This window comes from Neolamprologus multifasciatus, chromosome 6, assembly GCF_963576455.1.
Source record: "Neolamprologus multifasciatus chromosome 6, fNeoMul1.2, whole genome shotgun sequence".
NCBI lineage: Eukaryota > Metazoa > Chordata > Actinopteri > Cichliformes > Cichlidae > Neolamprologus > Neolamprologus multifasciatus.
Window position 1 is genome coordinate 23,444,538 of NC_140444.1, and position 72,089 is coordinate 23,516,626.

The window sequence follows — 72,089 nt, forward strand, 5'->3', positions numbered from 1 at the left end:
AGAGGTTGTAAAAGTAAAAATTTTAAGTGAACTAAAGTAAAAAATTGTAGATTTGGGTAAAAAGGAAAGTACAAGGGCAGTTATATTTTCTTGCTGATTTAACCTGTGCTTCTTTTATGCCTTTCTTTTTTTTTGTTGTTAATGTTTTGTGGAAATTTTTGAAACCAGGTTTATATGTGAAAGAAGTTCATGTATATCTATATCTTATATAGAAGTAGCAAGTGTGATCGAGGAGACACATGTGAAGCCAACGTTCAGTTCACATTCATTCATTCTCCTGCATGATAATCACTGAATACAAGACATATATGTGGCAGGTCGTCCAAGGGAGAAAGGGTATGTACAATCACACAGCGTCTTTTTCCTTAACTAAGAAAAGAGGGGATCCTGAGTCATTACATTCTTCCCTCTAGGAGACCCATCACCAGAGTGACCCCTGACAACCCTGACTAAAGAAATGTTTCTCCAAACTGCTTAAGGAAGTTTTGAGCGATCTTATTTTGTCTATATTTGGAAGAATTTTGCCGATGGAGCCTTTGCTGTATGACTGTCACACTTAAGCCTCTGAATATTCATATCTTCTTTTCTTCTTCATCCTTCCGCACTACATCACAGTTTAAGTATTATTTACATAATGGCAAGTAAAATGGGACCAATCAGAATGTCGTTCAGATCAGGGATAAACTAACAACCTACAAATTAAAATAATCAACAGCTTTTTCTTCTTCTTCTTCTTCTTCTTTTTTCTCAATAATGACAATAGATGGGCAGAACTGTGTTTTGAGTGGAAAATACTTGTGAGTGTGCTGAGGGAAAGACAAACCTCCATGGACATATTTTGGCTGCAGTTGAAAGAGCAGCTTTTGCATGCTCCTCAGTGTGTGGTTTCATGCTTCACTAAGGTTCACAACGAACAAAGTTATCCAAGCTTCTCTTTCAACTGGAGGAAATCTATTATCCATATGATGGGCCCCGCTGGACATTTTAAAGTACTGATTACGTATATGAAAACATGTCTGCATCTGACATGAGCGAAGGGATTTTTTGGTAGAGAGCCGGTGTTCCCAGACCATTTCGGTTGTCGTTTTTGCCCAAGCTCCTGCGCTCCTGTCTCTTCCCTTGTCACACAAGTGCTGCGACTCTACTGTCATGAGACTTAAACTCATCAGTCAACACTAAAATCAATGCAGAAATCACAAAAGTAGCACGCAGTAATTCAAAATGTGGATCCAAAGATAACAGCTGGAGGCTGTAGCATCAGCTTGGCTAACACTGTCTGACAAGTCCGACTAAAAGGAAGAAAGTGATACCAGTTATTCTGTGGACACATGCAGCTGATGAACACAACGCAGAAAATTCAAATGGTTAAAAAAATATATCGGTTATTAAAAAAACATGAATGCAAATGAGACATAAGAAACACTGCTGTGATTTAAGACTTCATTCTCTACCTTGGAAAAACCAGTTGACAAAATACAATCTCTACTGAATGGTCCATTTAGTAGCTGTTTTGGACCACTGAGTCATATCAGATGATCTTCAGCAAGCTAATCTGCTTGTTTTCATAAAGTGTAGATGTTGTGATAAAGATAGCATGTAACAAAATAGTCAAATCTCTGAGGTCCGCAGAGTTTTCAACTGGAGCTTGCAGTCTTCATCTCATGTGTGGAGCTGTTATTACCAAACGGAAGCCCCACGTTTAGAGTAGATCAAGCTTTTAGTCAAAAGCTGGTAAATTAATCTTCAGGATTGCTGCTAATGGTCAAATAATAAAGGCCCATTCCTAAATAAACATGGTGACTGGAGAAAGATGAATCAAATGCAAGTAAACTGAGTATTTTATTTCTCATTTGTCATTTTACTTGATTAAAAGTACAAAAAGCATGAGCGTCAAAATGCATCATTTGCCAAAGGAACTGGTGTACAGTTATAAACCATAATCTCACCCTAACTTGCAAAGTAAAAGAAACTGAAGTTATGAGATAAAAGAAAAGGAGAGTTTTTAATATATTGGATAAATATCCATCTGTCCGTCGATTCTCTTGTGCTTTAGGGTTTAGGGTTGTGGTTGGGCTGAGGCCTATCCCGCTGTCACAGGACAAGACTTGTAATTATAAGACTTATAAACAATAAATTGTAATACTTCTAATACTTGGTTGTGATATTTGGTTGTGATAAAAAGACGACAATAAAAGAGTGTATTCTGACGTCCAGACTTTGTTGCTGTCTGCGTCCATGTTAAATTGTTGCTCACATGTCTTCTCAGGATGTTTATTGTGGCTTCTTCTATCGCCTACATATAAGACTACATAATTACACCTCTGCAAAATGCACTGTTACACCTGTTCTTTACCTGCTGCTACAATCCAATGACTCCTACATACAAGGTACATACTTGTGCTTAGACATCCGAAAACAAAGAGAAGACTTAAGGACATTATGTCATCGGACATATTAGTCACAGTATACAACAGTAACAGCAAAAATCACTGAACAAGTAAATGCATTGTACTTCCGAGACACCTTGAGAGTTGCTTTGCTGACCACAGGAGGGCAGAGCCCCACCACAAAAAATTGTCACCCTCACCGCACAAAGAATAGGCTTTGTGCGCTTCACTGAACAAATAAATGTGCCTGATTGAGCTGACCTTTTAGTATGGTAAATTGCCTTTTTTTTTTTTTTTTGCTCTGTTGACATTTAAGCCGATTTGAAGCGGTATAAGGAAAGTCCTGCTCATGTGGAATCATTCATTCCTGCTGCAAAGTGTAAGAGGATGCAGCGGAGGAGGAAGTATTATATGACTGTATAATTACCTTTCTGAACAAAATGCTTTGTTTGTGCTTATCTGATCCATTTGTGATACTGATCCATACAGGGCTGGTACATCTAGCCATCCATTTCTTATCAGCGAGCTAAGTGATGAAAGAATATTAGGAACAGAAATTTGAGTTAAAAAAAAATCGAAGTAAATAAGGATGTGGTTAGCTTTGCTAATTACTGGACCTGATGCCAAAGAATGAAAAAGGAAAAGGCTGCTGAGACATGTGTTTTGAGTTGCAACCTTCATGGCTATTCCCTCACTTGTCTTAGGAGATGGCTGAGAAACAACCCAACTGAAAACATTTTGTTAGGGCTATATGTGTTAGCGCTGACCTGTAACATCACACACAGAAGAGCACTCGCGGCAGCAACATCAAAACCGAGCTCGAGGTTTTGATGCCGTCTCGATGACCTCATTCGTCTTTCAGCAGTCAGCTGGCCCGCAGAGACACTACGACATGCCAGAGGAGATAAGACAATTGACAGAAAGCGTCTCCAGTGAGCCTCCAGTGGAGCTTCACCTCCTTTTCAAACAGCTTGGGCTTGTCTTCATTTTCCTTTACACTTACTGAGTCAGTCTGAGTGTGTCTTTAGACCTCTTGGAGGAGCGAGAGGAGGGGAGTTCCCAGGGGGGAACTTTTGAGGTGAGGACCATAATTAGAATCAAACAAGGACACCACTGTCCCCCTGCATCCACAAGTGAAACCCAAGATAACAAGGAGGGGAAATGTGAATGGGAGCTTTTTTGGACAAATTAAGACTTGAAGTTGAGACCCTTACCTGTTTTGGTTTATGGCTTCTTGCCTGTTAAAGGCTGATTTGTATGCCAGTGTTCCTGAGCTTGACGGCAGATGACAGTCAGAAGTGTAGGGTAAGCGTAATTTGATACCTGGCAAATCAGTGAACACAGTTGTTTGATTTACAGAGTGAGAGTTGGACAAGGGGCTCTTGTTTCGCTGTGGTTGTTGTGTTATAAAGTATTATTATTCATAGGATGAGATCGGTTTACCTTTCTAAGCGCTGTCAAGTCCAACTCACATGAAAGCAGATGGCACGTAGCTGCAGTCAATTACCATATGCGGACAAGTGATATTGCGATATTAATGAAAGGCACCGTGTAATCCCACGTTGTCTTGAATAACATGCGGTACGCTGAGCAGAGCAGCTGTTTTAGGTATAAACAATGAAGACAGGCATTGGCGGTGCCCACGGTCCTTACTGCATTCGCCACATTGGATATAATGTTCTTGTTTCAATGCTTGTTGAGTTCGCTTATTTACCCATAGCATTTTGGGGAAAACCCCTCATTTACTGACGAGAGAGGAAGTGCTGATGCGGGCTTTTGACATCCTGGTGCTGAATCACTAAATAGCCACATATGCGCACAATCAAACTGCAAACTAAACTAAGAACAGGCTAAGCAGTTCCGCTGTAAATTTTTGACACTGGGAATATGACATTGATTCATAGTGCCAGGCAAAATTATCAGTTGAATAACCCATCTGGTTATTCAGCATCAACGTTATTGATGCTATCATGCAGTTGATCTATTCAGATGTGGAGCAGGTGACTGCATTTTGCACATCATTGCCTCTAACTCTGTATAGTGTAGGAGCCAAATATAAATAAACTTGGAATGCCAGAGAATTTGTGTCACTCCAGTGACACAACATCAGATGGTGGAAGAAGTAAGAGGTATGACTTCAGCGTCTCCTATTAGTCAAACCAGAGTCTGAACTCCAGAGCCCTCCAAACACACCTGAAGCATAGAGTTGACTCATCCCTTTATGTGTGCGTGTCTGTCTGAGCAGCCTCAGCAGCCAAGAGGTGCATGGTGGGCTTTGATGACATCCCTGAGTGGAAAATCAGCTATGACTGTGCCTGAATTGTGCTCAATTGAGAAGCAACACTCATTTTAAAAGAATTGCTGACTGTTAAACAGTCATTTAATCCCTAATATGGATTTTAATGCACTGTAGCAGGATTACAGATGTTTTTCTTAATGCTACTCCAATGGATGGTCCAGACATATCTTAACAAGCATTTAGTTAAAATTATGTGCCCGTATTTGGGATAAAGAATACAAACTTTGGTTTTTCCTGTAATATCACTACAAGTCTTACTTTTTTGGGGGTATTTAGTGCGATGTTTTGACTGGTGTTCTTGCCAGGGTATCTCCTGCCTTGAACCGTGTCAACTGTAATAGGCTTCAAACCTCTTATTTAAGAATAAATGCTTAAGAAAACTGATAAATATATGAAATGTTTTGTGTAAATACTCATGGTTTCTTGATATAGTGCCACAATCATGGCAGCAGTCGCCTCAAGGCACTAAAGTAAAGTAGAGACACTACATTAATACAGAAAAATCCTCAGCAATCACATGACTGCCTTTATGACTGGTTGGGCATGAGGGGAGAAAGACAGGACAAAAGACACACATACCGTATATCTTACATATGGACAAATTTTGCACTGCACTGCATAATCTCTAAATTCAGATGTTTTTACTCCCATTCCCACAAGTAAATAAAATGGGTAATTCTCAAGGTCTGACTTAATTTGAGCGTGGTGCTGTAATAGGACACCACTGCAACAGGTCAGTTCATGAAATTTCTTCCCTCTTAGATATTCCACAATTAGCTCTAAGTGGTATTATTGCAAAGTGGTACAGCAAACTACAGGAATTCAGACAAAAAGTAAAAGCCCACATAAATTATAGAGGAGGTCTCAGAGTGTTGAGGTGCACAGAATAAAAGTTGCCAACGGTCTGCTGATTCAGTAACTGCAGTTCCAAACCTTCTCTGCCATTAACATCAGCACAAAAAGGAGCCAGGAGCTTCAAGTCATAGTTTTCCACAGCCAAGGAACGTGTAGGTGTAACATGTAGCTGGCTAGTTATTTCTGTCCATTTAGGGTCTTCATAAATTATCATATGTTCTGGGCATTAAGCTCAGAGCACCATTGAGCCCAAGTTCATCTTTACAAAGGTGATAGCACTTTTTCTCCTCGCAGAGAGGCCTGCCAAAGTGGCATACATAACTAGCACAGCACCTCAGCCACCTTCACAGCCCAAGTGCAATGATGTAATGTGAGTGTGTGATGTAATGATGAATCTTGAGGCCAGAATACAACACAGTGACCTTCAGTTTAAGACCTGTCGATCAATGATGCCTTATCACGCAGTAGTTGATTGAGAGATATGCTCGGTGTCACGTAGGAGTATAAAGCCTGTCTTTCCACTGATCTTATCAAACGGAAGGCCTCAGATTATGTTACAGGAGTAAACAACAAAAAAGTCACAGAGATAAATGGAGCTCTATGCTGGCTGATTCCTCCATATGGTGATAAAGACATGAAAATCATTCCCCCCAGTAAACATGCTAGCAAGACCTTCTTCTTTCAGATGTAGATTAGTCATGATTACAGAATAATTTCAGCATCAAATACACCACAAAGTTGTGGCTAATATGTCTGGAAGCTTTTTCTTTTGAACTTTTGAAAAAAATTAATAAATAAGAATATCTACAGGAAGACTTTGAGTTCACCTTAAGGGAAATTACTCACATATAATCTGACTTTTTCTTGTGTGAACAAATGTTTGGGATTATGTCACTTAAAAACTGAGCTGTCCAACGTGCTGAATTTCATGACAGAAGTATTACCAAACACAAAACCTAAAAAAAAAATATCACTCTTTTTGGGTTTTCAGAATTTTCATCTTTTTAAAATTTTTATATTTAGTATATTCAAACATTAGTACTAGCTCTATATTATTCACCTGTGAGGGGATGTGTTTGTGTGCATAGACCAGCTGTTGGTTGTCTAAGAAGAAAAGATTGCATGGGAATTCAACCTTTTTTTTTTCATAGTGGAACGCTGAAGGAAGAGTCACATCAAGCCCGTCCCATGGAGACGCTTAGATAAACACACAGCTAAAAGAGAGGGGGAGTCAGGTTTCACCATGAGGTACTCGTAAGAGAAAGGAGAAGCAAAAACCATTGTGAAAGTATTGTAGTTGCTCTATTTTCTATCCCCCGTAATCCCCCCCACCCCATTGCAGACCGGACATCTACAATTTTCAGAAACAAACACGAGGCAGCTCAAGCCTCGAAACAATGGCCTGGAGATCCGATATAATAATGTGAGTTGGTTGTAGGACTCACTTCTGACTTGAAGAGACAGTTAACTGAAGAGACTTATGGAAGGGACATATGGCCAAGTGTATCATTAGATGGTCAGTGAGCCACCTCCAACCACTGTCATTACTTACCATCACCCATTTTACCTCAGACTTAGACAAATGGCTGAATCAGTGTTTGAATCACCAAGGAGCCTTGCTTTGCAACACTTTAACAACTGGGCTCTGATTTATTATCATTATTATTTTTTTATGATGACAGCCAAGTAACTGCCTCAAAAATAAAACAAAAAAACTTGTATTTTTTCGAGAATCATCTCTAGTGTTGATAATTCACAAGTGGGAATCAAAAAGTTTAATGGTTTTGATTTGGCTCCATCTCACAGTTAATATGAAAGGCTTGTGAAAACACCAGGATCCAAAATAAAATTCCCCCCTCTGAATCACCAACTAATATTTGGAAACTACTAATAGCTGCAGTCAAATAATTTTGGTGGTCCTGACATGTACGCTTTATCCTTTTTAACCTCAAAACCATCCAGGTTCTCATTAAAGATTTATTTCTTTCATATCATACACCAGAGATGTTTGGATAGCGACTGTAATATTTCTGGAAAGCAAATAAGAGCCCAAAAAGAATCTAAGCACTTACTTCAAATGCAAATTTAAAGGGTGTAGTACCACAGTTTTAATGCAGATTTGGTTTAGTTTTGAGTGCAACTGGTGAGGGTCAGTACTTTAACATGCTAGTCTGATCATCACTGATTTGACGAGCCTGATTTGCGACTATAGATGGGAATTGTTTCAGTTAAGATGTGTTAATTTGATCTTAAATGGAGATTTGGACATGGAAAGTGGAAAAATAAAGAATAAAAAGAGCAGCCAATGAAAAGAAAACAAACAAAAAGCTTTGATGACTGATGACTGCCAACGGTGACAAATGAGTGTGATTTATCAGAGCAAGATTTTAAGACTACAACAGCCAAGACAGTTGTTGTACACTGGAGTATTTTAACTTAAAACGAACAGAAATTCATTAAAAATGAAGGCTAATTATTAAACCTCATATGGCTTTTTTTCAAGGTGCTCTGAAAAGGATATCTGAACACATCTACAGTATAATCTTTCAATGCTCGAGTCAAGACTAATCGAGTCTGTCATTTATTCTGTTCCAAAGGAAAAGAAAGCAATCATCTGGCGTGGTTATGTGCAGGTACAGTTACTAGAGAAAAAAGAAAAGACTGAAGCTCATTAATAATATGCAGGGAACCGTGTATATGAAAAGCACTGAAAAACATCTTTCTCTCTTTCTTTTTCCCCCCTTTTTTTGCCCAAAGAAAATACAGAAGTACTCCATCATAAAAAGGTTCAGGTCTCATTACTCATTGTCAGTGGGTACTAATGTTAAATCTGTCGATCTCTTTAATGTAACATGTAAGGCAGATTCCTTTTTTTTTCTTTCTTTCTTTTTGCCTGTCCCGTTTGGCTCTTTTGCCATCAGAATTATTGTCTAAAGGTGAAGAAAGATGCCCAATGGATTTACTTTACCAAATTGACCATCCCAGCCTTGCTGTAATGGTCTATTTGATTCACCTTTTATTGTTTATTTTATTTTTTATTTTCACTTGCTAGATACGGGACAGACTTGAATGAGGAAAAGAAAAGGGAGAAAGGAAGAGGGGGAAAAAACAGCGGAGAAGAGGGACGGGGATAAAGGGCAAAAAACAAAAACCAACAAAATAAGCAGAAAAAAAAATACATCTATCAATCACCTGGATCACCTGTTGAGAAAGAAAAAAGAAAACAAGCAGAAGAAAACGAGAGCAATACAATAAACAACATCACGATGATATATGGGAATATAACAGTAAATACTAAATATTAAACATTATTGTGCAGCACGTAAGATCGACAGCGCACAGTGTGCTTTGAGGTAGGAGCCAAAAAGGGTGTCGTTTGTGTGTGTGAGCACCCGTGTGTACACCTGTGAGCATGAGCGCGCTTGTTTTTAAAAGGTTCCTTCATGTAATGATCTGCTAGAGGGTGTGGGGGGCCACAGCCCCGTCCACCAGGGCATGAAGCAGGTATGGAGGAGATCAAAACTCCAGACATCCAGAGGCCCTCAGAACACAAGAGACCAAGGAAGACCAACAGAGGGGCAGCCGTGCCACTATCCCAGAAATAGCCGAGGAGAGACCCAGATGAGGGGTCACTTAGCAGCCGCGGAGCAGAAGCCAGGGGGGGTTTCAGTGACGTGACCGTGAGCTCCGCCGGCAGCCAGCTGTGCCAGAGTGACCGAGCCCCAGGCCAAGAGGCTGAGGGCACCCCACCCCCGAAGTGGCCCGAGCGAGCCCCAGGCTCCAGGCCCCGATAAGCAGCCACCAGGAGTGAGCTGGTGTGTACCTGGATGCCCACCCCCGGACACAAAGAACCACCAACACACCGATGTCTGAGGGCGTCTGCCACCGGCAGGGGGAGTGGTGGAGAGGAGATTGGCCTCCATACCTTGGTGGACCTGAGATGTCCTCAGAGAGGTGGCGTCTGATACCCAACCTGACATATGGACACAGACATACAGGCAGACACAGATACAAACATCCATTCCCACCCTCATGCTCTCATATGCAATTACTCAACACTCACCCAACATGGAGACAGACATAGAGAGACACTGTACACACAATCACACTCCCCAAGCATACTCTAAGAACCGGGTCTAGGCAGATGTAAGGCAGATTCCAAATGACTTGCAACTTTCTCTGGTCACCATGAATATTAAAAAGAAAATGAAGGAATTTTATTTTATTTTCAGGGTGGGAGGGTGGATTATTAAAAGATGGTCCAATATTGAGTGAGAATGCTATAACTGACTGGAAAACAGATGCAATGTAATCCCGATTCCCCACAAACTTGGGACACTGTGCAAAATATAAATATAAAACACAATGCAATGATCTGCAAATCTCATAAACCCATATTTTATTCACAAAAGAAAATGGAAAGCATATCAGATGTTTGAACTGATACATTTTATTAATTTCCAGACTTTGTCATCTCATCTCATCATCTACAGTACATATTAAAATCAAAAGACTCAGAGAATCTGGAGAAATCTCTGTATCCAACAGACAAAGCCAAAAACGAATGCTGGAAATCTTTGGGACCTCAGGGCATTATAAACAGGGATGATTCTGTCATGTCAACACAGTTTAGCCAACACCAGTGTCTTCTTTGGGCCAACACTCAACTAAACTGGAAAACTGTTCTGTGTTCATCGCAACTTGAAATTATTTTGGGAAAACACGGATGCCGCATTCTCAGGAGTAAAGAGGAGGGAGGCCATCCAGCATGTTATCAGGTCTCAGTTTAAAAGCCTGAATCTCTGATGGTACTGGGGCACATCAACCATCAGGTTGGTGGTTTTTACAAAGACTCTATCAATGCTAATAATAATCTATTATGACAGCATGGCTTTGTAGTAGAGGATAGACTACAGAGGGCCCAACTCTAATCTGGCCCACTGGATGGCTTTGGAAAGTATGAAGAAAGGCATAAATGTTCGACTTTTAAATGCATTCTCATAAACGTTACACCTTCTCCTACTGATAAAGAGGTCCCCCACATCTATTCACACTATGCTAATAACCTAAATGATAACCAGTTTAGCATCTACAATACAAAAGTGTCAGTTTTGTTTTACAATGTGTTCACTGTAATATAAATAATAAAAATAGAACATTTTCTTAGAATTAAAAACTATCTCTAATATAATAAAACAGGACAGTCTGGGCTATGAGGTACCAGAATATTTGTTTCTTATTCTTTGGGCTTAGTCCTTAATCCCAAAGAGACGTGTTGACAGATCCTACTATAGAATAACTTCGATGTACAGCTGAAATTGCACTTTGCATCTTCACACTGACAGAAACTATATTTTTACTTGTCCGGCCCACTTAAGACCAAAGTGAGTTGTATGTGTTCCCCAGTGTAAATGGAGTTTGACATCGCTGTTGTCTGTGTGCTCAACTGGCCTGCTTGTAGTCCACACCATTTACCAAACGAAATAATTTAGTGCATCATTAAACAAAAAATACGACAAAGAAAATCCAGGACTGTTGAGCAGCTAGAATCCTATATTGGACAAAAATGGGACAACATTGATCTCCAGAAAGTCCAGTAGCTGGTCTCTTCAGTTCCCAGATGTTTACATTTACATTTTATAAAACATCTCAGAGTTTTTGGCCATCCCAAGGTTAACCCTATATCTTTGTCACACTCAATTTCCATCTTCAATCTGACACTGCAGACCCTCCATCTTCATCAACTGATTTCCATGAATCAAACATCGTTGCATGTTTTAACAGAAAGAAGATACCAATTTGAGTCAAAGCTACTTAGAGCTAAATTAACATAATTTTAAGTTAACACTGATGCATAGCCATACCAGCATACTGATTTTGTCGGGTTTTTAGGTGGATAGTCAAAAACACATCTGTTTTCCATTTGTCAGTCAATAGTTATGCTGATGTATATCATCTGATGTGATGAAAACAAGCGAACACTGGCTATTAGATATATCTCTGTTGAGCTTGAGAATGCATACAGTATTATTATTCCTACCCACATTGCTGATTGGCTAATTGGTCCTTCCACATGATTCACTAGGCAGATGTTTAACATGTTTAGCAATGTTAGCCCAATCAGACAACTTGGTGGAGTCGAAAGTTACAGAGGCCTGCACCCAGACAGAGGGTTATCCCTACTTTGACATGGAGTTATCGTTCCATGGGGTTACACTGCAGCTGTTGTGTGTTGCCTAAAACCTTTTATTTTGGTTACTGTTAATACTTTGATCCGAAAATAGGAAAAATAGAGCCAAGTATAAATACCCCAGTATAAATACTGGGATTTTCATCAATCATAGTGTACCACTGACTTTATTAGATATGTTACTTCATCCTGTAAAATATCTCGAGGGAAAGAAAGTTGTTAATTTGTTATGACAAGGTAGGATATAGTTTCTGATAAAAGATTAGTAAGCCTGCCAAAGAGTACATTTCTGCAGCAGGAGAAATCCTTCTTAGTCGACTGTAAACAGAACAGTGTTATTTCTGGTTCTGTACCACATGGTACCACATAATATTCCTGAACAGGCCAGTTGTTATAGTGAAATACAAAAAGATGGGTTTCAGAAAAAGTGCATGAAAGCAGAACATCACATCATAAATGAAACCTAACCACTCTCAACATCTTTTGTCTGTGCAACTGCTCAACTATATCAGGCAACCAAGTGTGCTGAGGCCAAACAATGGATTTCTTCAGGGAGACGCACTTCAGAAAAATATAAGTCACTGCAGACTGACGCATGCCATTACCTTAGTGTTTGATATATGATGACATTTGGTTTCAACCCATACTAGTAGAAAGCCAAAGAAGAAATACACAGCACATAAAGCACACCAAGAAGAGTAAAGTATAGAGTATTGGAGCAGATAACAAATATTTCTGTTATGCCATTAATCTTGGTGCTACATCACCTTTGATGGTTAATTGTTTTTTTCAAATTTACTGAAAAAAAGACATTGTGGAGCTGATAAATAAAAACCTAATGTTATGTAATGTTACCTAAAAATAGAACATTTTAGGTAAAGTTTTCCACAAGTGAGCTCGCCCACACAGGACCTCATTCCATATTAGTTATGGTAAATGAATCTGGGTGGTGGCAGTTAATCAAGGAGTGAGAGGGACTTCACCTCCAGTGTCTGTGAGAAAACCTCCCAGCGAGCTGTTGATAAATGACGGGTTGGCAGCCAGTTTTGCGGTTCGGTGTGCGCGTGTGTTTTTGTGCACGTGTTTGTGTGAATGAGAGAGAAGGGGAACAGGGCAGGCTGCTTCACGGTGCGCACATGGGCACTGCTGTAAAAGGAAATTAGAGGCCAATGTAAAGCTGTGGGCTCAGCCAGGGGTCCTGTGTCTCCATGTGTGTGTGTGTGTGTGTGTTGTCTATTCAAGTGGAGGAATGGGTGGGAAGCGGGAGCTGTCTTTTTAAATGGCTGGAGAGAGGAAGGATGTCTCCAGCCTGGACTCTGGCGTCCCTTTGTTGTTCGTGAAAACAAAACAAAAAGAGAGGAGGACAAGGGGAGAAAGGGAAGGAAGAAAAAAGAGCATGAGGGAACGGAAGAGAGAGGGAGGGATAGAGGGAGGGAGAGGGAAAGCAGAAAGTTAGAGCCAGTCACTGACAACAATGAAGTCTGCTCTGTGACAGAGACATGATGTCACGTTAGTGGAGTCCCTGGTGTGGGGGTGGGTGATGAACGGGCTGGGTGGGGCCATACCTCTATCCTCCCTCTCCCCTGGTGTGTCTGTCCTTTTTTTTTTTTTTAGTGAATGAACCTTGGGAAGCATAATGGGCCAGGCTTACAGCTCCACTTCCGACACTCGTCATTTGAAACAGTGAGATTTCCAGGTCGTTCATTCATGCCCTGGTCCCTACTGAGCACTGCTTAGAGAGAGTGATGGAAGCCCGGTAAGGGATCGCCCTCATGGGAATGCCTGTGTGTGTGTTTGTGTGTTTGTGTGTGTGTATGTTGGGGGTAGCAGAAAAATTGCAGGTGGAAAGAAGTAGAGGAGCCATATGTTTTTTTAAAACACACTCTGATATAAATGGCTGTGCATCACATTCACTTCACCCACGTCGGGTTCATGGCCTTGTCTGGCATTTGCACTTTTTCATGTGAACATGCAGCTTGCATTTGGATCACACATGTGGTCCTTGTGACTGCATTCCCTGACACCGTGGTGGGTATGAACCTCAAATGATTGCCATATGCAACACTGGAATATTTTCTATGTTTAGCGAGTTTTCATTTATGATCACAGGCTTTAATTGCTTCTCTCATTAGTTATTTCACACAGCAGAAGAAATTATTTGTAAACTTACAAAACTCTGTGTTTTAGTCAGTATATGGACAAGTAATCCCTATGAGCCAAAAGCAAGACTGCTGCAGTTTTCTTTTTCCTGGCTTAAGCATAGAAACTCCATCAACCTGCTGTTCAAACCTTCTGTTTGAGAGGAACAGCCAGTCAGAAGAAAGTTGATTTAAAGTGAGTTTGACACTTTGTGTCAGAGTGGATGAACAGAGGAGCTGCATCAAGATCCAGGAAGGATAAATAAAGGTTATTTCACACTGTGAACTAAGCAGAGCATTTGAATAACATATGGTGCAGTGAAAAAAACATCTGACCCCTTAGCTTTGTCTAATATTAATCAGAGTAAATACAAAATATAGTTTTTAACTTCTAGTTTAATTTATTTAGAGAAAAAGCTGAACCTACCTGGCCCTCTGTAAAGGTAATTGCTTCTCATGTTAAATCATGAATTCACTGTCATTAGCCACATTGTTGAATTCAGTTTCTTTAGCCACACCAAAATCTGAGTACTGTCTGACCTGCACAATCAACAAATGACCAATAAAGTGAAATAAGTTAAACTGTCTCAAAAAGCACATCATGACAGGATGCAAAGAAACAGCTGAGAGTCAGTGACATCTACCAGTCTGGAAAGGATTAAAAGACCATTTCTAAGGCTTTGGGACTCCAGTGAACCATGTTATCAATTATCCACAAAACTTGGAACATTGGTGAACCTTCCCAGGAATGGCCAGCTTACCAAAATTACTCCAATAGTGCATCAATGACTCATCTAGGAGGTCACAAAAGAACCCAGAACTACATCTACAGGCCTCATTTGTCTCAGTTAAGGTCAGAGTTCATGATTCAACAATAAGAAAGAGGCTGGGTAAAACTGGCATCCATGGTGGAGCTGAATAACTCAAAAAAACAAAATCATGGTTTTGGGGGGCGCATTCAAAGTCCGGACTTAAATCTGATTGAGATGCTTTGGAATGACCTTAAACAGGTCTTTCCTGCTCAAAAACGGGTCAAATACTTTTTCACATCATTGTAAGTCCACTTTAAATATGATACAGCTTCAAGTCACTCAAAAATCACATGAGTTCATGTTTTAAAAACCAGTTAAATAACCCTACTCATCCCCACTGGTCCACATTAGGTGATTTTTTTTTCCTGCAACATTTACTTTCACATTAAATTTGAAACGTATAATTCACACATTAAGTATTTATTATTTCATTAAAGTTCCCCGTATTCATGTGAATGTTCTTACCCTTTTGGCCTTCCATTTCTTTCTCTCCAAACAACCACAGCTTGATGCTATTTTACAACAAACTTCTCAGCTCAGCCTGATTAGTGACACTGAAGAAAATTTAAATTAAATCCAAACACATCCACTGCTTGTGTAGAAACACCTGGGTGGCCCAACATGTAAAGGAAAAAAAAAAAAATAGCTGCCAAGAGTATTGTTCTATTAATACATGATCAGGAACAAGTGAGGATTTGAATCTCCCTGTAGTACATGAAGAATTTGGGAAAGCCAGGAAGAAAGTGTGCAAAAGAACCCACTGGGAGCCAAACCACCCATTAAGCAACCTTCAGTAAATGCAGCGCAGTCTTGGCTGCTGTGGACAACCTTTCGTGAGGTAATCAGCATTCACATCTGCCCCATCCAATATGTGAAACAGAAATGACCCCAGGGAAGCTTATATTTCTGCTTTACAGCATAACTAAAAAAGTAATGTCAACAGTGTGCTCAATTAGATGTACACGACGTGAAGATGTTTACCAAAGGCCAGGACATCTCATGGAGTAAACAAATAGCTTGTAAGTAGGGAGTCTTGCATGTATCTCATTGTCTTGATTGGTTGCAGAGTCCGCTGGCTCCTGCCTGCTGCAGAGCTGTAGAATATAATCAGAACTGGTAGGGGTGGTAGTATTCCACTATGTTCAAAACTGAGTGTGGAGGTGTGGGGATCAAAGATTGATAGTTATAGGCTTAGAATAACAGAAAGACAGATGGACAGAGAACCAGGAGTTTAAGGACAGAAGGACAGTTAAATAAAGAAAGGACCTGTGAATCCACCATGGGAAGGTCGCAGTAATTGTTGGAGTTTATTATCTAGCTAAAGGAAATTGTACCCTTTGCCACCCAGGAGCACTCAATAGTAACTATCAAGTTAAACTGCCAAAGTGAAACACTGTGACAAAGCATCTTTTTAGAGATGAGGGATGACAGTGAGATGGGGATGGGGTGGGGGTTAAAGCTTGTCCCCTGGGAGTAGGAGGGGCAGTATCACCATTTGGAGCTGTTGAAAGGAGCACAATGATGCCTAGTATCAGATTTGCCTGTTTGACAAATGGATCTCCTGCTGTGATCGTGGCAAGTCCAAGAGCTCTTATCTGTTGACAACATCATAGGATGGAGATAAATATTAATCATCTTATTAAATGCATTGCAAACATGTAAGCAAATATATTTCTAAACAACATAATAAATGACACAAAAATAATTTGTATCACGTTTTATAATAGTGCTGCCCAAGTCACTGGGCTGAAAACACTAAAAAAAAAAAACCTGACTAATGAATCACTGAAACATAACAAAAGACACCTAACTCAAAGGATGAACCAGTGTTGTGTTTACATATAACAGAAAACTCAGCAAAGAACCAATTTTATATTCTATCTTTATCTTACAAGATGGTATATTTGTAATTTTTTAAATCATTAATAATAATGGATGAACCATATAGTGCTTATCAAGGCACCCAAAGCGCGTTACAATTCCATTATTCAGTCGCTCTCACATTCACACTCTGGTGGAGGCAAGCTACAGTTGTAGCCACAGCTGCCTTGGGGCAAACTGACAGAAGCGAGGCTGCCATATCGCGCCATCGGCCCCTCTGACCAACACCAGTAGGTGATAGGGTAAAGTGTCTTGCCCAAGGACACAACAACCAGTACAGAGAGCCCAGGGATCAAACCGGGGACCTTCCACTTACAGATGCTCTTCCCAACCCCAAGCGCCACGCAACCAACAATCATATGGTAATAATAAATGGAGGATATCAGGAGAGGTAAAACAGCGAGTGCCAACAGCCATCTGTAAAACATGGTGGAGGCTCTGTCATGATTTGGGGCTGAGTTGGAGATCTAGTCAAAACTGACAGAAAGTACTGTCAGATTTTGATTCACCATGCAACACATCTGGAAAACAACTGATTGGCAATAACTTCATTTTCCAGCATGACAATGATTCCAAACTCAGTGCCAGTGCAGTAAAAAAAATCATACCTGGACAGAAAAACACACAATGAAACACTGGCAGTCATGGACTGATACCCCAGCGCCGGGACCTCAACATCACTGAATCACTCTGGGATCATCTTGAAAGAAAATGGAAAAAAAGGCAGCCAACATCCAAAGAACCCCTTTGAATATCCTTCAAGAAGCCTGGACAACTATTCCTGAAGACTGCTTCAGTAATTGGCTGCAGTTATCTCCCATTTTTCAACCAAAATATAAAGAATCAAGGGATGACTTAGGATTTTGCACAGCGCCATATACTAAACCCAGAGAGTTCCACCTTAGTGGTTTGTGAAGTACTATTTTGGGTCGAGATCAAGATGTGTCTGCATCCACCTGTGTATCAAATCTGCCACATCCCAAATAATATAAAATTTTATTCCTTAATAAAAAACTAGGTCTTTATTTTCACAGGCTGTGCACAGCTGAAAGCAGACATCTGAGATTGAAGCTTTTTGTTTTTTTAAAACCATGGTTTGAGAAACTGCTGTTCTTTGGCACTTCTGTGTTGATTTTATCTTTTTACGCTCTAAAGGTTACAGCTTTGCTGTATAGCGGAGCTACCATATATACCGTCCACTCGTCTGTGGCAATGTTGATTGAGCAACAAAGTAATGGCAGCCACATCTTAATGAATCCCCACTGCTGTTGATTCCAAAAGGACCTTGGTAAAATAAACTCCAGTAGTGTTTGTTTGCAGTCAGACACACTCAGTGTCCAAAAGAGTGGAAACACAAAAACAGAGCGCTGTCACCACCTGCAAATTAATGACTCACAGTATTGACTGAAGCTGTCTTTTTGTGCATTTGGCAGATTTAGAAACGCTGCAAACATAAAGCTGCTTATTTGTGGGCTAAAAAGATGTATATAGTTTGTTTTTTTAAACAGCCTTGAAAATATAAGCGCATGAAGGGTTTTGTGAAAATTATAATTATGTAAAATAAAAGCAGCACAATGAAGTACACATTGTGTTTTTTTATGTTTAAGTTTAAAGAAGTGAAAAGAAACACACCCAGACACCAAGTGAGTGATTTAAGGAGGTGAGCATTGACAAATGACAAGTGTTTCTGCACGTGACTACAAGATAACCCCTCACCACACACAAGCACGTATTTTCTTACCTAATAATTAACCAGTTTTGACACATCTGCCCATGAAGTCCATATGGACCTCACCTTTTTACAAAAATACAGCCTTTGAACTGAGAAACTGCTATCCTCGACTTACTCTCACCAATAAAACCACACACAAATCTTCAATCCAGGCCTTGTAAATCAGAGTGAGCGCTGATCAAAGCAGGCCTGTGAATCTTACATGACATATCCTGCATTCCTTGCTAAACACATTCACATGCTGCCCTCAAAAGCATAGCACTTGTTTGTTGAGCCTTTATTCATTTTGAGCGTTGTTTTTTGTTTTGTTTTTTTGGAGCTGGATTCATCTGACTACTCTCATGAGTTGCATCGCAAAACAGCACGAAGCTCGTTTGAGACATAAACAGGAAGACTGGTGACTCATCTGTGAGTTTAAGACCCAGTGTGTATGTGTGTGTGTTTTTATTTTTAACTACTGCTTACTGAGGCATCAAGTGTAACAGACAAAGTTAACAGACAAGTAAACAAAGCTTTTTTCAATTCGTTTCAAGCGGTTGAGACATTTCCTCATTGATAGCGTACAATAAATCACGGACCTGAGTTCCAGAGGAATTACCTGATGGAGGTGTATGTGAGATTGCAAATGTTGGCTGAAGTAGGATGGGTAGGACTACTAACACTCTAATATATAATAAGTGTGAAAATGAATCCACCTACATAACCCTGGCACAAGTTGTAGTCAAGTGCATTCAAAGTGACCGAGTATCTCTTGGTTAAGATGCAGACTATCTGCGATTTTACACTACATGCTCAAAGGAGCAACAAAGTGCAGACATGATTCTCCTCAAACTACCTGGAGTTGACACGGGAAAGCAGCTTAATTCTGTTTAAAAATCCGAGATACACTACATGGGAAAAAGTACTGAGCACCTCTTAATCATTCAGTTCAGGTGTTCTCAGGCTTGCAGAACACCTGTGCTTGGTTTTATACAGGTGTATAAAATCAAGCACTTATCCACGTGACATTTGTGACTGAATGCGTGTGTGTGAATGCGAGAGTGAATGAATAATGGCATTGTAAAGCGCTTTGGGTGCCTTGAAAAGCGCTATATAAATCCAATCCATTATTATTATTATTATTATTATTATTATTATTATTATTATTATTATTATTATTATTATTATTATTATTATTATTATTATTATTATTATTAGTTTGAGCATGGTACTGTAAAAGGATGAATGAAATGAAACTTCTTCAGTCTTGGATATTTCACGAGCAGCTGTAAGTGGTATTATTGCAATGTGGGAGTATTTAGTAATTACAGCAACTTACACACAATGTGACAGACCATGCTAAACTACATAGCAAGGTCACTGAGTGCCGAGGCACACAGTATGTAAAATTGGCCAACACTATGCTAATTAAATAAGTGCAGTGCGGACCTTTTTGTTATTTAGGAAGGATTCCTCATTATTTAGTACTCTAGTTTCATTCTGCAAGTGTTTATAGACGTTTGTCATAGATATTAGATTTATTTTATTCTAGCTCCCCTAGTATCTTTGTGCATCTTACTGTTAAGTGACTCAATTGCTAGTTAGTTCCTGTTTTATTTTGGTAGTCATTCGTCTCCTGTGTCTTGTTTCCAAATTTACTTCCTTTGTTATTGTCTTAATTCATTTCAGCTGTGCCTTGTTGTCCCTGATTTCCTCCTGTGTCTATTTTAAGCCTCATTTTGGCTTAATTGCTCATGGAGTCATACTGTGTCCCTATCTGCCCTTCCATGTGCTTTCCCTGTGTTTCAGTTTGGATTTATGGGCTTAGTTATTTGTTGCTTTGGTTTCTTGCTGCTTTTTATTAATGAATGTCAATTCTTTGTTCATTGAGTCTAACTCAGTAGTCTGCGTCTCGATCCCTTTACAACCCAACATTAAGGTCAGCTAGAAATCTGTGTGCCAGAGCACTTGACATGGATTTCCATTGCAGCAGGTGTATTGTTTAAGCGATCCAGTACTTTTGTTCACACTTGTTTCCACTTCCTCTTATGGCTTTATTTATCTTGCATACAATTAGCAACCCTCCAGTCTGTCTGAACAGCATACACTATGCTGTCCACACTAAATAAAGTGTATATCCTGAGGGGCTGCCTTCAGGAAATACAATGATATGCACTGATATTTTTTTTGAAACCCGATTAAACTTTCACTGTTACAATTTCAAACATTTATCTAATTTAAATGTGAAAACTTGTAGACCACTAACATGTTTCAAGTGGTTTTCCATGTTCGTTATTTCCTGTTCCCAGAGTCTACACTGCAATTTATTCAGTGCTCTTGTACAGGGTGGGCCTTTTATATTGGGACATTAGTATATGTGAGGGGGCAAACTCCTCAAGATGGGTGGTGACCATGGTGGCCATTTAGAAGTCGGCCATCTTGGATACAACTTTTGTGTTTTCAATAGGAAGAGGGCCATGTGACACATCAAACTTATTGGTAATGTCACAAGAAAAACAATGGTGTGCTTGGTTTCAACGTAACTTTATTCTTTCATGAGTTATTTACAAGTTTCTGACCACTTATAAAATGTGTTCAATGTGCTGCCCATTGTGTTAGATTGTCAATGCAACCCTCTTCTCCCACTCTTCACACACTGATAGTAACACAGCAGGAGAAATGCCAGCACAGGCATCCAGTATCTGTAGTTTCAGGTGCTGCACATCTCGTATCTTCACACCATAGACAATTGCCTTCAGATGACCCCAAAGATAAAAGTCTAAGGGGGTCAGATCGGGAGACCTTGGGGGCCATTCAACTGGCCCACGATGACCAATCCACTTTCCAGCAAACTGTTCATCTAGGGATGCTCGGACCTGGCACCCATAACGTGGTTGTGCACCATCTTGCTGGAAAAACTCAGGGAACGTGCCAGCTTCAGTGCATGAAGAGGGAAACACATCATCATGTAGCAATTTCAACTATCCAGTGGCCTTGAGGCTACCATTGATGAAGAATGGACCCACTATCATTGTACCCCATATACCACACCAAACCATCGCTTTTGTTGTTCCAACAGTCTGTGAGGGATCCATCTAATGTGAGTTAGTGTCAGACCAATAGCGGTGGTTTTGTTTGTTAAAATTCACCATTTACATAAAAGTTTGCCTCATCACTGAACAAAATCTTCTGCGTGAACTGAGGGTCCTGTTCCAATTTTTGTTTTGCCCATTCTGCAAATTCTGTGTGTCGATCTGGGTCATCTTCGTTGAGATGCTGCAGTAGCTGGAGTTTGTAAGGGTGCCATTTGTGAGTAGCTAATATCCACCGAATGGATGTTTGATTAATGCCACTCTCCAGTGACATGCGACGAGTGCTACGCTGTGGGCTCTTGCTGAATGAAGCTAGGACAGCCACTGATGTTTCTTCTTTAGTGACAGTTTTCTTGCGTCCACATTTTGGCAAATCCAACACTGAACCAGTTTCATGAAACTTAGCAAGCAGTTTGCTAACTGTAGCATGGGAGATGGGTGGTCTCGTAGGGTGTCTTGCATTGAAATCTGCTGCAATGACCCGGTTACTGCGTTCACCAGATATCAACACAATTTCGATCCGCTCCTCACGTGTTAACCTCTTTGACATGGTAAATGGTAAATGGCCTGTATTTATATAGTGCTTTACTCGTCCCTACGGACCCCAAAGCGCTTTACATATCCAGTCATCCACCCATTCACACACACATTCACACACTGGTGATGGCAAGCTACATTGTAGCCACAGCCACCCTGGGGCGCACTGACAGAGGCGAGGCTGCCGGACACTGGCGCCACCGGGCCCTCTGACCACCACCAGTAGGCAACGGGTGAAGTGTCTTGTCCAAGGACACAATGACCGAGACTGTCCAAGCCGGGGCTCGAACCGGCAACCTTCTGATTACAAGGCGAACTCCCAACTCTTGAGCCACGATCGCCTGGATCGCCACGATCACAGCCATTGACATTGTTCACATGTCAATGGCTGTGAACAAAGAGAAACTTGTAAATAACTCATGAAAGAATAAAGTTACATTGAAACCAAGCACATCATTGTTTTTCTTGTGACATTACCAATAAGTTTGATGTGTCACATGGCCCTCTTCCTATTGAAAACACAAAAGTTATATCCAAGATGGCCGACTTCTAAATGGCCACCATGGTCACCACCCATCTTGAGGAGTTTGCCCCCTCACATATACTAATGTACCACAAACAGGACTTTAATGTCACCAACCATTCCCATGTTATTACGGTGTATCCATATACATGGCCCACCCTGTAGAGTTAAAATGCATGTGTCTTTACTACCATTTCACTGTTTGAAGAGTTCTGCAGTGATGGACAGGCAGAGAGAGAAACCTGTAATATTGCATAAAGCATACCAATATTTCTATTAAGATAACTACTTAGCTTTTAAAATGAAACTAGTATGTCACTGGTTATAGACACTGGTTGACAATAGACTTAAGCAACTTAGAGTTTCTACTGATAATGCTTCTTCACTCATGCATACACACACACACAGGTCTCACACTGGCCTACATCACACATGACTTTCTGCAAGTGTCAAGTCTCAGCTGGTTGCAATACTTAGGCCAACATATGAGGTAGAGGCAGTGTAATAGCATGGGCATGTTACACTGAGGAATGCAAAAGAGTTGGATTGTGCTGTGCAGTACAGATGGAGGGTGACCTGAAACACAGTGCAACAGCAACTGTACTGAGAATGCCTTTCACTTACGGAAAGAACAAGACAAACAAGTAACAGCTGAAAACAGCTGCAGTGAAGGCCTGCAAAGATCAAACGGGATGAAACCCATTCTTTAATGCCCATGAGTTGGACACATCAAGCACTCATTGCATGCAAAGAATGCTTGTACATTTTTTAACACTATATTATGAGATTATATGTTTCAAACACTTAAAACCTCATTGTGTTTTACTTACAGTGGGAGCTTTTTGATGTTCTATGTTTCATGCAAAATTTAGTCACGTAACTATTTATACATATAACTATTTGTGAAAGCATTTCAATCAGCATATTAGAAAAATGAGCACCTTATCATTTTTTCACAGCCCCACAGCCATGACGGGGAAAAAAAAAATTATATGCACACACACAAACACACACACACACACACACACATAATATGGGCTGGGGACGTTGCTAGATTTGTCTTAGCATGCAGTCTGCAAGATGCTTGCAAAGGACCAATGTTGTATTAGCAGTTGTCCCTGTCCTTCACGCACTTTGCCATCACGCTCTTTTCATTTTGCACAATATAAGTATCACCACTCCTCAAAAATTATAGAAAAATCCACCATTTTCCTCCTCCCATCACACAAATGGAAATCAGCTCGTTGTATCTTTCAAATGATTATTTGATCCATTAGTTATTTTTACTATAGTTTGGTATCAGAGTATCAAAGGGTTTTTTTTGACACTAGAAAAAAAAATCATGTTTTAAGCGTTTTATTATTGAAAGGTACTGTAAGGATCTGTTCTGGTTCTGGTGACATCACTAGATAAGAGGCTGATAAAAGAAATTATATATAAATATCATAGGTGTTTTAGACTTATGATATTTATATATGTCAGCACTTGTTCTGAATGGTTCAGGATTACTTAAAACAGTAGATAGTATGTTAAATCATCTGTTGTTGTCTTTTGGAAAGAAATGCCAATTTAACACCATGTCTGACATGCAGTAAATCACCTCTCTACCTCTCTAGTGAACATGACCTTGGTGTGATATGAACGATGGCAGGTTTTTTGCTTGTTAGGTTAAAAAAAAATCTTTGTTGTGACATGAAATTGCAACCCAAAGGAGTCATGCACATGTTTGGCTTGAAAACTTGTGATTACTAACAACAGCTGGCGAGCTAGTGCAGGTGGTCTAACGTTGTATCTAAATCAAGCTTTTTTTGTATTTGCTGAATCTATCCGTATATTTTTCAAGGTTCCAAATGAAAGAACTAATGAATACTTATTTAATTTGACTATATTATACATGCTGTTTCCTAAAAGTAAAATCAATACCAGCAACTAATTTCCTTGAGGATTCTCATAAATTTTAACACCATGAAGTCTGGCTGAGGCAAAGCTTGAGGAAGCCAAAACAGATGTTTTTAGATTAAAAAAGTTAGAAAAGTGAGAAAAGAGCCATGACCCCAAAGTGTGTTGGAAATCAGCTTCAAACAGGTGTAAATGGGTTTATTATGATGATGAAAATGCTGTTAAGAGATGCATGGTATGTATTAGAGACAAATTCCTTTCATCTGTGCTAAGGTGCTGCCGAATATACAGCGCAGAGCATCTACAGTTACACAACTAATGACCTGTAATGCAACTATTAGTGGATAAACAACATGAAAATACAGGTGAATACACATGAACGACAAGATACACATTTACTGTACCATGGTAAATGCACATAAGGTTAAACACATTTTTAATGCATATAGATATCACCCACTGCTCATAATATCTGTAGGCTGTTATGCAGATGTGAAGCCTTGGAAAGCAGAAATAGTTCAAGCACATGGTGTCTGATTCATAACTCGAGCATGAAGTAATTGGATCTAATATTTGAATGCTGTGCTTAATGTCCTGATGACGAGTCCATCAGAAGACATTATTTTCCCTTGATTTGAACTGTGATTTTGCTCCACTGTATAAAATCTGAACCAGAAAGTATAAAAACAAGAATCAGTAAATACAAATGCTGAAGGTTTGGGACGCTAGCCAGCAATCCAACCTGTCAATGACTGGAGATGCCTCTTTTTTATCTTCTATAGCTGACTGTAATTTATTTTTATAGCATGAACTCATCTTTAGTACTTTAATCCGACAATATTATACTTGGGATTCTCTTCGCTTAAGTGTTTGGTGATCATAGAAAGGAAAAAAACAGAAACGTTTTATCGTAAGAAACCTCCAGAGGTAGGCTGGCAGTGAGCGGTCATCTGCAAAACAAAAGCAGAGAGAAGTAAAATGAGCAGCGATAAATCACAAACAGACAACAAGTAGACAACAAGTATTCCCGGATACACACAGGTGGCACATAAAAATGTAAAGACATATGAAAAGCTTTCAGCTTTGAAGTTGGGTAATAAAAATGTCAATGATGACAACAAAATTAAGTCAAATCAGGTTGAGATTTAGTCATAAAAGAGGTCTGGCAATTAGCGCTTTAATGTGAAAGTTTACAAAACAACATAAGACAAATAACACAGCTCCAAAGATGTTAAATTGCCTGTGACCAAATTCCAAAATTATTTGGTAAGCGTGGAGATTTATGAGAAGATATGTCAAACACATGGACTCACATACACAAACTATCAAAAGGGCCGTGGTGGCCAGCGGCCAAGAGTATATACGCACACATTGGTCTCGGATTAACTGACATTTAACCTGAAATGTCACATTTGTAAGGAATTATTGGCAATGCTTATGTATTGTAGAACTGAGAGTGTTTCTTCCATTGTTTTCCTTATTATTATAACTGTCTATCTGTCACAATTTTTGTAATGTCAGAATTATTTTGGAAACCTGATGCATAACTGACGCATGAGATGTGGGAATATTCACACACTGAGAACGGAGGAGATTATAGTTCAGGAGGAAACATCTTGTATCATTTTGTTTTATTTATGTGTTTATTTTTTGCATTTTTTTTAATTCTCTGTTTTTTGTCAAACTGTTTTTTAAGAGAACATTTTTTCTCTTTAAAACATTTGAATGAAACATGTAAATCTAACAACCTTTTTTAAATATGAAAGGAAAAAGCAGTGAGACGAAAGTGGTGGCTGTATGTCAAATCTGCCAGTAAATAACTTAAAAGGATATATTCTTTTAATTCATAAAAGACAGAAAAGCTCCGAGAGAGAGGAGGGAAAGGTGTGCAGTAAAACACTTATAGGTATTTCAGTTCCTTTTAACATTGTTGGAAAGTTCTTGCCAGCGATTTGCTGAGAATCTGAAGCACATACACAGGTTAATGTAAATATACTGTTGTGGATGAAAAGCAGCCATAATTTGACTTGTCTAGACACAGATTCTATTTACAACACATTGTATAGTGCCTCCCTGGCTCATTGGGCTGCTGTTACATGCACTGTGGTCTTTCCATTAAGGACCAATGCAACTGTTTAATAACAGCACAGATATAGAGAGCTGACAAAAAGCAGCGGTTGAACAGGCAGGGGGCCCGGAGTTGGCAGGGACGTTTCATCTGTTTGAATAACCTATGATGTAAAAATTATTCTTTTCTTGGACCATACACTGTTGCACAAGAAAGTCATGGAAAATAATAAATGTGAACCTTGCTATTATGTCAAAATAGAAATTTTGCCAGTTCAAACGATCGCTTCAGTGGCCACAGACTGCAGATTTAAGAAGATAAGAACACAATAATCAGCCTCCAGGCTTAGATATTACAATACGTCTGATTTAGTGCTGGCTGTGTGCACACATGGCTGCATGTGTGCATTTGTAGCAGTCCTTAGTATCCACTCTCTTAAAAAAAATAGCAGGTCATGACCCAAAACACAGTGTGAGCTTTAAGGGAATCCAGTTATCCATGCTAGAAAAAACTACAAAGTAACTATCCTAATTTGCTCAAGTACTGTGAGTGTTATATCACCAAAAAGTAAATGCATTTCATCGTAACTCAACATTTCATGACCTGTCATATTTATCTTGTGGCCTTTCTGGAACAGTAGCAAATGTTAAGTTGGCAACCAGTGGACTAAACTAACCAACTGCATAAAGTAGTGAAAACTTACCCCACCACCTCCTCCACCTACAACAGTAAATCATCTTCACACCACTACTGACATAAATAAAGTGAATGTGAGTGATACATCCCAGAAGGACAACATTATTTCAGAGTAACAAGTAACACCTTTCCTACTTTAAGTGCACTAATGTAACACTTTCTGCTCAGATTATTGTGCTTTTACTCAACTCAGGATCACAGATTTTCTTCCACCACTGGAATACAGATGTGGCTATCTCATTAATGCAACCTGTACCACCACCGCTTTTGCATTCAGATGGAGTGTGTCTAAAATGTATTTCACTGCATATGCTGCCTACTATTCCCTGCATACTATTAATCAACTTCTAATTGCAGGATTTAAGTTAATTCCTTAACTTCTGGTCTCATGCAGACTGGAATAAAAGAAAAACTCACAATAAGACCCATTGACACAAAGGGTTTTTTAGTGGTTCAACCTGGTTTTCTGGGAATTTTTCACCATGATTTTCTGGCTTTCCCTTAGCTGACAACATATTTGTTTTCATGGTGAGGATATGCAAATGATAAAAGACCAAGACAGAGACAAAAGAGACAAATAAAAATCACTGGAGCATTGTCATTTTTTTTTCAGCTCCATGTAAGTGTGATGCAGAAGACTGTGTGATCAAGTCATGAGGTCTGCTTGCTTGAGAAGACTTTATTTCTCTGCCTCAGAGAATGATATGAGCCATACCAACCCAAATTACATTTGTGATTTACATGGTGCAAACACGGGCACAAAATCAAAGCCTTCCACTGAATCATTTAGCATATTTTTTCTAGCTGCCAACCTTATGGGTAGTCAAACCTGTCTGCGTAAACGCCTTCATTTGTAATTTTTGCTGACACACACTGGAAAGTGCAGACCCAGTGACAGTCACTCTCTCATTAGCAGGTTTTTGGAGACTCCAGAGCATGTGGGTGGCCTGGAACTGGAGAAAAGAGCTTTCGTTTTGCATCTACCTCTTCTTTCCATGGAGATTTGAAGTCTCAAGTCACCCTGAATCTACCCTTTCCAGGGTCTGTAGAGATTTTCTTTGCTGTTTATGTTTTCAAAAAATGTATCCAGTATTTCAGCAAACAGAAACCTTATCCAAACAAAGACAAAGGTAGAGCTGAGTTATTACATTCCATCAAAAGCACATGTGGAAAAAAGGGACTGGACACTTGCTATATTGAAAGCACAACCTTTGGAAAGGGCGATGCACAGGGTTGGTGCTGAATGCGCTGCTACTTTTTACTTTCAAGGAATGTGAGAAAATGATTTGCGGTGTCTGTTACCACCTTAAATTGAAAAATGTAGTCAAATATCCATAAAAATGGGCACATATTATGGAAAAGTTTTTCATTTTTTTTAAGCTAAAGTTTTCATAATTTTTATTGTTATTATAAGAATAATACTAAAAGTTATAACAGCAGAAGAAGACAGCAAGTATACCTTTGAGATTCTACACTTTTTTTTTACTTCAAAGAAATATGCATAGTGAACATCTGGTTAACACATTTACATAACTGGTCACTCCCAAATGTTTCCACAGCTAATGACTGAGGGAAAAACTGTACATGGCTGAATATTATTTATTAATTTTCAAAGAAGACTAATCAAGTTCAGCAGCTAATTTACAATTACGCACACAGACCAGATGTTTATGAATTTTTACTGAATAAATATGAGAAGAAGCGTTTATCTTGGATTGAGGACTGCATTTTAGTGTAAATGGATACTGACAGTAGTACTGGGAAATTTACTGCACAACACTTGTAAATCACAAATAATATTGTAGTTGATATATTGCAGCACTACATTCATAGGGCCACGTGAACCTAACATCTGGTTCAAACTGTCTGTAACAACTTGAACAAAACCCTCCAACTAGTTTGCATGGGATTATTGTTAAGACAGTTTTCAACACCTCTGACATCAAGCTTTTTAACATTTTTGTAAGTCATTTTGAAAAATGAAAAAAGTCCCTTGGCTAGTAAGTAGAAGTGCATTTTAGACTAAATGAGGCATACGGAAAAGAACAATAGCTCCAAAATGATGCTGCTGCATTTGAAGTTTTGCAAAGTCTACATCTCCTGTTAGAGATGATGGAAAAAACATGTTGCTTGGGAACGCTCAAAAAGGATTGTACAATTATGTTCTTGAAATTGTGAGTATTGTTTCAAAGTAGCCTCTTAAAGAGCTTTCATCACATGTTGGCACTTTGAAGTGGTAAAAACAGTGATCACATCTAGAAATGTCAGTATTATTTTCTATATCTCTTTTTTAACCCTTGTGTACACAGAACATGCTATAAAGATGTTGGCTTGATGTAATCAAACATATGCTGCACATTTTTACTGTATTTCTTTGAGCATATCAAAGACTTTTGTCTAAAGTTAACATCTGCAAAGCATCAGCCTATAATGGCTTTTATGAAGTCTTATTTGTACTTCTGAAAAAACGCACCGTGGTGCTTGTACAGGACAGGTTTTACTCATAAAAGACAACTGTAGTCACTTTCATAGCACGTTCACAGAAAGTTTTCCTAACGCGCTATCCCATCATGTCAGAAAGTAAGTACACCCTGTCATACAATAGTTTTTAGAACCACCTTTATGTTCAATAAGTTTATCAGTCGTTCACTTTGTTATGGAGGAATTTTGACCAATTCTTCATTTTATAACATTGCTTCACTTCACTGAGGTTTGTGGGCATTTATTTATTCATTCATTTCACTCAGACTGTGGTTTTGACTTTGACCAGGTCATTGCAACACCTTGATTCTTTGTTTTTCAGCCATTCTGTTATAGATTTGCTGCTGTGATTTGGATCGCTGTCCTGTTGCACAGCCTTAATTCAACCAAGCTTTAGATATCAAATGGCCTCACATTTGACTCTAGAAACCTTTTGAATACAGAAGAGCTCATGATCAAGACAATGACTGCAAGGTGCCCAGATCTTGTGGCTACAAAACAAGCCCAAATTATGACCTCTCCACCACAATGGTTGACAGTTGGTATAAGGTGTTTGTGCTGATATGCTTTGTTTTGCTTTTACCAAACATGGCGCTGTGCATTATGGTCAAACATCTCAACTTTGGTTTTGTTCGCCCACAGCATATTGTTCCAGAAGTCTTGTGGTTTGGTCAGAAGCAACTATTGCAAACAGAAATGTTGTTCTGCTACATTACTTTTGGGGAGAAGAGAATTCTTGCCGCCAACCCATTCTAGATCTTTTTATTGTTTTTAACGGATGGATGTATAGATGGTATTGAATAGGTCTGACCTTTCAATTCAATTTATTTACATACAATTCAAGTTTATTTATATAGCACCAAATCACAAAGGCAATCATCTCAAATCCCTTTGTAAGGTTAAAAAAAAAAAAAAAAAAAAAAAAAAAAACCTAATATAATACAGAGAAAACCCCAACAATCAAAAGACCCGCTTTGAGCAAACACTGGGTGACAGTGGGAAGGAAAAACTTCCTTTTAACAGGATGAAACCTCTGGCAGAACCAAGGCTCAAGGAGACGCAGCCATCTGCTGTGACCTGTTCGGGGTGAGGGGAAGAAGACAGGACAAAGACATGCTGAGGAAGACAGCCAGAAATTAATAATAACTATTGATTAAATCAAGTGGTGTATAAAACATACAGAGTGAAAACAGGTAAAGGAAGAAGGAATACTCTGTGCATCATGGCAAACCCCCAGCAGCCTAGACCTAATGCAGTATAATTAGGGGAATGTTTAGTTAGGGGCCAATCCAGCTCCGAACTATATGCTTTATCAAAAAGGAAAGTGTTAAGACTAATCTTGAAAATAGAGAGGGTGTCTGTCTCACAAATCCAAATGGTCAGTATCAGCATTTAGGACAAAGTGATAACAGTATTCCAATAGTCCAGCTTATAAGTAATAAATGTGTGAACCAGTTTTTCAGAGTTACTTTGAGACAGGATATTTCTAATTTTAGAGATGTTGGGCAAATGCAAGAAAGCAGTCCTACGTATTATTTTTAACTTGTACATTGAAGGGCATATCCTGGTCAAGAAAGACTCCAAGATTCCCTACAGTGTTACTGTGGGAGTCTGTTAGATATCATTTAAACTACTGGAGCGCAGCCTTTAATTCCTGGAGTATGCTCTAAGAATTAAAGCTACTTCTCATCAGCTGGGATTTCCTCTCCTAAGAAAGCCATGACATTGTATTTGCTGTTCTGAATGCTACAAGCTAGCAAACTGCCAAAACATATGCATTCATAGAGGTGCCCAAACTTGCTGATGATCAATTAATAAAGATCAATTAATGAAGTACATTTGATTATCAGCTATCGTTATTTTATGTTCTCGTTTTGCACCAATAAATAATTTTCCTTTTTTAATTTCCTAGATTAGTTTTTATTTTCGGTATATGTTGGTAGTCACTATTAAATTGATAAGACTTAAAACTTATTTTTTTTGTTTACATTTGTAATAGTTTGGTTTCAAATTATATAAGAGGTAACGACATGCCAAAACTCACCCCCTCCAAAGATTGCTATCAGTGTAACAAAGCAAACATTTCAAAGGTTTATGCATGAAGATATTTGAAAGACCATTTATTTAACACAGATTATTTTAACAACAGCGAATGTAAAATAACTTTTAATAATAAATATAACTTTGCTTTTATTTATAAAAATAAAATAATGTCCACACCTTTAATATCTAAAGTAAGATTTTCAGGGGCAAAGCCTGAAAAAATTGGAGAGTCATGTCAGGAAGTGCATTCAGCATCTTTGCCAGATCAAATATCCGTTGGCTGTCCCAACCCCTCGGGGAAAGGGTTTTTTTTAGCTATCAAAATGCATTATACGGTGTTTAATTTCCTGTTGTCATTGTAAGAATTCAGCATAAGAAGCAACGCGATAAGCAAAAACAAGGCCCGTGTACTAGGAATACAAAATACATTATTTTATTAATTCATCTTTGTAAATACATGAAACAGATCAATGCAGTGAATTCACAGAAACATCATTTCGTTGGATGCAAATCTTGAAACCATTTACACACAATTTACACAACACATTTTGGAATTTGATGCTCCCTATTTTAGGAACCATCCTTTTGATGCATTCAGTTTGTGATATCAGTCCATTCTATCTAAGCCTTTGCCCCTTATCTACACCCACAACTTTTATCGATTTCAGTCTATCCAACTGTGCTTGTTTCTTCTGACATTACTCTTCTCACCTAGATCATTTTGCTATAACTTTTAGGATTCCTTTGTTATTATATGTACATGATATACATTGGTTCTTAAATACATTTGCTTTGCTTCCAGTCTATTTACAATATTAGAGCTTATTGGTATTTTAATGGTTACAAAATATATGTACTTGATGCTCTAAAAAATGTCTTAAAGCGAAAGGAGGCAAATGTTATATTGATTTGTAGGTAATGAGTGGTTATCTAAAGCACTGACACCAGGGGAGAAAAAGCATTGCTTCACATCCATTACACCATAAAACTCAATATTTCATCAAAAGAAAGTATGCAGTCATATTTTAAAAGCAGAAAACTAAAGAGGGCTGTGTGCCATCAACAAGCCATTCGTTTTAACTGCAGTTCTCTTTAAAAACATCAGATTTGTGGAGCATTTTTGTAAATCTAATCAATCCTCTCACATCTCCATTTCTACTGGCTTCCTAAAGGGAAAAATTGCGACTCCAACATATCCCTGAATCCCGTTTGTATGATTTGAAAAGCAGAACCATTCCGGTATTGAAACCACCAAGTCTGCAGCAAAGGACTACCTCAGTGCAAACAGTTTTAACCCGCACAGTTGTATCACAATAGATTACAGCTGTATCCTACATCAAACAAGATTCCCACAATGAATACAATACTTTATCTCTCTTCTTGTGGCTAAAAATAGGGCAACAAGCGAATGCCCCAGACGAAACTCATCATTCCAAAGCAAATGTTCTTTGTGTCTTTGGTGTAAGAGGCACACACACACATCAGCGAATGTATATTTGTTCTTTGGACATTGTTGCTGGTTGTAAATGCTTTGCGTAGCAAAAGCTGGGTTCGATCTTAAAATAAGTACTAAAGTTGGCAAACAGACAGTATAACATGCCAAAATTCTGATCCTATGAGTGTCACATGCAACATTATTTAAAGCTAACTGACTTCAGAGTTTGGTAGAGCATGTACTCTTCAGTAAAAATATGGCTTTTGTGTTAATAGTCCTTCGGCTTCGAATATCATAAGCTGGAGGTTTAAGGAAAGACTGCTATGACTGTTGCTTCTATCTACAAAAAGTCCACACCTATCACAGCATCAGCTGACAAACTCTGTGGTTCCCTGATATTCATAAGAATGTGTAAAAGGTTGGTTTTTCTTTTGGGAGGGGATAGCATCCTATAAGCTCACTAATCTCTCAAAACCGTGAGTGTGTTTGTGTGTGTTTGTGTGTGTGCGTTTGTGTGAGGGTGCGTGATTGTTGTGTGGGGTGCAGGGATGGACCACTCACAGAGAACACATTAAAGCATTCCCATTTGCCCTCCGTTTGCAGAATAGCGAGCCTGAAGCCGCATCTGTTCTGTCTCTTGTCAGTCTCTGTCTTTTCCTTCTTTTCAGTACCGCCACAACCCATCCTTAAAAAAAAAAATCCCCTCACACATGGAGACGGAGGCCTTTAAGCCGACAACAGCTGCCTCCTGCTTCAGATCTTCTGGCACATGTGGAGTCTGGACTTGGACGAAGAGGTGGCGTCTTTCCACACCTTGCAGGAGAGGCCCTTGGCACAGTCACAGCGCTGGAAGAGTTCCAAGCCGTGAGTGCCTTTCTTCCTCTGCTTGGTGCATACTTCTCCCTGCCTCAGCACCGGTTTGCAGATTTTTGTCCAGAAATGGCGGGCGCAGCAGTAGCCGTCCGAGCAATCGGAAGAACGCAAGCACGGGTCACCCTCGTGACCTAGAGAAAGAAAGCAATAAAAATATATGAGCAGTGATAAACCGACAAACAATAAAATACAAACTTTGCATTAAACTGGCATATTTGCACTTGGAAAAACATAAACCAAAAAAAAGCATGTTCACATATCAATGTTTAATACTGTTTTTAAATTGCAGGTCAACAGCAAAAAACAGCCATGTTTTGCTAATTAAACAAAAAATATCAACAGCTGACTGATTCTATATAATAATAATTTCCATATGTCTAAATATGTTTCTTTAAACCCTCTTTCATAGGCTGTCCTAATTTTTTTCACATAACTCTGTATATATCTAACACACTTGCCTGACTGAATCTTTATAGATCAACAATCACTAGAATTGCGTGAAACACTTTTACTTGCAGGCCTGTGACACAGCTCACCAGAAGCCGCATTATCATCCAATCCAGTCATCCTGTTTCCCTGACAAACCCCACTTTGCTGACTAGTTATTCCATTATTCCATCAGTGTGATGGACTGCTAAGTCAGACTGTTTTCCACTGGTTTAACATCACTGAGTTTCTGGGTTGAGTTTATTCAAGTGGCAACCTGCACCAGCCTATTATAATGTAATAATGTGTAAGGAGAGCGGGTGAGTCAAGTACAAGTAAAACCAAATGGCCTCATTTATGGCAGATTTAAGTAGTGCTCTTATTTCCACGATCATTTTAGCATTGAAGCCTTGAGGGCGTATTTATAGTATAGTAATATAAGTGTGTTATTAAACAGATTACTATATTGATAATCCATTACTTGTCTTAAATCACGTGACATGAATGCTAAGAACAGGTCACTGTGAGTTATTTGCCTTAATTATGCCAAAGTTGCATTTTGTGGATAAAACTGGTGTATCATGGAAGGTGTCCTATCAATGAGACTGTTTGTATGGACTTAAGTAAGTGCAGAAACAGCAAAGGCATTGTGTTTTTTCTTTCCTTCTGGGATCTCCACGCTTAGCTTGAGACACAGACACATGGGCAGAGGGGAAATGAGGGGCATATTTTGGTGCACTGCAATACCCATGAGTACTTTAGGGGTTTCTTAAAGTTGACAAGAAAACAATTCAGCAAGACCAGGATAGGAGAGGGACAGAGCAAATCTAATATTAGAGGAAAAACAATGATGATAAAGGATAATATCTTGATATCACTCGGTTCATACTGGACATGCTTTGCTCAGATCTCACCTTTTAGAGAATGCTTGGCCTGTCCCTTTCCATTCTTCCCACCCTTCCAGCCGTGGTCTTTGGAGGAGAGCTTGATATGTTCATCTAACGGTGAGATGTGAGGCGAGATCACGCTCTCAGAGATGGGGACACAAATGACTGTAAAAACAGGAGAAACATATATAGTTAACGAAAACGCCAATGCTGCTTAGTTTTTCAGGAAAACATGGCACAGACTGTTAAAGCTGAGCACATTAGCCTCTGTGAAAGGTCTCTTAAATGGATGCTTTCAGTGCATAATGCAAAGAACTCCTATATGTGTTAGTGAGCTATGTTGATTTTAAACAAAGAGCAGTTTCAGCGCAGCCTCTGCACACATTCACGCTATTCACACTACAACATGTGACCACTGATTCCTAACCTCTGGGCCTCAATTGAATACAGTTCAGCTATAGTTCAGGGTTCTGTCTGAAAGCATGTGTTCAACATTATTTCAATATATTGGCTCTATAACTAAGACCCACTTTTTCAAGAACACTTGAATAAAACCAGAAATCGAATTTTCACGATAGTGCCCCGCAGTCATAACGTAATTGAAACTGAAATGTGCTACAATCATGCACGTGTGTGTGTGTGTGTGTGTGTGTGTGTGTGTGTGTGTGTGTGTGTGTGTGTGTGTGTGTGTGTGTGTGTATTCGTACAGTTACTGCAGCGGTTGCCGGGGCAGCACATAGCATCTCGATGACAGCGCTTCTTCCTCCTGCGACAGGTGAGGCAACGAGAAGGAGCCTGTTGAGGGCTGTGGCAGTAGCTGCCCACGCTGCACTCCTTGTCATTGCTGCAAGGGTACACCTGGATAGAGAGAGAAGATGTTATGTCCAAATATCTGTCTACCCAGTTTATGAAAGAACCTGTTATGTTGCATGACTTCCTGGCAGCAGAATTTCGAATGATTGCTGTGGACAGCCCGATCTAAAAACCATGCCTCACATAACTTCCATTGGTGAGGCGATGTGTTAAATTGAAATGCTCCCTGATGCAGTTTGAGCTATGCTGATGCCAGTTCAGTTGCAGGTTAATCACCCACTTACTTCAGTTATGTTAAAAGCACATTAAACGTGCGCGCAAGTCCTTAAAACACATTTTATGAAAAAATAAACAGAAAATGCTGCCTTTTGATATTTGACTTTGATGTATTTGCCTAAGTGACATCAAGCAATATAAAGCACATGCACATATGGCTGCAGTGTAAACACAATTCCCTTAATTGCATCTGCAGGGTTGTTATTTTCTTCTTTAGAAAGGCACACATCAGGCCAGAGTCAGAGAGTACCCATTGGACATGCGGTTCCCTTGGCAACACTGATCCTGTCAGCATCCGAACTCATGAAAAAGCCTCTTTTTACTGGGCCAGTGGAACATCTTGAGATGGTAAACTAATCTGTTATCTCCACCCTGTATTTTTAATTTAACATGGCATATGTTTTCTTGTAAAGATTTTGTGTCTCCCACATGTCATCACCCTCTGAATGTCTACACAGTGCTGTGGTGCACATGGCACCTGTTTAAAAGCGTAAAAGCTGATAGTTTTTTGCTCAAAGTATTGCGATACCTTTCCTATACCTTTCCAAAAGTCACGGCTGTGGCAAGCTAAAACAGTCAAGCCAAATTAATTTCACGTTACATCCAGGGGTCTTTGCAGAAACCCCTGATAACAAGAACACCTGATCCACCCCTGCAAAGGTGGTAGGTCTGTTCTTTCTAATCTGCAGCTGGGTCTTCAATTACTTTGCAAAATTATTGATTTAAGCTGTTCAACAAAGTTTCGTTTGGACCAAATACAGGACCTAGGAAAGAGCGAACTGAAGCCCAGGAGTTGTGTTTATTCGCTGTGTTACAGCTGGTTGCTAATGTACATGCCAGTGTCTGGTTGGTAGGTAAGCTTCTTGCATATTTTCCACCCTCTCATGAGCTAATCAGCAGCATTTCCCATTGCTAGTCACCTCAGAGTTGAGATTAGTTTAACATGTCACCTACCCACTTTGTGTCGCTTATTTCTCTGGTTCCCCCAGTTGTTAATTCTACTTTCTGATTTCTAGCTGGATTTTGATTGAAATACAGCAAATTCATATTTCTGAAAAGTAAGTTTAAAAACATGTGTTATTGTTTTGCAAGCCAAAGCTAAATTCCGCTCACTTTCTTTGTAATTACTGGGTAGCCCAAAAGACCCAAAAGCTTAGCAAATTAACCCAAGAGTATCCAAGTAAATGGCTAGATACCAGTGGGGGTATGTGGTGAAACATATTGTTCAGTTTGTTGTTTGTAGATTGTTTGTTTTGGGTGCAATTACTACAGGCTGCGGTCCTTCTATACCAAGTTTAAGGGGAAAATATGCTGTAGGGATTAACTCGTCTATTACTGGATGTTTCTTTTTTTTTTTTCCGTGGCAAAACAATACAGCTATTAAAATGACCAAACCAAGGCGAACCACTTCAGTTTCTCCTTAACTGCTCACAGGCTTAATGGGGCTACGTTTCAGTAGCCAATCACGCTCCTTTACAGTTCATTTGCCTTTGTTTTTGCTTTAGCATTTCTTGTTTTTACACCAAAAGCCTGAGAAATATTATGTAGCCAAGTACACAAGAGCTTTTACGTCTTTTCCCTAATGAAGGGACCACACAAAGAAGGCATAAAACTAACTATCCGTAGCAGTAAGAAGTGCAATTAAACCCAAGCTCGTGTACACCGACATGAGACTCTCTTTATTGGAACAACTGTCTTGATATAATTCCATACACATGCAAGTCCCATTGTCATTAGACTTGGAGCAGGAGCAAAGGAGTTTGGTGCAAATTGAAACACAAATCAAAGAACTTTGCTGACAAATGGAATAATGTCACAAATTTGAGCCGAACTCATCAACGCAGGGGGACATTTTAAACAGCTGCAGGAAAGGCTCACATCCACATCTGAGGGGGGGCACACACACACACACACGAAAAAGAAAGTTCAGGTCACTGTGTTTCTGCACATCATTCTTTTATTTCCAACCATTCACTTTAATTTGGAGGATAAGCTAAGATATGAAGTGGACCACATCTTTGCACAACAGAACACCTATTCACGCATAACACCAAAGCTAAGATCAAGTGGAATCTACTATTAATCACGTTTGCAGGAGACAGAAATAAGCACACGATGTTTTGGTGGCGCTCCGCTGCCAACACAACATCCACATTTCCCTGGCACTGCATTGACAGATTTGATTTATTTGGTGTACCACTGACAAACATGGAAGAGTCGACATGTGAGTGAACATAAAAGAGGTTTAAATCAGAGTAAAATCATTACAGCCGCAGTAAATATAACGAACTCCTTTTGGGGGTATGAAGGTCAGTACAGAGAGGTCTACCATCCCCAAAAGAGCGGGCGCCGTTCCAGACGTCGATGTACACCACATGTTTAAATCAGCTATCGACAATATCAATATTTCAGCACATTAAAAGTTGTTACTCATGTGCTTTAGCTTCAGAAAGTGAACAAGATTAGACTTGCTGGAGGTTTGCCATGCTGACTTTCTCAGAATGGAAACACATGGATGCAATGATAGCCGTAGAAAAATGAGCTGAAATATTCAGCTGAACGCTCATCTATCATTATGACAGATTCCCATAATGCAAATGATTAACATTGCTGATGAAAGCAACAAATCCTTGGTGCTTTATGGATTCCCAAAATTTCTTAATTACTACAAGGTTAAGAACTGCTGTCAGGATGTGGAGAGGTCATATTTGTTCGTAAGCAGGAGGAAACGCTGAAAATTTCACCTCATCGATTGCTAAGATACAAACCCGCCCTGCCAGCACTTCTGAAGCTCATTAATAAACACAGTATGGACTTTTCCCAGCTCCCAGTCTTTGTACTAAGCCAAACTAATAACCTCCTGGCTTCACCTCTCTATTTAACGCACATTAAGTCGGCATTGATTCCTCAAAACAAACAAGCCCAAACTGTTCCTCTCAGGTTTTTACAAACTACTGCTGTTATAATGACAAATAAACTTTCCCGCTCAACTGTGGAGTTCAGTTTCTCTGCAAGCTCCACTTTTAAAGAAATACGGACATTGCCGTGGACTCTCAAGAAAAGAATTTGCTGGAAATGTGGACTGAACAGAAGTTCACGTTTTCTTTTTCTCTCCTGACAAGAAAAAAATTCTGGTTATCTAAAGAAGACAAATGGATCCAGACGTGCAGCAGTACTTCATACTACCTGCATTCAAACCTATCTGTCTTTCTGAGCTAGCAGGTTTGCATCGATCACAGTACACAGGGCACTGTGGGAATGGGGCTCACCTCTTCCATCATGTCTCAAACTGCAAGACAATCCTTTGAAACCCAATGATACGAGGCCGGCCCCCTAAATCACAGCTGATAAACTTGCCTTATCTTGTCATGTTTTAAAACGCCTCTTTTGCAACATCTGAGGGACAGGGTTTCATTTGGGATACATCTTATTAATCTCATATCTCTTTTTTTCCCCTGTTGCTCCCTTATTTTTCCTTAGACAGCATAGCAACATAAAAGAAGAGCCTTGGATCCTGCATAGGAAGTGGGTTGAGCGCTCTGTACTGTGCAGCCTCTCATGGCATGCTGGTGAGACGATAAAGGAAGAGACAGACGGAGGGCAATAAGGGAAGCCCCCGGCCCTGTCTCGTGTTGCTCTCGTGCTGGTAAAGCTCCACGGCTTTGAAGAGGAACCTTAAATGTGCGGGAGCAACAATCTCCAAGGGATTTACTGCAGGATATACAGGGCTTTGAACCCTCTCTGCCAGTCTTTGGATCCCCTATTTACCTCTCTACAGTCATTCCAAAGTGCTGATATAATTCAACGGAAGAGCCCGGTAATGCATAAAAAAAAAATAACACCAAGAATGTTTCCTCTCCTCTATGTCTAAAACCCAGGCAGAACCAAGAACCAGTATGAACGCTGGAAAGCAGCAGTGGAACAACATAACAGAAGGGTAATTTAAGCCCTTAGACTCCAGCTCTTTATGATCAACTGACAAAAAAGCAAAAAAAAAAAAAACCCTCAAAGGTAATGTGAGAGAATAACAGACAAGAGGTTGGGTTGGTGGATGGGCCAACAAAATAAAGGGCCAACATCAGCTGACAGGTTTGTTGGTTTGTTTTTTGTTTGTTTTTGTTTTGTTTTTTTTAATAAAATGGCTACAATTGTTTCCCCAGACTTGTGTTTTTATTCTTATGATCTGGACGATGAAGCTCAAACTTGCCAAAAACCGTATATAAAAAAAAGAAGTGAATTGAATTCTTCAATTCTTCTATTTTGAACATTTTGTAAGATATATTGAAGCATCAGCACATGAGGGCATGGAGAAATGATGTATTTTATTGCTTCATTTGGAGCACTTGTAAACCTCACTGCTGAATGGAACGGTGATATTGACCTCCAATGCAAACACTAATAAAACGTAAGGCAGAACTGCAGTCTGCTGCAAATGGCAAAGATCACCTTTATGAACCATGACATTAGTGAAGGCTCTCTTTTTCATGTAACTATTGACTATAACATCCCTCTGCTACCCAAATCATTTTTAGCATCTTTTACAGTTTGTAAACACACTAAGTCAAAGAAATTAGCATTATTTCCTTCCACTTATTTTGCCTGGAACAAAAAAAAAAAAAAAAAGTTGCAGCAAAGCTAAAGCACTGTCTTAGGCATCCGCCCTCTTTGCTTTTTGTGCTCCTTCAGAGCTCCAGCTCATAACCTGAGGCAGTGAATGGTGTTAATGAGTGGCAGCGGCCTTAAAGAGTCAAACAAACGATGTCACTGAATAAACAAACTTCATATGCCCTGAAAGCACAGACGGCCGCTATCAGATAACATAGGGAAGACTGCACACAAGTCACTCATACAAACCATGTCCTCAGACACAACTCGGCCTCTTTCATCACTCAAAACACATGTGTTTATAACCATATCCCTTTGAGCAGTAGGATCCAGAGTCTCTAAAAACTAGGCCTTCCTTAAGTTAAGTATACATTCTGAGTTGATCTTAGTCATTGCACCCATAGCAAGGCTCACAGTCACTGTACGCGAGCGGTGTCTTCAAAGGCTATCGAGGGAAAGGGAAAAAGTGCTTGATGGTAATCTGGGAGGTATGCTGCTTTAAAAGGTGTAATCTTTGAAATAAGAGGTGCACAGGGTCTCTTCTCTCATTAACAAGTCTAGTTACAGTTAAGGTGGTCTGCACACAAGAACCCTAATGGTTCCGGCTCAAGGGCCTCATGGCACCCGAGGGACCCACATGCTGGAAAACCTGCAGAACTGAAGACTAAAACACACATAAGCAGTCACACCTTTTCTTTCTCTCTTTCTCAGCTCATTAGGATTCTTGAACAATCATTTTTGGCTTGGGGAGAAAGGCTACATTTTAATAGAGAGAATCTCAGGAGATTGCTTGTTAAAAGTAAACCCTCTGGTGAATTCAATAAAGCAACTAGTTAAGGCCGACTGACCGGCTGCTGTTTTACAGGCACGTTATGCACGAATGCCGCCAGAGTGTTGGTTCCCTTGTGGGTTCAGAGGTTACAGTGGTGAGCGCTGCCTGCCCGTGCTATCCATTTCTGTTGGTTCCCTTCCAAGAAGCCCAGAGTGCCACCCACGAACACTGGCTGTCAAGGTCTTGGAGGTTTTGGCTTTGTCGGTTTTACTCCAGTCAGGCTGACGTGTAAGGGACGAGACAAAAGGAAAACACTCAGCTGTTTGCCCCATCTGTACACACAGGAATTCCTAACGCCTTTCCTGGTTTGTGCGTGATTAATGTCACCCTTATCACCAACCTTTGTCAGCAGCTACAGGAAATCAAAGCACATTACGTTGTCAAATGCTTCCTTTAACCCAAAAGCTTTGACCAACATTTCTTACATCCATCATCTGATGGGTACAAAACTAAATTACACCCTGGTTTCCTGCTACAGCCACTCGTCGTATTCCAGTAATCTTCTATGAAGTGATGTAAAACCAACGTTTGGGGAGATTCCTGGTAATTTTCAGAATAATTGTTAACCTTGAGTGAGTTTCAGGTCCCCAAACAGCTGTATTAAACCATGTAAAAGTGAAGTGAAGTACTGGAGAAAAACTGCATTTTAAAATATAAATGGATACAGTGGTAAATTGTTCAGATTGTCTTTCACATAACTGGGGATTTCATATATCCCCGAACACTAATTTGCTAACTACCCTCACCAGTTGTGGCAAACTCAGCAGTATTACAATGCATTCATAATACAACAGCGCCAAAGTCTCCTCCTAAAACTGACGCCAAAAGAAAAGTTGAGCCGACACATGCCCTTTTCCCCAATCTTCACCCGAGCGCTAAACTGACATATGAAAGTAGAGAGGCACCTCAAAGATGGAAATATAGGATGGCAAAAGCCTCAATAATGGATTGTGTGTGTGTGTGTGTGTGTGTGTGTGTGTATAATTGTGCAATCTAAGGTACAGATATTGCAGATTTACCCCAAAAAACTTGCAAAAACTGCATCCTGTTGTTCTCTTCTAAATTAATTGTGCTGGACACTTTTACTGAAACACAAAGTGAAACACAAATCAGACTTTGATTTATTCCACTATTTAATACAGCTATTTACAGATAGCCACTGCATGATGAGAGGCAGAAGGACAGTGCAGCTTGCTCACCATCGTCAAGCCACAAGTCTTCGCCAAGGCCGAGCTGCGGCTGTTTCTTTACCACTCTGGAAAACCTCATAAACGATATTAGCCATCCTGGTTTGGACCCACCACACCATGACATTATACTTTTGTAACAGTGTGGTGGTTTCTGCACACACATATTGTTTTCCCTCAGTCCACTCTTCCAAACCATTGCAAAGGCATTGAAGTAAGCAGGCGCTCAAAATTGTGGTCTGGCACAACAGCTTTTCCATAATTCTTCTGTTTCAGCTCGATGCCTCCTTTTTCAAAACTAAGCATTTCACTGATATGCTAGACGATCAAAAAAGGCAAGGTGTACAGGCCAAATGCAAACGAAGCAGGTGAGACCACTGGAGGGAGGGGTGTCCTGGAGATGTGGCAGTGCCATCTACTGCTCGCACACTGTCTGCTATGCTTATTTTATACATACACGCCTGCCTTCCAAGCTGATTTAAACATCCACCTCTCAGGAATTATTTGCTGGATTGTGAATTTTCCTGGCCAATCCACAGGTCTAGATGTTCACAGTTTTTTTTAATCTCATATTTGCTCTCACAAGCACTCTCTACAGGAATCCACTTTGTTGAAACAGTGGGGATCGATACCCCTTTGAGTGGGTATAAAGTGGTTGGTAAGAGTGGCCCCACAGAATCTCATAATCCCAGCAAGCGCCTGGACCGCTTTAATGACACGCGGATCCAGACAGAAAATTACCCCAAGTGCTAACTTTTTCTCACTTTTCTGACGGAATTAATGATTTACTGTGGAAGTGTGCTGCACCCGACTGTGGCGTCAGGTTTGAAAGGCAATTAGGATTTATGAGGGGTCCAATCCTCCCAATTTCCAATAACGATCCACACATGACGCAGCTTTCTGAAGGTGTATATTACTATTTTACCCTTTAATTGTGCAAAGGAAAATGTTTCCCACTCAGCAATCATAAATTGGAAAAGGGGAACTCGTGGAAGAAAAGTTATTGCTATTACGATTGTTTTTGTTGCATTTCATAAACTGTCTTCTTAGTAATACAGGGAAAAAAGTGCTCTGACATCTCCGCTGATATTTTCTCAGACAGTGAAATAACTGAAGTTACCTGGATGTTGTGTTTCTTGGTGACTGTTGCAGATCGGTTGGTTGCCGGTGTCGGTATTTCTTCCAACTGACCGGGTTTGATGGAATTCGCCTTCGGGCGCGCCTCTGATACCTGGGATGTCCCAGTCCTGAGCGCAGTGACGAGAAACACTACAACACAATATCTATTCCAAGCAGAGACGACCATCCTCAAAAAATACTGAAATATATGAAAAAAGAAAAAAATAATTTAGTAAAAAAGAAAAGAAAAGAAAAATAAGTTTCTCAATGAGACGTGTGCGCCCTGGCAGTGTCCATGCGTCACGCTTGTCAGACTGCAGTACACACAGTGGTGGTGATGATGATGATGCCAAGTTTCTGGTCCTGAAAAGGTCAAATAATTAAAAGAAGGACTGCCATTGAAGATTATTTTAAAAGCAACGACACAGACAAACACGGGGAGCCAGGTGCACGAGTAAAAAAAAATTATTATTTTTTGTATGAACCTAAACTGTTAAAATGCCGATGCTCTGAGGGTCAGACAGAAACTTGACAAGAGGTCTCCACTGTGCCTCAGTCTGGCTGCGAGTGAGCGCTTAGTCCTGTAGCCGGCTGTTTTATGATCTCGGATACTTTCTTTTTATAGGATTCTAATGAGTTTGCTTCCTCCGCCCCTATTCACAACTGACAAAGAATGAAACTGATCTGTGCGCTGCGCTGCTGCTCTCGCATTGTCGTCTGGACACCGGCACCAGGAGCTCCGTTGGGAAAAAGCTATAAAATTATACACTGTGTATTTTAACTGAGCACTTAACCCTTTTTTACTGCGATCACGCAAAGGAAACGGGAAGGGAAAAAGTCACTTTAGCGAGTCCAAAAAAGAAGGAGAAAAAGGGCTTTCTTTTGGAAGTGAGGTGGAACGCTTTACTTTAAAGGGATAATTAATTTATCTGTCTGGGGAAAAATTTGTACCTGTGCTTAAAATTTAAAAACTGCCCCGCCAAATGTTAAAGAGAGAGAAAAAAACAGTTTAGGGTTAACCAGCATTCGTAGAATTTAAAAAAAAATCTGATAACTATTGTTTTCTCCCTGGGAAAGACATCCCTCATGATGCAAGGGATGACGACGGTGATAAGGTTACTGATGCAAGAATTATAGAGGCTCCTTTGTTGTTACGAGTCTTGCATGGGGATAAATTATATTCATGTTGGTTAGATAATGTATTTCTTGGTACAATGGCTTCTTTCAGTTTTAGGCAGGTAGAGCAGACGTGAATAATTCACTCAGGGAGTGATTCATTGTCGTGATTTCGGTGATGTATTGCTCTTATTGTGCGCACTTTACATGCATAAAATAATGTGAGGTGCTTGGTCATGATCATTGATTATAGCGTTAAACATGATAACTTTCCAATGTGAACCACGTGCATGTAAATCAAACACAAAATTTAAAATAACAAAAAAAAAAAAAATAGCTGCCAGCAATCAAAATCATTTGCACACAATAGCTCACCTAATACTACTTTAGTCTTCACACAAGCTGGAAGCTTCTATTGAAGGCTGGAAGCCTGGCTGGGCAGGGATGAAACCAGAATACTGGTAAAGGCTTCTGACCTCAAAAGCGATCCATCACAGCCTCCAATTCAAAGTGTCAAGTTCTTTTGTCAGAGACAATGGGCGACCAACTGAACTGGGGAGTGGGAGGAAGTATTGGACTTGTCTGATGTAACTGTATATGCGGAGGTGATACTATTTTAGCCTCTGTTGTCACCTGAGCGTGCACTGATTTACCAGACAGATGCTTTTACCAGAAACACATCTGAAAAGACCTCAGTCCATTTTCAGACAAGTTTAATGTGGGAAACAAGGTTTGGATAATTAATTGGAGTAAGTCTGCATAACATAAACTTGCACTGAGTAAATAGTTCAGTCACTGGGAAGTTTTTTTGTCCTTTGTGGGATAAATGGAAGATTATGTTCTTATGTTCAAATAACCATTGCAAAAAGAAAGAAAGAAAGAAAGAAAGAACGGAAGGAAGGAAAAAAATACACAGAGCAAAAACTTTGATTTATTCCACAAACACTGGGTGGTGCCCAGCTGGACTTTGTCTGGCTTCGTTATTCCTGATGAAACAGCTGAAAAAGTCCCGAAAGAGACGGCAAAATGGGCTGACAGTGAATCAGAGGACCAGAGCAAAGAGAGAGATGGGTTTGGTTGGTCTGCGGCATTTCAGACACAGTCATCAGTTTAATACATGCAAACAGGAAAGAAAGGACACTTCAAATGATAGTCTGCAGAAGCGTCAGAGGGGAGGAACACGGCGTGTTGATGCACTAGTGCTGATAAGTGTGGAAACATCTGCAGAAACCACAGCAGATTAAACGTGACGGTATCCTGCTGGAGGGAAGGTGATGTGAAGACTGCAGACAGCAAAGCTTCCGGTCCATGACGGTGTGAGCATATTGCATGTTAGTGGATGTCACTGATAAGTGTAAGAAAAAAAAGATATTAAAAAAATAATATTTGAGTTGGGATTCACAGAGGCGGGGGGGGGGGGGGGGGGAAGCAGGCTAAAGAAACTGGGCCAAAATCTGTGATTGCTGTCTTGGCTCTTTTAGTAGGAAATAGTTTCCCGTGGGATTTTCTTATGTTCTGACACGCTATCATCACCCGAGCCTCCACACGGTAACCACATTTGGACTGTTATGTTGCTGTGTTAATACTTTAACAGAGGCAGATTCTCAAATGTTTAAGAATTTAAGCCGTCTGTAAAATCACAGCATAGAAAATATCACCTGTGAGTGACAACAGTGAAAGCAAAGCACAGCCGATTTGCACTTTGCACTTGAGGGACGATTAAAAAGTGTATAGTGAAAATTAGAACCCATTCATACTAGACTGGATAAGGTCTTCCATCACTTTCAAACAACTTGGAGCTGGAGAAAAACTGATAAAAACTGTAAAATTATAGCCATGTTTACACTGGCTGAGGCAATCTGATTTTGCAGATGCCCCAGTTTCAATAGAATTCATGACAACTAGACAGTGTAATAGCTGTGGCCAGTTAGGTAAACACACATTTTAGGTATTAGATACTCCAGACTAGACTGATTAAGATTTAAGATTACCATTTGTTGTTGCTGGACGCACTGTTCTCCGGCTTTTGTGATCAAAAAATTAATTTTTCTCGAAAGTCAAGCATTTGCCAGTTGTGCCAGATGTGTGTCAGCAAACAGAAGGAAGCTGACTGCAGGAAAGCAAACATGGATGCTAGCGTGTTTTGGGTTCCATGAACTGACGTCACAAACTATTGTCATCTGTAAAATGAAATCTTTTTTTTTTCATTATTATTTTACTTCATACAAGATTTCAGCTACTCAACATCCCTGGTCTCACTTGCGATATTTGGGGTTTGGTAATATACGAAAACTACTGTGGGAAGGCCAGTTGAGTAGCCACACGCATTTACAACTAAGAAATTCCGCAAAAATCCGTGCAGAATATGGTTTAGGATTGTCTTGGTGAAATCAGCAAGGACACAACATAGGTTTTCTTAGTTCCTGAAGTATGTGTTGTAGCAATTACTGGCAATTGCAAGCATAATCAGAGCTAAACTGTTTTTAATTAACCCAAACTCCCAAACCTAACGTCTCTTGCGTGGCCATTTTCTGGTTTTATGCTTATTAGTTTTGTTGCTACGTCACTTTACCCGTGACACAAATGTTTAGATGGAGAAAACTGATGTTTCACATCTTTTAAATCAACTCAGTTTTTCCCTTGTCTTAGTTTTTCTTCACCATCATTAAGTCAATGTAACCACCAAGTTAAAACCTAAAATGAGGAAATCAGTGGGGGTTTTTTTTGTTTTTTTTAACTATTTGCCATGTTTCGCTTGATATGCACTGGAGTTGTGCCAGATGCGATGAAGAGTGCATTATACTGAAATGACACAGGTTCAAAATCAAATAAATTGGCACAACTACATCCGAGCAGTACGGTAATCTGTAGTTACAACATTTTACGTCTTGTGTGAAGAACAATTTGGATTAACATTTTTGGATTACCATCAAAGCCGTTGTGGGTTTAAACTTATGTGTAATTGAAGACAGTGTAAACCAGTTTCACTGTGCCTCACTGTGTCTGCTTCTTGTTAATAGATCACACAATCCATGAATGGTTTCACCTTCCCAGGCTTACCACCCACAACTATGCTTCATTACAACACATCAGTCAGTGTAGTGTAAGTCTGCCTTTGATTCGGGGTCATTCAGAAATTTGGGTGTTTATGTTCTGTCCATAGTGCAGGGTTTCCCGTGGTGGAGACCCAGCAACATATCTGTCATGCTTTGTCAGTGAGGTGGAGCTGAGTGAAAGACTGCCGCTGACTTTGATGTGGCTTATACAGAACATGCATATGGACTACACCCCACAATAGATGAACAATTTATCCAAGAGACTGTCTCTCCACTTTTTTTTTACACATCCAGCAGATGTGAGCTGGCCTGATGACGTGGGTCATGCAGCAGATGGCTCGACATTAGAACAGCCGGCCAAAAGGAAGCAAGTCTGGATCCAGCAAATTAAATGTTTGGACGTCACACGAAAAACAAACAAACAACACATTGGCTTTGATTTCATTGAAGGTGACTGTTCTCATTTTTTATCACCAGCTTCCTTCAGGATGACATTAATGATGGATTATCTCGACATCTCTTCTCGTAAAGAGCTGTTACCAAACACCATTTTGCTCCGCATATTCTATTGCTTAAGTTGTGTTTTTACAACAAAATTCCTAGTTTACATCTATCGCTTGCAGAAATGATCCGTTTGAGTTTGAATCAGTTTTTTTTTCACTACTGTTTCAACTCTTTCCAAGTAAAAAAACATTCTGCTTTTAATAAAAGATGAGCCCCGTGACTGATGCTGGAGTTATCCAGAAATTAAGACTTTGGGATCAAAGAGTTTTCAAACTTAAGTGCATTCAGAGACAAACAGAGATGTTTTGCAGAGATATGTCTCGCAGTTCATCAGCCCTTCGTACGGTCTATTCTTTCCATTACTACACCGAACACATAAAGACTGATCAGTCCCTATTGCAATTATTCTTAAATCTTCTCTTGAATGCACTACTTCAAAATGTTTATGCTTCACTCTCCACAATTGTCATCAACCCTTACAAATAAGGATGGCTTGAAGATTCATTTTTCTGAAGCAGAAGTCAACAAAATCCCATATTTATTTTCCATATCCAACCTACAGTCGCTCTATAGGCCAGCAGTGAGGAGTCACTGCCATTTTGTAGCCTGCTCTTAGGATTTCTTTTACCCTTCTTTAGGATTAAGATTAAAATGTTCATTTAAAACTAAGGTCCAGGTTGAAGGGATAGGTCTGTGCAGGTAGAGACACCTTCCAGAGACCTTCCAGAGGAACACCAAAGCGTTCCCGAGGCAGCCGTGGACGTGATCTCTTCAGTGAGTATTGTGTCTGCACTGGGGTTACCTCCCAGTAGGTCTGAGCTGTCTGAGACAGCTCAAGAGACGAATTGTGACTGTGCAGAATTGCATGCAGAGAATTTACATTATAATGTACCAACTATGCATGCTCCACAGGTGGCAGACCGCAGCAGAGTATAATCAAGGCATATGGCTAAAGCCTTGATTATACTCCGTTCCTGACACGGATATAGAGACCTGGAGACACCACAGCCGAGTAGTCATGCCTGTTATATATATTTTTTAAGTCCACTTGAAGTCCCTTGCCTGGGATCCATACGCAGTTGTTGCTGCGATGCTGCAGTTATGTCTGTTTGTGTTATTTGCTATTTGCTTACGGAGAGGCTACAGACAGGACAGGACACAGACAGTGTTCCTGTCAGTCCTCTAAGATCCAAACTGCATTTTGCTTAATGTGGATGGCACTGTGTGTCGGTCAATGCTTATTCAATGACAACTGGACCAGAACAGGGAAGGGAGTGACAGTAGAGTTCAGGGGGAAAGGGAAAAGTGTAAAACAATGGTCACACTTTTCATCATTCTTAACACTCGCTTTCACTCTTTTTATGTTATAAATGGAACAGCATCTCACAGCTGACTGACAGCCCTAACAGCACAAGCAAGAGTAGCCAAATGACCAGTTGTACCACATATTTTTGACACTGGCCCCATTTGGCAACAGACGCTCTGTGCAGGTAGATAGAGGAGCACGCTACCAGTGCTGTACCATATTGTCCTCCTAATCCTCCTAGGACAACCCCCCTGAGGTCGCAAAGAACAGGCAGGCACATGGATGTCCACACAGCCCTTGTGCTCAACCTCTAATGGTGAAATTTACTTCACTCGGACCCGAACAGACCCTAGTGGCCTCGTGTAGGTGGCAAGTATAATCAAGGCCTAAGGCTGAGCCCGGACACCCTGGTCTTATTCTTGTGGTCAGTAAACTGACAGATAAAACGACAGTTTCACTTTCGTGCTCAGACCAGTACAGCATTCACATATTTCATTAAGTCTTACTAATCTGTCACCTCACTCATTCAGATGTTTCAAAAGGGGAACAGAGAACCTTTATTTTATGTCAAATTAAAAACAGGGCGACAGGTAGACTGAGTTTGTCTCTTAAAAGCAGCAATTAGACACCAGTGTCAAAGTGATGTCATATTGTTTTCAGGCGCAGGCTTATAAATACAACAACTTTTAAGGAATACAGCAGCTAGAAAAAAAAAACAGTAGTTACAAATCCAACAGTTTCCAAAAAAGCAGAGATGGAATCTTATTAGGTGCTTTGGCGACCTGTAAAAAAGCAAGAGGCCAGTTTTTACAGAACACTCTGTGGTTATGATGTGCTACATGTTAAAGTTAGACGGGGAACTTTTCTCCCCTCTCAAGAGTTTTTGGCCTGAAAAAGTTTAAGAGCTCCTGTTCCCAACATCATTTTCTCTGCTTTACTTTATTACCTCTGCTTCAGCGAGGGAGCACATTTCATGACAAAACATTTCTAGTTCTGATCTCAGAAGTGCAGCTACCAAAAACTAAGTATTGTCTGAATTTGGGGTCAACAAAACAAACAAAATTCCCCATCTTATTTCCCTGGCTTATGTATAGATTTGCTGTACTTTCAGGGGTTTATGTAGTGGCTTTGATTTCTTAATTGCAATAATATGTTCAGGATTTCTTACTTTTTCTGGCAGGACCTGGATTACAAGTTGAAGCAACAGCAACATCTGCCCATCTCTGTCTCAGTTTTTGCCATTTTACTGTGACCGAGCATTGGGTAGCCAAATCATTAAACGCTAAAAAAAAAACCTATTTTGTAGACCTAATATAAAGAAACAATACATTAACCAATAATCTATAAATGTTTCCCTTACAAACATAACCTCAGTGACATCAAAACTACTCAAACTGTTAAATTATATCAGCGGTACAATGAAAGGTAATTATTTTGTCATTAGGGCAGTACAAATTCTGATCTCTGCCATATGTGCATGTCATTACCCAATGACTGAAAGCAATTTTAAAAACTTTAACCAGCATACAGAAGTGCAAGAAAGCTCTAGATGTTCATTCTTGTGACTATTGGGAAACTAAAGCCACAGCATAACTTCCTCTGACATGTAATGATTAATTGTTCCGACCCGAGGCTCTCATCTGGATCATTAGCAATATCACTTTAATCAAAAGTCCAACACTGCTTTCATAACTTCCTTCAACTGCACATTCCAGGAAGATGAACTGGAGGCTGCAGTAAGCAGTGTGCACAGCTCTGTTAAAAAGAGGACATGCTGCTTGGCAGATAATTGTTCCTATCCTGTCATTTCTCAGGAAGATGGATTAGGCCATTTCTGAAGAGTCTAGCTTTCAGCACATGAATGCACCCTGTTTCTGCTTTTAAACGACTTGAGATTATTTAATCGATAACACTGACCCTTCCCTTGCAGAATGCTGACCACATGAAAGCACGCAGGGCTCCACTAATCAGGGACCTAAAAGGCCATTCCTGCCTCTAAATCAAACGATGCTTTCTTTGCCTCAGGCTGTGTGACGTGGCGACACACAGAGGCACACTGTCACTGCTATTTGAAGTCGTCTTTAAAGATACCCTCCTGAAGCTTCAGCATAGACAGCTGATATGATAGAAAGGCAGCTTTGGCATTCTATGATCATTTCTCATGTGCAAATGAGCAAAGACATTAGAGTGCAGGTACTACAACAAGACAATGGCATCCATGCATACCAGGCTTTTGTTCTGCTGGCTTTAGTGCCACAGTTACCATTATAATACATGGAATGGGAGAGAATTTAAATATAGTTGTCTATGCTGAGGTTGTCAAATTTGAAAAGAAAATTTCAGCCTGCGGTTCAGACGAGCATGAACCACGAATAACAGACTTCAGGTACGCATTCAGCAGAGCGGTGTGTACTGGGGCCAGAGTCTGGCAGCTTGTGGCCAACTCTCAGAATGAGATTTATGATGTGCTTGACCAATATAAGCTATAAATACCATGTTCTCATGATAAACTGTGATTTTACAAATATTTCATTGAATCAATATGGTAAACCAGAAAATTAGATAATACCATCTGTGGGATTTTAATAGCATACTTAGACCTCAGCAGTCCGTGGACAGCAGAGATAAATGAAAGTTTAATTATTGTTGCTGAGGTCCCCGCGAGGAGTGTTGATTAGTTCTGACAGTAATAGTGTTTTAATTGAAGCCAGCCTCAGCCACATGCATGTGAGCTTGGTAGTATACATGCTATGTCTGGCTCACGCGTGCTATCAGCAGTTTACCCTAAAGTGCTGCTTTAAATATGTCTGCAGTAATTACAGCTGCATTTACAATTTGTGGTCTGTAACTCGCAGACCTGTCTGTGTATGTCCAGTAACAGCGTTTTCAGGTTTTCTAGGTAGCTGTTTCAGCAAGTTTATTACACTATGCTGCAAAGGGTTTGCAGCAGACATGTGATTTTCAGCTGGTAAATCTTTGATATTTAAGAAATTACATACTTCTCTTTCTGCCATTTATGTATGTGTATATATGTATAGGTATAAATAACAGAATACTTGCAACTAATACAAGAATTCATAGATATTGAGAAGTCGTGTCATCAATTGTCACTTACTTTAGAAAATAAAACAATAAAACTGATTTTAAAACTTGGCTGGGAATATTTTAGCCTCAACTCTAAGTGTTAAAACCAGGATTCAAAACCGTCAAAAACCGAGTCAAATAAGTCTGTTAATGCTTGAATGTCTTTTTATTGACAAATGAAAAGGAACAACTTTTAATTTTACCCCGTCAGCCTCTCTGCCCATGCCTATCTCCCCATCCTCTTTGTCCTTTTTCTTCCTGTAAACAAGAAACTGATCTTAGCACACAGGCTTCAATGATGTCTCAATTCCGAAAATGCATCTGGAGCAAAGATGAGAGACGAAGCTTCCTGGAGAAGCTATGATATGACTTGTGTATTTCTTGCATGTAGTTGCGCTTTTAGTTTTAACTATTTTGTGTGTTAATGTTTGTAGTTTTGATATATTTCTTGTCGTGGTTGTATTTGTCAGTTGTCATAAGACAGCAAGGAAATAAAAAAAAAGAAAAAAAAGTTACTACTAGTTTGCATGTTCTCTCCGTGTTTGCTTGGGTTCTCCCCGGGTCCTCTGGCTTCCTCCCACAGTCCAAAGACATGCAGTTAGTGGGGATAGGTTAATTGATTAATCTAAATTGCCCATAGGTGTAAATGTGCGAATGAATGTGAGTGCGAATGGTTGTCTGTCCCTGTGTGTTAGCCCTGCGACAGACTGGCGACCTGTCCAGGGTCTACCCTGCCTCTCGCCCTATGACAGCTGGGATAGGCTCCAGCGCCGCTCACAACCCTGAAAAGGATAACCGGAAGTGAATGGATGGATAGAAGTTACTAATTACTGAGTGAGAATGCAAAGGTTGATGTGGGAGGGGGTGAGTGAACACTAAGACTGGTTGTGGTAGTCCAGTGCGGGGAAAAGAATCACTTTAAATAAGGTACAGTCATTTCTGTTGTGAGATCCAGCAATTTTCTGTGTACCAGCTGTGATCTGCTGAGTTGTGCTGCTGTTTTTGAGATCTTTGTCAACTGAATTCAGCTACATATAATACCATGTCAGCTGTACAGCTAATTTCCAACCTCTAAGCAATATAATGGTTTAATTCAGTGAGTGAATTGAATCAACATCATCACCTTAAATTTAGTTTGATCTCTGCTACACCTTGTGTAACCTAAAAATGACCATGAACACCACAGCTGCTCAGCACCAGTCGAACATAGTGCATTACTGCAAACTTCACAATAGTAATGCAAACTAAACACTGTAGATTGCATTAAACTGCCCAGTATTTTCATGCAATCATTAAATAACAAAAATATATATATATCATCCACAGACCCAGAGACTCAATAGCTTCTCAAAAAACACTAAAATAAATGACACTACATGTAAACCATTAAATTTCCAGATCAAATGTCACTAATTAGTCCTTACCTTTATAAATGACCTCTTCTTCATCTTACATTTGGAGTTGTCTCAAACTCTTTTCTCTCCCTGTGAAATACAGCAGCTACAACTTTAGCTAGCAAACGCACTGTGAGACAAACTGCACAGTAACAGTTTGTGGGTTTATTTGATATTTTTTGAGTTCTTGTAAATGTTGCATTTGAAACTACCAGACAGTTTAAAAATGTTATTTCCTTTATGTTCACTTATCTTCTGTAGCACTAGCTAAATGCTAACCATATCTCGACCGCAACTTACTGACACCTGCAGCAAATACTCACTTTAGATTACTGAGGGAAAAATCCCCCAGATGTGTTAAATCTGAAGCAATGAGACTGTTTTCCAAACGTGAGGAGTGAAAATTAAAATGTATATACAAAATTTTTGCGTAAATACAGTACTTTGTTACTTCCCTCCTCTGGAGATATTTCATTCTACATCTGATGACTCAGCTCTTCTCTCCTAGTGCCTCCTTTGCTTGTATTTCAGGTTGAATGGACTAAGAGGAGAATGAGGATGCGCACATTGAGAAATGAAAAGGTTTTCAGCAAGGTGCTTACCTCTCTGAAACCATACCTCTCAACAGTCCACTACCAAATGCTTTCCTATTTTACCACAAGCCATTATCATAGACTGTATGATAATGATGATAATCTATTGCTCATTCCCCAGTCGCTTTTATACCATCCATCTCCATCAGCTTGCTGCCAGAGTGTCAAGGCTGCTGAGAAGCCTGTGGATTCTCTGCAGTATCTTTTCAGACCGTCTGCCTTGTAACTTCTAGAAGATGAACTATTTTTCTTGTTTTAAAAGAATAGGCATGTTTAGTTTGAGCCTTTACTATTACTGAACCACGGCTATAGCTAGTGTTGTTTTCTTATTTGCCAAAGACAGCTAAACAGAACTAAACAAGGAAGAGAGCTGTTCACACTTGGGGATTTGGTAGGCCAACAGCATGAATACAACACTGAATGCTGCCCATGATGCTGCCTATGATCTCCAAAAAATATATACATGTTATTGAATACAAGTTTGAGTTTTGCTTTTTCTTTGTTTTTGTTTTTGTTTGGTTTGGGTTTTTTTTTTTTTTTTTGCTAATTACCAGTTTTAAACATGTAGGTCTTATATGTTATATTCTGCAAGATTTCTGTTATGTTTTGCTTAATAAGAGTTTGTTAGGTAGTTAGCAGGTAATAGTTAGGTAGCAGGTTTCAGATCTTTTGAACCTTGACTCATGTTATCGGTTACGTCTTTATAGAAATGTTCCCAGCACCGCAACGCAATCAGTGTGTTTTATTTGGGGCTCTTGAAAATCTGACTTCCCTCTTGGGTTTAATCCGACTTCAGACCTGCCCATCCTAAAAGGTGCGTTTTTGTTGTTTGACCCAGACAGCTGTGGTGACATCACTTTTCTATGGTCATTTGCTGTCATTGTTACAGAGTACGAATAGACTGAATGACTGCCACACAATGCTGTCTTGTCCCAAAAACTGTGATGCTGATGCAAAGAAAAGATATGGAAGTGGATTTCTTTGCACAGTCCGAGCATAGACTTCCACCACTGCAATTACCTCTGAGGTCTTTATTTGTGTTCACTCAATCCGCTCCGTCATCCATACCATGCTTGCTTTTATTAGTTTGTTATTTGTTTCAATTACCAAATCTCACTGAATATTTTAGTGCTCAGCCAGATTATCTTTGTTTATTTGCTCTTGTGTTGATTTAATATCGTTACAAGTTCAAATATATTACAGGTTTTAGTTAGGTACAAGTCAGTTACTCACACTGGTAGTTCTTTACTAGAAGAGCAGTAGCAGTTTATTATAATGCTTGTGGCTTACATTGCAATTTCCCACCATTTACCATGTAATTGTTTTGAATCTAAAGAGTAATTTTTAGTACCTAAAATATTTTGTGTTTCCCAATGACCCTTAAAATTTTGAGATAGCAGAAAAGAGGAAGACAAACAAATATACACTGTATTTTTGTATGTATTGGTTACCCATGGTGTATTTTAAAAAATGGTAAATGGCCTGTATTTGTATAGCGCTTTACTAGTCCCTAAGGACCCCAAAACGCTTAACACATTCAGTCATCCACCCATTCACGCACATTCACACACACATTTTAGGCATTTTATTAGTTAATGATTACTTTTAGAGTTTTTAAAATAAATTAGATTCCACTTATGTATTTGTGTAACGTATCTTCACATGTTGTAGAGAAAAGGAAAAATTGCCCTTTAAATTGAATTTAAACAGTATTATTGGCTTTTTTTGTATTTTAGAGAGTCATATCCGCCTCCTTAGACATTGTAATGCACATTACTCTCAGGTATAGGTGTAGTGTGCTATTCTGTATTAATATATAACTAACATTACAATATAGTCCTGTGAGTCTAATAATGAAAAACCCAGACCCAGATGTAAAAAAAAAAAATAGACAAGGATTTTTACCTCTTTAATTTTAGATTATTAATCATACACTGAAAATTTGGACAACTTGTTGAAATATAAAAATTTAAATCACTAAAAAACTAAATGTTAAAAGTAAATTCAGTAAGGGAAAACAAAACAAAGTATTAAAAAAAAATCAGGCGTATAACTAAGCAAATTTATTGGCCATTTAATCAACATTTTTCATGTATTTATTTTGTCCTTTAGGCCAAGGCTAGCTCCCCCTGTAAACGTGACAATTGTAGACGTAACTTGTAAAACAATGTTTAACTGAATAATAATGAATGAACTATTTGGGATGTTATACTTTAAAAAAAATCAATAATAGTATTTTCTAATGCCAATGCAAGACAGACTAGGGTAATCTCTAACACAGCACACACACACCATGATAATATGTGATCAAAATGAACTATTGGGACTCCTAACAATACTTATCAGAGCTTTATATTATATGTATAAAGCACTGATTATGAGACACATAATATATATTATATATTATGTGTCTCGTTTCAGTTAAAACACCTTACTTACAAATCCACTTAAAGTACAACTAATTTCTCCTTTGCTTTAAGTTTTCTAGTTGTTGCTCCCTTGTTCTGTTGTACCTAAATTAAAATATCATCAGAAAGTATTGTTAAAATTACACTATATTCATTCCAGTTAAGAAGAATTTAAGAGGTAATTAGTGTGTAAGTTTGGCAATACACAGTGTTAAAATAAAAAGCATCTGCGTTGGTTTTGCTCATGAAAATAAAATTACTGCTGCTGTTTTTTAGGCTCTTGTGTAATAATTTAGTACACGGAAATAATCATAATCTTATTTTTGAATATGATCATTTGCACATTGATTTAGTTTTGGTTTTAGTTTTCAGAAGTCCATTTTGGACACCCACACACAGCGAAGCTGCCAAATACAAATATGGTGTGATCAGTAGCCACAGTATTTGGGCACTGAGCGTTTTAAGCATTTTACTGAACCAACAGATGAACCAACTAAAGTTAATTTGTGGTTCATCTGCGAATGCATTTTCATTTCTCAACAGCGAGGTCCAGCGTGGCGTGCCATGGTCCTTTAATTGATTGTTGACAGCGTAAATGAGAACAAATTCATTCCAGAGGATCCTTGAAGTGTGAGAATTTATCAAACTAAAGACACTCTTCCACATTCACTGAAACACGTTCACCACAATACCAAAAACATTTGTGACTCCTCTTTCCGGTTCAGTTATGAGTTACTCAGATTTGTTGGTCACAGCTAAAATATTTCTGGTTTGGACAAGTGAAGATATTGCTCAGTCAGATCCTAAATCTCTGGCCTTAATGCTGCAAAAAGATAACTCACTGCTGAGAAGCTGACTGTTTGTCACAACTGAAAGACGGACATAGTTGAACACACACTTGATTAAGGCTGAAGCATCCTGCTTAATGACCCTGAGTGATGTATTAGGATCTTCCAAAAATCATGTTGTTGTCACTGAAGGCTGCAGAAATGTGACCAGACGGTAAAGAACTTTGTAAATGGGGCGACAGTTTATCTTAAGGTCTTCATCCACTGGTGTGCAGGCTGTTCCTGAAGAAAAATTATCATTTGAAAGATTCTTGGTAAAATCAAAACAGTGGTCACCATTTAGAGATGACAGTGTGTGAAAATGTCTGTCATTCATGACCTCATGAGTGTTACCCTCTGTTTATGTTGTTATAAAATAAAATGTGGGTAAACGCTACCTCACCTCAGATACTCAACTGCAGACCCAAAAGGGTACTAATGGTCAATCGATACCTCAAAGCATGTGAGCTTGTGGAGAATAAACAAGCTCCACATGCAAGGACTTTTCTTGGAAAGTAAAGCCCTTCTTGTGAAACAAGTGAGTCTCCGTGCTGCTATTTTGTGCACTTAGAAATTTCAATTATGTTTAAAACTTACTTAAGTTCAAGAGATTTCTTTCAATTCATTTTTTTAAAAATCTCATGCCATTTGTTATATACTTGTTTTAGCAATATCACAGTATTTTGAAATCTTATCAAGTAACTGTTTTAGAAGCAATGAAAGTGTCCAAACTATAAAGGAAAACAGACATCCTAATAAATCAAATCGAGACTGCAATTGTCAAACAAAAAGTTAAATGTTGAGAGAAGTAATAATAACAAAGTTCAGTGCTGTTCCCCTCTAAGTGTCAAAAAGCATTTTGGGAAAGCTAAAGGAAACTCAGCTTTTCTGTTTCCATTCTTGTAGTGTCAAAACAGCACAGGCGATACAGAAAGACAAATCTGTGGTGTCTGGATTAATGTGTCTGGTGAGTGTAGCTGCATATGTGCAGTGGTGTGAATTACGAGCGCCCTGAAAGACTATTATTTCGCTAAACACCCACCTCTCTTAATAAAATAATCCTACAGGAATTTTTCTCCAGCTGTGGGCCTCCCAAATTGTCACAACCTTTCATCCATCTAGCATCAGCAATATCCTGGAGGCAAAGGGCTGAATCCCTCTGTACAACCTCTGGATGCTTTCTAAGCTACAGTGGTGTGTCCAATAACCACAAATCATAGAGTGTTTTTGATTATGGTTAGCCATATTGGTCCTGGGTCTTTTTACTGATTTTATGTGACCAGATGTGTTTAGGTGTTAACTTTGACCTGGTAAAATATTATGTTTTCCCTTTGTCCCACAAAAAAAAAACTTAAAGCAGAACTAAGGTTAGTTATGTGATATGTTTTCATTGTATCTCCAAGAAAGTTAAACTAAAGCCTTCAATGTTTGAAAGCAGTTATAACCTATTTTTAAACTAAGGTCCCAAGTCTTGGTAGATGGTCAATCTCCAGTCCCGCACGCCGGCGGCCCCTAATAGACGTCTCTAACAGGGAGGGGGTTCACACCCCTGAACTTGACACTTATTAAACAATAAAATGACCAATAACCTATGATCCTGTGTTTTCCTAAACACACATTGGTCTCTTTTCTCTTTTACCATAACATCTCATGTTACTTTTATCTCAGTAGCCTTTTTCTCACAGTTTCATTATCTTTACTTCAAAGCTTCACTTTATTCTCAAGAATTTAGTTTTACCACTACTGAGCCAATTTGATAGTTAAGATCATCACTCAGCAAACAGATAATTTAGATTTCAGCCAATATGCACAAATTTGCTTTTTGAACAGGTTTGTGCCTACCTTTAAATCTTTTTAGACCGGTCTTCTGTTCACCTCATATCAGATCCAACCTTCGGCCACATTTGTTCTCTCTGTCACATGAAGAACCGGGCGGAAACACCAAATATTAACCCCGATTCTTTTGTCCCCATGATAGAACAGAGAAAACCGACTCATAGTGTGTTAAAACATCTATATTTCTTTTTATTCAATCATCTTCCGGAAGAGAGAGACCCCTGCACAGCCCAAACGCCAGTTGCAGGATCTCAAACATTAGAATCATAAACTGTGCCTCATATAGGTTTTATTTTGGTACTTCACACAGTTTCAAACATTGCTTATATTGCAATGTTCCTCTTTTCTGTGTCTTATCTATTAATATGCCTGTGCACTAAAACGTCCTGTTTTTCAGTCTGGCTGAGCACTTTGTGAGTCAAAAGTGGCCTTGCTCTACAAGCCTTCATTATTAAAGTACATAAAACAATATAATAGGAAAATAAGGATACTGTAACGTTCGCAAGAACCAGACGTTTGGATCTCAGTTTGTCCGTTTATTCGGTAACATAGGCAAACGGGCCGTTAACTCCGGGGAGAGTGCCCTCCTACAACAACTCACTTCAGCCCCGCACAGTCACACAACAACAAGGACCCCCCTCCCCTTCCTGCACACATTAACCTTTTTCCTGCAGCACAACCAAACATGTATCTTAAAGAAATAACAACAGTGTGCAGAGATAACCAACATGTCACTGTAAAATAACATTTAACCATCGTTACAATACTAAGGATACTGATTTCATGACAAAATCTAACAACTTTTGGAAGATTGATGTAATAATACAAAATGGACAATAATCATCCATCTGCATCCGCTTTATCCGGGGCCGGGTCGCGGGGGCAGCAGCCTAAGAAGAGAGGCCCAGACCTCCCTCTCCCCAGCCACCTCCTCCAGCTTATCCGGGGGAACACCAAGGCGTTCCCAGGCCAGCCGAGAGATATAATCTCTCCAGCGTGTCCTGGGTCTGCCCCGGGGCCTCCTCCCAGTGGGACATGCCCGGAACACCTCACCAGGAGGCGCCCAGGAGGCATCCTTGTCAGATGCCCGAACCACCTCAGCTGGCTCCTTTCGATGTGGAGCAGCAGCGGCTCTACTCTGAGCTCCTCCCGGATGGCCGAACTTCTCACCCTATCTCTAAGGGAGAGGCCAGCCACCCTTCGGAGGAAACTCATTTCCGCCGCTTGTATCCGCGATCTCGTTCTTTCGGTCACTACCCACAGCTCGTGGCCATAGGTGAGGTTAGGGACGTAGATGAACCGGTAAATTGAGAGCTTCGCTTTTACACTCAGCTCCCTCTTCACCACGACGGACCGGTGCAGCGTCCGCATCACTGCACCCGCCGCACCAATCCGTCTGTCGATCTCCGGCTCCCTTCTCCCGTCACTCGCGAACAAGACCCCGAGATACTTGAACTCCTCCACTTGGGGCAGGAACTCATCCCCGACACGGAGTGGGCACACCACCCTTTTCCGGCTGAGAACCATGGCCTCAGATTTGGAGGTGCTGATCCTCATTCCCGCTGCTTCACACTCGGCTGCGAACCGTTCCAGTGCGAGCTGGAGGCCTTCACCCAATAATCAATTAAAGGAAAGTCCCTCCTTATAAATTAGTAAGCACATCATTAAGAGATGGTGTGTCATAACCATGTGCAACCTGTCCACTCACAATATCACAATATGCAGTCTTTGCTGAATGGCTGTTGCACATTTTCCTTTGCACATGCTCAAACAACTTTATAGCTTAAAATATTTTCTTAGTTCTGCATCAAACCAAGAAGTAAAACTTTATTATAGCATTTAGAGATGTGAAATTTTATTTATAATTTAACTAACCCCTCATTTTACTGATAAAATGTATCATATTAAATATTGTGATTTATCATTGTATATATGTAATTGGGATACATTTAATAAAATAATTTAATATATTTAATATATTTCTTTGATTATTAAATATACTCCTATAGCTATATAGAGACAATGGCAATTACATTCTGATGAAATCGGCAAATAACATACATATCTTATATATTACAGTATAAGAAGATATCTTCATATACAGTCACTGGCCATTTTATTAGTTACACCCTACTTAGACACCAGGGTGCTGGAAACATTCCTCATAGACTCTGGTCTGAGTTGACATGATAGCATCACTCAGTAGTTGTAGATGTATCGGCTGCACATCCATGATGCCCAACAAGTCTCAGTAGGCCGTGGCGGTGTTCCCCCGGATAAGCTGGAGGAGGTGGCTGGGGAGAGGGAGGTCTGGGCCTCTCTTCTTAGGCTGCTGCCCCCGCGACCCGGCCCCGGATAAAGCGGATGCAGATGGATGATTATTGTCCATTTTGTATTATTACATCAATCTTCCAAAAGTTGTTAGATTTTGTCATGAAATCAATATCCTTAGTATTGTAACGATGGTTAACAGCTGGATTTGCATCAACAACCATGCTGGATTCCAAGTCACTTAAATCAGCTTTCTTCCTCATTCTGATGCTCAGTTTGAACTTCTGGAGGTCGTCTGGAACATACATACCTAAATGCTGCCATGTGATTGGCTGATTAGATAGTTGATTTGTGTTAACAAGAGTTTGAACAGGTGTATCTAATGAAGTGGTTAGTGAGTGTATGTGCTAGTGGATGACCATCAAATTATACTACTGCATAAGGTTATGCAATATTTCAACATATTGTCTCAAGAGTGAAAAAGGGCTGCACTTTTCATATACATACCAGGTAGTTTTGGCAGCTTTTATTACCTTCAATTTCAAAATTTTATGATAGCTACTTTGTAAAAGGATGTCAGTAACAACCATGTATAACCAATTAGCCAGAAATTACAAATGTCCTGCGTTTGGTTAGACTCAAAGTCAAGCGTTTTAAATTTTATTTATTTTGAAAGATTTATGAAGCCCATGCCCTTGTGTTGCACGCTTGCTGCTTGCCCTTGCAATATGCATTGTTTGACAGCCTAGACCTGGATATTTAATGTTTCCTCTAAAACTGAGGTAGTGAGAAAGTCAAAGCCAGGGAACTTGTTGCTTCCAGCAAGCCACTGGTTTCAAACAATGTGTCACTAACAAAAAGGCCTAATAAAAAAAAATTAAGCGCTGAGATAAAAGATTAAAAGAATGTTGATACTGGCTTTGCTAATAAGATCCAGGTTCAAGCCGGAAAACTATGACAGCAATGAATCTGTGAGTCGATGTGTTTATCTCTGTGTCTCTGTACATGTGTGGGTTCAGTACGTGCCATAATAGATGCCAGGTGTACGGCCACTCTCACGTAGCAGAGGAATACGCTGCAAAACGTGATAAACATTGACCGGTGACTCTGCAGCAGTGTTGGGACTAACGCGTTATTAAGTAACGCGTTACAGTAACTACGTTATTATTGTGGTAACGAGCACGGTAACTAGTTATTATGCCAAAATCAGGAACGCGTTAGTCGTTACTGGGATTTAGATAGATTGATACATATATACCATCAAAACAGTGTACATCACTGTCACAACAGCGTTTGTTTTCATTCAAAGGCTTTATGTTGCTCGTTACTTCGTGTGGCGGCTATCGCGGAGCTTCCACAGATTCTGTAACATTAGCAAGTGTTGGAGGCAGCAGGTGGAGGAGGGAAAGGGGACGCAGGAGGAAAAGAGACCCGAGGCGGCCGCCGGTCCAAGTGTGAACTGAACTTCAGGTAAGAAGTTATGACCTGCAGTCTATCTGGGTCAGATATAAACCAAGTTTAGGTGGAGTTTATTTTCGTTATTCTGACTTTTTTCGTACTGCGTACTAGCTAGCGTGACGGAGTTTCTATACAGCTTGGTGGGTGCTATGAAGTTAATGATGTTGAACTTTATTTTGTTCATAAGTTATTAGAGTTGCCAACCGTCCCGTCTGGTATTCAGAGAAAATATTACGCGTTTCTTATTGAGGTGAAAAGGAACAGTTTGTCCCGGACTTCAGCTACAATGAAAAAGACACAAAGCTGGAGTTATTCTGTGTCTTTGCTGCACAGCTGCCTCTTCTTCTTTCATTCTCCCCCCTCCCTCTCCCGTTTCTACTTCAATCATGAAAACTGATCAATGGATCGGCTCTCTTGTTTGTTTATCGCCCACTTTGCACCAGAAAGAGGAAACCAGCCGATGTCGCGTTAAACAACAGCAGCACGTTAAAGCTTGATCAGCTGTTGTTAGAATTTATTTAATATTAATTTCTAGTATCAGCTGATGTTTGCTGGAGCCACAGCTGTAAAAAAGCTGCTGGTCATGATGTCGGTTTGATTATCTGGTGAGAGGGAAACATGAAGATGAAACCAGGAGATGTCCTTACTGAATCATCAGAGCTGAACAGGTGCTAGAGAAACAGGTTTACCTTTTAGGTGACATAAATGAGTTGAAGGGAAGTTATGAACTGTTTCCGAGAGACAGATAACCCCAGAATCATTTTTTAGGTAGCTGACAGCTGGTAACTGTGCAGGTGTGGATCTAGCAAAGTTTTCCCAGGGGGGCCAGGTAGGGCATTAACAGGGAGAGGTGGGCACAAAGAAATACTTTTCTTTCTTATTCTCATTTAAAATGTATAGCTTTTAAAAAATAATTATCTGAATTTTACAACTAACGATTGATAGATTGATACATATATACCATCAAAACAGTGTACATCACTGTCACAACAGCGTTTGTTTTCATTCAAAGGCTTTATGATTTTTCCTATAATGGTGGGCCAGTCTCTAGTCAAAATGCCTGGGCCGATTTTTTGTCCCAGTCCAGCCCTGTATGCAGCTCATCTGCAGTCTGGTGTTACCTACATCTTCCTATTCAGAAGGCAGAATTTCTGAGTTCTGAGTACAATCAAAGCACCATGACTGCAGTTTTTGTGTTGGATGCAACACAAAACGCTGTGACGTAGGCTAGAATCATGGCAGCAGTCAATGACGGTCCAGGCGTGGGATTTCACTCGTGGAAATATGCACATTATCTTTTCCTTTCTATTGGTAGGTGGCACAGTGCACTTGTGGCAAGTAAGCAAGCTAGAAGACTGGCAAAGTTATGGAAGCAACACATTAACAAGAGAATTCTGAGTAAAACCAAAGTTACTTTCCCTAGTAACTAGTTACTTTGAAAGTAACGAGTAACTTGAAGTAACTGAGTTACTTTTGATAGAAGTAACTAGTAATGTAACTAAGTTACAATTTTAAAGTAACTTACTCAACACTGCTCTGCAGTAATACAAGCTTGGTTAAAAATATATGCAGCTTCTGTGACTGCATGAGATGACACCACAACATAATGAAAGATGTGAAGCATAGTCATGTGGGGCAAGCATATTTACATAGCAGATGTTAGACTTCATGGAGGTCTGCTACTTGAAAAGACCGTTGATTTACACTGACTGTCTCAAAAACATTAAAACAGGTCTACAGAGCACTGAATCAAACCAAATGAAATAGTTATGGTTGAGCTGGCAGTGAGCTCTGCATAGTCCAGTCAAAGAAAGTTCTAATTTTTAGAGAACATGTCATGGACACACTTTAGTCATTTGTGATATTTGGTCAAATTTCAGTTGGCCCTAATTGTGGCGAAGAACCACATTTGTCATGGTGGTTTTGACAACACTCGAATACTCGAGGGGTATTGGGAATTTCTGAGAGGCATGCTGACCCATTGCCTCTCCAGGGAGTTGTTAGATGCAGATGTGATGCATATTGGGCATGTTTTGTTTCTCAGTCACCGTGCACATGCTGTGGCTGGAATTCTGCCTCGAGAAAGTGAACAAAGTGTCTGTGGTCAGGCTCAAAGAGAAGATCCATTCCCCAGGAAACATCAGAGGAAGATGATGTCCCCTTCCTTGAATGTAAATGACACTCAAAACATTTCCCAGAATTTTGTTTTTGTAATATAAGACCTCTGGGCCATGTGAAACTGGAACACTTCACCTACATTACATATTGATGACTGCGCTACATTAGACCCGTCAGAAAAAATGTCTGTGGACTCTGAGTGTAGACGAAATTCGAAGCTACTTTGAGACCATTATAATATATGTTGCATTACTTTTAGCAGATGAGTGGAAGTGTTTTTATTTGAAATAAGATTAAGTATAAAATATTTTCAGGAAAGCTGAACACAGACGAAGCAGATTACAGGCCTGATATCTAAAACCAGGCCAGTAATTACCAGAGGAGATAATGTGTTTGTGCCGTGGTGGTAGTGCTACAGAGAGGTCAATAACAACATGGGGGACTTGATTTTCCTTTCTTTTTTTCTTTTTGAAGAAACATTTGTAATGTGTTTGGTTCAGAAGACTCACGCACAGCTCCCCTGCAAAGTTATTTTTTACTCACTCAGAGTAGCAACTAAACTATATTCAGATTACACAATCACTTAAATAGTGTTCATACCTTTATCTTCTCTTCTACTATAATGAGTGTAACATAGTAACACATATAGGAAAATGCTGCTGTCAGGCCTCATCTTATCAGAGAGCACTTCGCACTCATACTGTTGGCTTACTTGTATTTCCAATGTATTGAAAAGTAGAATGGGAGGCAGACCCTTCAGCTTTCTCCCATTCTACCAGCTCCCAGTTTGGATTCAGGAGACAGGCAGCCTCCACTTTTAAGATTAGGCTTAAAACGTTCCTTTTTGATAAAGCATATAGTTAAGGCTGGATCAAGTGTGATACATCGATGTGTATTTAATCAAAAAGTTATTATCAATCTCTGGCTGTCTTCCACAGAGTGTCTTTTTTCTTGTTTCCTTTCCCTAAAAGGGAGTTTTTCCTTCCCACTGTCTCCAAGTGGTTGCTCATATGGGGTTGTGCAATTAATGGGATTTTCTTTCTATTACTGTAGGGTCTTTATCTCACAATGTAAAACAATTTGAGACAGCTTTTGTGATTTGTCGCAATATAAATAAAATTGATCTGAACAAAAGTAAAGAAGCAATGTTTACAGCTGTTTTTGTTGAGATTTAAAGCAATGAAAGTGGGCCGCAAAGTTGCATTTAAAAATGTTCAGTCTTCATAGAAAATCCTGAAGTAAATTAAATTACTTCATGGGGATTTTCTTTTTTCCTCATGCAAGTGAACAGACATATTTCATCATCAGAATTCATCATTAACTTGTCAAATGTGGTCATAGAAGAAAAAGAAACCTCAACCTTTTGTTAAAGTCTCCACTCATTTTTTTTTTTACTTCATCAAAGAGCCAACATTTGCATGCTGCTGTTTTCCCCCAATGCTTTGTTGATTATTGTTGTGAAATTTGTTTGATTATAAGGATCTTCTTATGACAGCTGGGATAGCCTAACATGAGATTTAGAGATTTATCAATCAAGACATTACTGGAGACAACACAAAAGATTGAAATGCAATAAATGTTTTACATAGATAAATTCGTTATTGATCCCACAAGGGAATGTGTTCATATATTAAAAGTATAACAAAGATTGTATCTGTGTTCTGAGGATATTTTTAACCTAAAGCACATTTAAACAACAGAAGTTGACCCAAAGTGCTTTAGAGACAGGCACATTTACATTCCAGGTCTCCAAAAAGTCGAGTTTCAAAATACATGAAAGGCTGAAAGGTGGGTTTCGTTGTGGAAAGTAAAAATCAAAGGGATTCACTGGTCACTAAAATGTGTTCAGAATTTGCAAATTGATCTAATAAAACATGACACACTATTGTCCCCTACTTAAGTTAACGTACCCAGCCAATGGCTGAACCTCACAAACAAAAAAAATCAGCTGTGCAGCCACCAAAATGTGAAAATCAATGCTTCCAAACACAATTTCAGAAACCAACTCCTGAAGTCATTGTGTCCATCTTGTATAAAGTGTGTACAGGGAGGCTTCCCTTTTAACTGATTACACTGTATTTTATTACACTTTTTAAAGTTTAGTGAGAATGACTCATTAAACATATCTGCACATTTCATGTTTAGTGCAAGTCATTACGCTGGAATAAAATATTTTAATAAAATTACTTGTTTAACCTTTTTAACAAGCTCTTTAAAGTGTTTATGAGCTTAATAATGTGAAGCTACGGGAAGCATGTGAAACAACAAACCAACCAACAATCAACCCAGCTACAAAATGGTGCTACAATCACCTTTAAATCTCATAAAATAACAATTTATGTCGGTTTTACTTAATCCATACAAAAGTAGAGTAAATATGCAGAAAAATTAAATAGCATTGTGAAGAAAGCTTGTATACAGGATGAAGTCACTGTACGCCACAGTAACCTTCTTAATGTCCTCACTATCTGCCAGGAAACTTCATAATGTCATCAGGTCTCAATGAATTAGTCAACCCTCATTTCCTCTAAATACAATATCACAAGGTTTCACCTGTGTTTCTGAAATTATATCTGACTGAGCATGGCCGTGGCAAAAACACCAAACTCAGCTTCTGAGGGGAAAAAAGTCACAAAATCTGTTATTTGTTTATACACTGTGTGATGTTACCGTGCATATGTATCTATGGTACATGTACACCAGGTGATAGAGTGAACACCTACCGGAGGTCCTCATCCTGAGGCTAATGCAGGGTAATATTATAATGCTGAGGTTCAGCCCGTGATGCCGCAAAAGATTAAACTGAGCCTGAGGCACAAAACTGCAACCACAGAGAGTAGGATAAATGCTCTCTTTCTGTGGAAGCGTAAACCAAATTACAGGTTAACATATTAATGTAAGCTCAATAAATTTTATTTGATATGATGATGATGTGATGCATTACAGCAGCATGTTTGTTTTTTAGTAACCATGGCGAATACTGGGTAAAATAGGAGCAGATTTCTTTGGAGGGATTTTGGTTTAGGACCAAAAAAGAACAGTTGAACACTTTTTTATTATTATTAAATTGAATTGGTTTTTGTACAGCTGTATAGCTATTTTTTGGTGGTGAATTCTTTTATTTATTATTTCTTAAATGTATTTATTTTTGTATGTGTGTTGGTGATACTGGAAATTAACCCTCACCCAAATTTGCTGTACCAATCATCTCAAATGCTGTTTTCAAGTCTTTATCTCTTTAATTTACTTTTTCAACTAAATTAGATCTTATTGGCATTGATTTTTTTTGGAAAACTTCTGAAAAATCCAATTTGTGCTATACTGGCTGGGGAACAAAATGCAGCATTAATTGGCTAGAATCTAGAAATTTATCTTTGGACTTGGCAGAGAGCAAATCAGAGCCAAAATGAGCAGTGGGTTTATATTCATCAGTTTGGAGTTGTTCTGAACTTGTTGGTTGAATAAACAAACAATCTCTGTCTGTGATGTCTGAGTGCTCATTTTACTTAAACATCTTCTGAAACTTATGAAACATCTTCCTAGTTTAACATCTGTTCCAGTGTGATGGTATCATCTGTAATTCTGAGTCTGATTAGTTTCCAAAACAAATATTTTATAACTAAAATACAGAAACAAAAAACAAGTTGAGTCAATTTGGGTGGTGGTAGAATTGAAGAATATGATCTCGTGATGTAGTTTCAGTGATTTTCAGAATATTAAAAATCAAAGTTTTAAACAAAGGTTGACTCAGAGCTCGGTGTTGCAATGACAACAAGGCTTTCTTTTCAGTACTCGTGTGGTAACAGGCGAAGGCAAAACTGATCTGTGTGAGCAATGTGAAAATCTGGCCATGGAAATGTCAGGAGTATTTATCTTGAACTGCAGTGTTTGCTTGCAGAAGACAGTGAGCAACCCATCTCGAGGTGCATCATTACACGCTGGCATCTGAACACACCACATCATAAAATAATGACCTCCCTCAGGATACACATCTGATACTGTTGGTGGGTGCATAGTTCCCTCCCTGTGTTCTGAGGATGTTTTCCAATAAGAAATCAACTCAAAAGTTGCACAATACACTGCAAGTTTGGGGCCTCATTCCTAAATCAACTTTGTTTTGGGTCACAGTAAGCTCTTTAGAGGTGCTGGCAAAGACATACTCTGCCAGCACTCACCATGCTTTTGACATTTCAAGAACCTGTAAACTTTAGTAGCTACTCAAACAGTCCAAAAAGTGGCTACATAGCCGTGACTGCATATTAAACATTTTATCTCAACCTGAAAGTTCATCCTACTCTTTTTATTCTCAATATATTACTGTATAGAGTGAGATCGCAATATAGGCTTTTCAAAAAGACCAAAAAAAATGAAAAATAGATAAATAAACCTACATATTCATTGTATTAGACAAAGTAATCTAATACCGGCACTTTTAGCATCACTATTTGATGAACACATTCCAGCGACTCCAAAGTGACACAGTGTGACGGGTGACAGGTTTGGCGGTTGCCAGGAGAACGGTACTTGTCTGACCACATTGTGCCAAGTGTAAAGTTTAGTGGACGGGTGGATTATGGTGTGTGGGGTTGTTTTTCAGGAGTTGAGCTTCCCATGAAAGGATCTCTTGATGCTTTGGCATAACAATACATTCTTATACAGAAGCTTTTAGGACATTCTAGATGCATTCTCATTAATATGGCGTCGGCTCACCCTTTCCAGCTATAACAGCTTCCATTCTTCTGGGAAAACCTTCTGCAAAATTTTGGACGGTCTCTGGGAATTTTCATCCAGTCATCAAGAAAACCATTTTTTAAGGTCAGACAGTGATATTGACAAAAGGGTCTGGCTCACAATCTCCTTTGCGGTTCATTTCAAAGGTGTTCAGTGTGGTTCAGATCGGTGCTGAAGTTCTTCCATGCTAGACTCATCCAACCATCACTTTACAGATCTTGCTTTGTGTACTGGGGCAAAGTCATGCTGGAACAGAAAAGGGCCTTCCCCATCCTGTTACTGTGACGTTGGAAGCATAGAACAGTCCAAAATGTCTTGGTAAGCTAAAGCATTTAGATTTACCTTCACTGAAAGGTGCCAAGGTCAACCCCAGAAAAACAACCCAACAGCATCATAACTTCCTTACCAAACTTTACGGATGGATCAATACAGTCAGGCAGGTAATGTTCCTCTGGCATTCAAGCCCAGACTCTTCCATCAGACTGCCAGAGAGAAAGGAATAATTCATCATTTCACAGAACTCATTTCCACCACTCTAACGTCCAGCTGGGGTTTTCTAAACCAAGCCATCAAAAGCTTGGGCTTGGTTATGTAAGGCTAGCATGCGGCTTCTTGGCCATGGAAACCCAGGCCATGAAGCTCCTGGTAACCAGATGCTATGCTGATGTTTATCCTGGAGAATTGTTGTGGTTACTAAATACTAATAATACCAATAAAGCTGATTGTGGAATATCTAGCAGGGGAGAAATTTCATTGATTTATTTCCTTGTGTTACAGTGCCACGCTCAAATTCAGTAAGCTCTTTTGAGTGATGCATTCTTTAAACGTTTGTAAAGACAGACTGCATGCCGAGGTGCTTGATTTCATATGCATGTGGTAATGGGAGTGAAAGCACCTGAATTTACAGATTAAGAGATGTGGCCCAGTAGTTTTCTCCAGTTACTGTAAATGGTGGTTGTGATTTCAAGAAGATAGTATTTAGCAGGTTTCTGTCTTTTATCAGTTTGTGTCACAAAATAAGCTTGCACTGAAAAATGCAATGGTGCTAAACAAATTATTACCATATCTAACGACTTCATCTTCAAAATCACTTAATAACTTTTACACATTTTGTATTTGACTTATACCAACATCTTTATGTTCATCTTGCTGTATTTGTAGCATTAAAGTATCCTTTTAATTCTTATCTTTGCAGTAATTTATTTGGAAGTTATGTGCTGATTATAAACTTTTGTCCTGATCCTGATGTTTAGTATAACCACTTCTTCTGTTAGCTGGTGCCAGTACTTATTTTTCCTGTTTGTTGTTGTTGTTCTGCTCCT

The 72,089-nt window shown here is 39.5% G+C and overlaps 1 protein-coding gene across 1 annotated transcript; it reads right to left on the minus strand.

Moving 5' to 3' along the window:
• Positions 1-32,029: 32,029 nt before the first annotated feature.
• dkk2 (dickkopf WNT signaling pathway inhibitor 2) lies at positions 32,030-44,704 on the minus strand. The gene is made up of 4 exons (XM_085163699.1): positions 44,067-44,704; positions 35,941-36,091; positions 35,261-35,398; positions 32,030-34,051 (listed from the first exon to the last, which is right to left on the minus strand). The coding sequence occupies exons 1-4, from the start codon at positions 44,250-44,252 to the stop codon at positions 33,801-33,803; spliced, it is 726 nt and encodes a 241-aa protein (XP_085019825.1). The 5' UTR covers positions 44,253-44,704; the 3' UTR covers positions 32,030-33,800.
• Positions 44,705-72,089: the final 27,385 nt, after the last annotated feature.

Coding starts and splice junctions, on each gene's coding strand:
- dkk2 (XM_085163699.1), bottom strand. CDS start 44,252: ATGGTCGTCTCTGCTTGGAATAGATATTGTGTTGTAGTGTTTCTCGTC. Junction 36,092..44,066: donor CCAAGAAACACAACATCCAG/GTAACTTCAGTT, acceptor CTCTCTATCCAG/GTGTACCCTTGCAGCAATGA. Junction 35,399..35,940: donor CGGCAACCGCTGCAGTAACT/GTACGAATACAC, acceptor CTGTTTTTACAG/TCATTTGTGTCCCCATCTCT.